This window comes from Lotus japonicus, chromosome 2 (genome assembly GCF_012489685.1).
Source record: "Lotus japonicus ecotype B-129 chromosome 2, LjGifu_v1.2".
Taxonomy (NCBI): Eukaryota; Viridiplantae; Streptophyta; class Magnoliopsida; order Fabales; family Fabaceae; genus Lotus; species Lotus japonicus.
Window position 1 is genome coordinate 68,805,649 of NC_080042.1, and position 69,926 is coordinate 68,875,574.

At 37.5% G+C, this 69,926-nt stretch overlaps 9 protein-coding genes across 11 annotated transcripts; 2 read left to right on the forward strand and 7 right to left on the reverse strand.

Moving 5' to 3' along the window:
- Positions 1-2,754: 2,754 nt before the first annotated feature.
- LOC130739075 (uncharacterized) lies at positions 2,755-6,333 on the reverse strand. The gene is made up of 6 exons (XM_057591298.1): positions 5,102-6,333; positions 4,218-4,563; positions 3,938-4,022; positions 3,725-3,811; positions 3,200-3,436; positions 2,755-2,969 (listed from the first exon to the last, which is right to left on the reverse strand). Exons 1-6 carry the CDS (start codon positions 5,251-5,253, stop codon positions 2,893-2,895), a joined length of 984 nt encoding a protein of 327 aa, XP_057447281.1. The 5' UTR covers positions 5,254-6,333; the 3' UTR covers positions 2,755-2,892.
- A 121-nt stretch (positions 6,334-6,454) lies between these two features.
- LOC130739074 (uncharacterized) lies at positions 6,455-12,502 on the forward strand. The gene is made up of 7 exons (XM_057591297.1): positions 6,455-6,895; positions 7,035-7,201; positions 7,326-7,537; positions 8,344-8,598; positions 8,715-8,801; positions 9,059-9,231; positions 12,151-12,502. The coding sequence occupies exons 1-7, from the start codon at positions 6,609-6,611 to the stop codon at positions 12,260-12,262; spliced, it is 1,293 nt and encodes a 430-aa protein (XP_057447280.1). The 5' UTR covers positions 6,455-6,608; the 3' UTR covers positions 12,263-12,502.
- A 288-nt stretch (positions 12,503-12,790) lies between these two features.
- LOC130739073 (spermidine coumaroyl-CoA acyltransferase-like) lies at positions 12,791-14,532 on the reverse strand. The gene has a single exon (XM_057591296.1). The coding sequence runs from the start codon at positions 14,393-14,395 to the stop codon at positions 13,013-13,015; it is 1,383 nt and encodes a 460-aa protein (XP_057447279.1). The 5' UTR covers positions 14,396-14,532; the 3' UTR covers positions 12,791-13,012.
- Positions 14,533-16,810: 2,278 nt separating this feature from the next.
- LOC130739077 (uncharacterized) lies at positions 16,811-20,538 on the reverse strand. Of its 3 annotated transcripts, XM_057591302.1 has the most exons (9): positions 20,388-20,538; positions 20,087-20,255; positions 19,899-19,929; positions 18,922-19,032; positions 18,140-18,253; positions 17,749-18,027; positions 17,513-17,626; positions 17,085-17,157; positions 16,811-17,004 (listed from the first exon to the last, which is right to left on the reverse strand). In XM_057591302.1, the coding sequence occupies exons 4-9, from the start codon at positions 18,982-18,984 to the stop codon at positions 16,967-16,969; spliced, it is 681 nt and encodes a 226-aa protein (XP_057447285.1). In that variant the 5' UTR covers positions 18,985-19,032; positions 19,899-19,929; positions 20,087-20,255; positions 20,388-20,538; the 3' UTR covers positions 16,811-16,966. The 3 variants fall into 3 exon arrangements, with proteins under 3 accessions (XP_057447285.1, XP_057447284.1, XP_057447283.1); XM_057591301.1 differs by lacking the exon at positions 20,388-20,538 and having other exon boundaries at positions 19,899-19,977; positions 20,087-20,345; XM_057591300.1 differs by lacking the exon at positions 20,388-20,538 and having other exon boundaries at positions 19,899-20,344.
- Positions 20,539-21,560: 1,022 nt separating this feature from the next.
- On the forward strand, positions 21,561-25,057 carry LOC130739076 (uncharacterized). Its single transcript, XM_057591299.1, has 6 exons — positions 21,561-21,849; positions 21,974-22,185; positions 22,992-23,246; positions 23,363-23,449; positions 23,707-23,879; positions 24,706-25,057. Exons 1-6 carry the CDS (start codon positions 21,723-21,725, stop codon positions 24,815-24,817), a joined length of 966 nt encoding a protein of 321 aa, XP_057447282.1. The 5' UTR covers positions 21,561-21,722; the 3' UTR covers positions 24,818-25,057.
- A 345-nt stretch (positions 25,058-25,402) lies between these two features.
- LOC130739079 (spermidine coumaroyl-CoA acyltransferase-like) lies at positions 25,403-27,109 on the reverse strand. The gene has a single exon (XM_057591304.1). It carries the CDS (start codon positions 26,948-26,950, stop codon positions 25,568-25,570), a length of 1,383 nt encoding a protein of 460 aa, XP_057447287.1. The 5' UTR covers positions 26,951-27,109; the 3' UTR covers positions 25,403-25,567.
- Positions 27,110-35,055: 7,946 nt separating this feature from the next.
- LOC130736930 (alanine--glyoxylate aminotransferase 2 homolog 2, mitochondrial-like) lies at positions 35,056-43,119 on the reverse strand. Its single transcript, XM_057588703.1, has 9 exons — positions 42,886-43,119; positions 38,007-38,237; positions 37,415-37,585; positions 37,104-37,247; positions 36,724-36,903; positions 35,744-35,969; positions 35,519-35,632; positions 35,195-35,281; positions 35,056-35,099 (listed from the first exon to the last, which is right to left on the reverse strand). The coding sequence occupies exons 1-9, from the start codon at positions 43,117-43,119 to the stop codon at positions 35,056-35,058; spliced, it is 1,431 nt and encodes a 476-aa protein (XP_057444686.1).
- Positions 43,120-51,182: 8,063 nt separating this feature from the next.
- LOC130736931 (protein NUCLEAR FUSION DEFECTIVE 4-like) lies at positions 51,183-52,952 on the reverse strand. The gene is made up of 2 exons (XM_057588704.1): positions 51,831-52,952; positions 51,183-51,524 (listed from the first exon to the last, which is right to left on the reverse strand). Exons 1-2 carry the CDS (start codon positions 52,950-52,952, stop codon positions 51,183-51,185), a joined length of 1,464 nt encoding a protein of 487 aa, XP_057444687.1.
- Positions 52,953-56,009: 3,057 nt separating this feature from the next.
- LOC130739080 (pentatricopeptide repeat-containing protein At5g48910-like) lies at positions 56,010-58,122 on the reverse strand. Its single transcript, XM_057591305.1, has one exon. It carries the CDS (start codon positions 58,047-58,049, stop codon positions 56,388-56,390), a length of 1,662 nt encoding a protein of 553 aa, XP_057447288.1. The 5' UTR covers positions 58,050-58,122; the 3' UTR covers positions 56,010-56,387.
- Positions 58,123-69,926: the final 11,804 nt, after the last annotated feature.

Sequence of the window (69,926 nt, forward strand, 5' to 3'; positions counted from 1 at the left end):
GCAGGGAAATTGTGTAAGAGGAGTGGAAATTTTACACATAAATAAAAATCAAGAATAACTAATCAAATTAGATAGTATAAAAAGTATTCAGAGGGCGAATATAACATTTAAATACTATTTTATTACGAAAATATTTTCTCTTTCGAGGGCGGCTGCCCCATATTGAATACGGCTACATCCGTCCCTAATGTTTGGGTAATCAGAGTCCAAATAGTGGAATAAGGCTGAAGATGAGGGCTAATTTTGCCGAAGCATCTCGCATTTACGACAAAATGTATGAAAAGGGTAAAGTGGTTGGTTAATCTAAGAAGGGTGCTTCTTTTAACAATGTTGAGGGCGAAAATATTAAGAATTTATAAGCAACTATCTATATTGAGATTATTATAAAATGATATTGTATTATTTTCACAACAGAGGTGTTTTCCCACAAAAATATTTAAGAGGGGCTTAAACCAAAGAAGTCATATTTTAGAGGGATCTCCAACATATTTAAGCCTTTTTTTATTTAAAATATTTTTATTATTATTAGATAATTTAATTTGAAATTTTAAAATATTTAAAAACAAATTTAAAAGATTTTAAAAGTCACCAATGCTTCTTGCTTTTGAATATCTCTATTAGTTTTTTGTATAAATTAAAACACTCATTAGTCACTATATATTCTTGTCATTTATAAAGTCTATATAAACTAGTTGCTTTCTCTTTATAGAGGGATTAGGATATTATTCTTGTGGATAGTTGAAGATTTTTGTATTTATTACCCCTTTATCTTTATAGTCTCCTCCCTATTTATTAATATATTTGGATTTTAAAAAAAAATCTATTTAAATTAGTTGTTTTTTTGCTGATATGCGTGGTTATAAGAAAACAAAACTTAAGCTAAACTTTTTTTTTTCCGTCATGTTACGATCATACCAACTGTACTAATGCACTGAATTCGATCACAGTTCTGCAATTAAGTGTGTTTAAACGAGAGTAATACTAAGATAAATGACCTTCTATAAAGTCCTCGTATTGCATATCTTTCCTATTTAAAAATAAGTCATGTTAAATTTTAGGTGGTTAAAGTGTAAACACTACTCAGTCATCTAATTATAATTTATAATACAACATGCATATATTCCTTTTGTTTTAATGAACTAAAACTCGTCTAGTTGGATATTTTTGTATTTGTTATCTTTTATCTTTATAGTCTCCTCTCTATTTATTTAATATATTTGGATTTAAAAAAATCTATATAAACTAGTTGTTTTTTTGCTGATATGCGTGGTTAGAAAACAAAAGTTAAGCTAAATATAAACTTTTTTATCTGTGATGTTGCGATTATACCAGCAGTACTAATGCACCGAATTTCATCACAATTATGTAATTAAGTGTGTTTAAACGAGATCAATACAAGATGAATGACCTTCCAGAAAGTCTTCATATTGCATCTCTTTTTTATTTAAAAAAAATTCATGTTAAATTTTAGGTAGTTAAAGTCGAAGCACTACTCAGTCTATCTAATTATAATTTATAATACAACATGCATATACACCTTTTGTTTTAATGAAATGAGACTCGGCATGTCTCCATATATAATTTAAACACAATAAAATGTAGCTAATTAAAAGATGATTCACTCTTGTCATCTTGTGAATCCAGAATGCTCCACGAATAAAGGTTATTCGTGGAGAGATTAAAATAGAAATTTAGGTTAATAAAGAACAAAAAAAATGTGATTCATACTTATGTTGCCCCCATCTGAGTGCACTTGGAGGATGGAGCACTATCAGAAGATCATACTAAATCAAGAAAAAGGTGAATCATACTTAATTTGGCCTGATATTAAAAGATTTCATTCGACCAAAGACATAACAACATGCATTAACCCATTCCATGGTGATGTCCGTCACATACCCAACCATCGAACAACTAAGTGTTAGAACTTAGAAATAATTAATTGTTTGATATGGTATCGGAGCTTCTATGGTCAAACAGTTTAGAGTTTGCTTCTTACCGCCCCTCAATTCCTCTAATAAATAGTTGAATTTCAGTATATGATAGGTGATGTATACATTGTTTACGCTCCAAGCCCAAACAAACAAGCTCAAATGAACTATTGCATTAGGGGTGTGTTAAAAATTATAATATACACCATTTATATGTTGCCCTCCCGATATCTTCAACTTTTACATTAATTGGTTGTTTGGCGCTAATTAAGATACCTTGCCCAACCCCACATTTCCCATCAACAACCTCCTGGAACCTCAACACTAAACAAGATATCTCAATTTGTTTACACTATTAATTCAGACTTGAATAGCAAACATCTACATGAACAGGTGCCATTGAAACATATTTGTGCAAAACACCTGAACTCAATCCTCAAAACATATTTCTTCTTTTTCTATATCTCTTCTAGATGTGGGTGAAATTGAGAGATGAACAAAGTTTAATCGATTATCGATTATTTAAATCTAAAAGGATACCCTAGCCTACAAGTTGAGTCCCCTGATCTGAAATGTATCCAAGTTTCCTAACAAAAACCTAGAACCCTCCTTAAACATAGCTAAACAGAGTTATCGACACTTATACTCGTTTGGATGCAAACCAAAGAACGCTCATTTGAACTTATTTAGTGCATTTTCTAGTCATGTTCCATCTCATTCTTTTATAGTTAAGTCTTCTTACCATCCTTGAGTACTAGCCATATAAAGATCTTCATATAAAATGTGGTATCTCCAAGTTCTAAATGAAGTTCTAGAAATTAGTTGATGTTTTAAATTGTGGTTACAGTTCTGATAACGATTAAGCACCTTGAGACAAATTGTCGTTAACCGGAAACAGCATAAAAATGCAACAATTTTCCTTTATGTATATTTGGAAGAAAACATGCATAAACAAATAATACTAAAAGTTCAAGTGAAAAATTTTGTCAGCACAAACTGCCACAATAACTGGACCAGACAAATAACCAATAGCACAACCTGAAAAACAAGCAATTCAAAAATGGAAAACCATAAAAAAAATTAAAATTCAATTATCTTTGCAAGACTCAACAAAAGCAATGTGATGTATAAGCTTGTTTGGATTGGGACCAAAAAACACTTATCGAAACTTATCTAATGCATTTTTTTTTATTAGAGAAACTCCAATAAGTTCTATTTGATCCATACCAAACGAGCTCAATGTTAGCATGCAGTGTTCGTAATCTTACCAATCCACTGGCCGGTCGCGGGGCGAAAAAGGGTAGCCTCAATCCCTCCCCCAATAGAAGCAAAAATCAGAGATGCATGGCACCTAACTGTTGCTATGAAAATCTTCTGCCTAAGAAGTCTTGTTCTCTCATCTTTGTTCATATCACCTACATCATTCTTTGACATGGATGTGAAGAATTGACATAATCTGATGCCTACTTGGACAACCCATGATGCTGTAACTCCAAGCATGTGCCCTGTGGACCAACATTAGCACAATATAGGTTATGCCAAAGTCTCAATTGTATCAAGATCCTCTGTTCCTAAATAGTCTCTCATTCCTTATTCCACCAAGGAGATTGTGCCATGTCAATTAAAAGTAACTATATATGTAATATTATAAATGTCATATCTGTGTATGTTTTAATTGACATGTCATAATTTCATTTATTGAGACAGAAAATGAGACACCATTAGAAAACATATGATCTCAATCCATCTCAACCATCCTTGCAAAAAACATACGATTGATTCGTTGCTTTTACCTCTGAAAGTTGCTTTGCTCACAGAAAAGAAGTAAACTAAAGTAGGCATTCTCCTTCCAGCTTTGCGAGCAGCTGATTTAGTAACATCTGTTTCAAGATATCACGCAAATTGAATGCATTATGCATAAAAGATTTGTATAAATACAAAATTGACACCAAAATATCATAGTATTTGATGTTTGTATAAGAAACCATTTGGGGGAAAGAGTGTACCTTTGAGTAGCTTCCATGCCATTCTTCTTGAAACATAATGGACAGTTACTCTTTCTAAAATGCGCCTAGTTGTCACAACTGTAACCTTTTATAAATTAGAAACAAATCAACTTATCAGCTAACATTTGAGCAGTTAGATAAAAATAGAAAAATGAAAAATTTAAGACTCCATATAAAATAATAACATGCTTGGATCAGCTTATATTTCCTCAGAATCAAGTATGTCATCCTGAAAACTACTCATAGAAGCTTCTCCCCAGAATTGGAATCAATGGCTCACCTCACGGATGATTTGAATCAGTGACTTTCTGAAGGGACCGGCCAGATTGAGACGAAGCTCGTCTTCATTGTCCTGTATAAAGTCATCATCATCTTGCTCCATCTTTGCATGTGGCTCCAAAAGAGGCAAATAGAACATCAAGAATGACCTCAATGTAATAAGTGAAAGTGAGTTCAATTCAAAAACAGATAATAGTGGTTTTAGTTCAATGTTGTAGCTCTTTGTACTACTATATTTTAGAGAATCATGATAAAAATATTTTCCAGTTGGTACACTTGGCATGCTAGGAATGTAGTCTTCAGCAATTGCCGCTCCAGCATCACAATAAGCAACTGGTGTCCTGAAACTGGTGTTGTGTCAAGAATGTCAATATAATTTGGGGGAAAAAATAAGGCAACAATGCATGATTTGCTGAGTTTGCAAAATTATTACACTACCATGTCCATGAATCCTCAAAATTAGTGTTTAAAAATGCAGTCTGCAATTGCAATTGCAGCCACAACATAAAATATTTTCAAATTTTCGTAATGACATCACGATTACAATTGCTGTTGAGATAATCCACATTTGTCTGCAATTCTACTATATAACCATGTAATCACAAGATACATAAAAAGCTAAGAATTACCCCCTCCCCCAAAATGACCACTTGTCCACTTCACTATAAAGTGTGGCTAAAGTATGGCTGAGAAAACAAAAGAGCTGACTAAATGAGTGTGAGAAAGGATTAGAACTTTTAAGTATATTTTACAATCCAGTACAAATTATTCAACAAAATAGTTGTTTTTAAAACCATGTAAACCAAATTAATGATTATTGTAATATCTTGATATTTATTACTCATTTAGACAAAACTATGTAGGGAAAAGACTAAAGGATCGTACCCAAAGAAGTCCCTTGAGGCCAAAGAGGTTCCGGCAGCAAATGAGGCAACAGTGGCAGATGTAGAAACAAACCAAGAAGATTGATATGTTTGTGTTGTGTTAAAGCTTTGATTTTTCCTCCACAGATCTAGAAGTAATGTTATTCCTCCCATTGTTGGACCTTTCAAATTAAAGCAACAATAATCACAAGTGGTTAAATCACATGTTGCATTAAAATGATCTTACATCATTGAAGTACAAATGAATAACAATGAGAGCTGAATCATGTAAACACATCAAAGAAATATAAGGATACCTTGTTGTTGTGAGGGTTTGAGACACAAAAAAAGGGAACACTAACGCAAGAAAATGAAGGAGCTTTGAAATATTGAGGTAGAAGAGACAAATAACAGTTAACAAATGTGTTGGCAGTTGGATACGTACATGTCTATTTTTGTGGCATTTTGAATCTGTGTGGTTGTACTTGTACCTCTTCTACCCGCATCACTATTCACTACACGTCTACACGTGGGCCTATACTATTACTTTGTTGCTTTCACTTCTACTAGTTTATTTTGTTTCTCAAAAGTACAGTTTGGATAAAATATTTAATGTGAGAGCAGTTTATTTAATACTCATCAACATTTTGAAATTACAAAAATATAATAATACAAATGTATACATAAAAAAAACTTTTAAAATCTAATAGGGGTCTTATATATTAATGAACACCAAGTATGATTCTATAATGTCTTATAATTCAGTGAGTTAACTCCTTTTAGATGGATGTGTGAGTAATAAAGTGGGTGGTGCTTTTGGGCTTGTGGTTGTTTGGGTTCTTTGGGGGGTTTATTGATAGGATTTGAGATTTTTCTTCCTTTTCCTCTTGGATTTTTTTTCCTGGTTTTTTTATAAGCAATTTTTTCCTGAGTTGGTTGTAGTTCTTTCTAAGCTGGCTTTCCCCGGTGTTATTGGTATTTTGACGCCTTTTAAGGAGACTTATATATCCCGAATACTTTACTCAATTATAATGTATATTTTACTTTTGAAAAAAAAAGAGTTGGTGGTGCTAAAATTAGTTCACTCGTTTTGTAATAATAATAATAATAATAATAATAATAATAATAATAATAATAGAGAGTCCAATTTCTCACCCCCACCAACAAGTTTTGACAGCTCTTCTTGGAAGTAAAATTTTCGGAATTTAAATCTAAAAAGGTAAAAGTGGGGAGGTGCGAATTTATGTTGGTGAGATGAGAAGAAATTTAACACCCATAATAATAAAGCAAAAGAAAAAGATAGTATAGGGTAAGCCCAATGAAAAGAGGTGAGTTCACACAACAACACTGCATTTTGTGGCCCAATAAGCAATGGTGGAAGATCCCAAAGTATACCACACCATTTCTCTGTTCCCTTCTCTTCTTAGTTCTCGATCACATCCTCTCTTCTCTTCTCCCATAACACAACACACTCTCTCTCTCTCGCTCTGTATTTTTGATTGATTCATAGGAAACGAAAACCAGAGGAAATGTTGCGGTCAGTTGTGAGAGCCGCAACAACCCATCATTCATGGCGGCACAAACCCACCACTATCTCATCTCTCAGTTACTCTTCTAAGGCTCCAAAGCCCGCTCCCACTTCCAAACCCGCCGCCGCCGACCTCCTCTTCGACGAACAGGAACGCCTCCGCCGCCTCGCCGCCGATGAAAAGGACCCTTCTCTCGATGTTGGCCCTGACGGCCGCCCCCTCTTCACTTCAGCCACTTCCATCTCCAAGCTCACCGGCAAAGACTCCTGCACCTACTTCAAACTAACGTACCTCTCTCTATCTCTCTCTGTTATTGTGTTTCAGCTTACTTCGTTTCGTTGCGGCATTTCTTCGAACACATTGTGTGCTTTGTTAATTTGACCCCTTTTTTGGGTTTTGCTTTTCTGGGTCGGATTGATTTTCCAGAAAGGAGGCTCTGAACGAGGTTCTACCTGAAGGGGTTCCAATGGGTATGGTGAAGGAGTTTCAGGACTCCATGCGACCTGCTCTGCTTGTTCGCCAGAGCTTCTTGGATCTTCGTGATAACTTCAGGCGCATTGTTGATCCCCCATTGTGGTCACCTCCTGGTAAAGGTGCGGTTGTTGCGTTTTTCTCGATTGCCCCGGATGCGTGATCCTTGCTTGATTTTTTGAACATTAATTATGATTTTGGGTGTTTGGTAATGCATTAGTGAGGTTCAATTTGATATTTTTTTAGGCGTTAAGGCTAGGAAGCAAGTTGTTTTGGATGGTCCTGTTAGCTGTGGGAAGAGCATTGCGCTTGCGATGCTAGTTCAGTGGGCTCGAGAAGAAGGTTGGTTGGTTTTCTATGTTCCTCAAGGAAAGGAATGGACTCATGGTGGTTTCTTCTACAAGCATCCACAATCAGGTCTATGGGACACACCTGTCCAGGCTGAGAATGTCCTCAAGGCAAGAATGGGAATTTACTGTTTTCCTGTCTTACTTATGAAGTTATGTTTGCGTGTGTAACTATAGAATATCCTAATACCCTTTTAAGTGACCTGTCTAGTTTTTAGAATGTTACAAATAGAATGAAGCAATATGTAATTTCTTGATGACTACTTTAGCAACAATGAATAATTGAGCGTGGCTCTGATGGTTGGCTATTCCAGTGTCATCTGGGCAAAATGTGCAACTGTTTGCTTTCGTCTAATTGAATTTGGCACTTGCAGTTTACCTATAAGCGATATGTTCTCAATTCTTAGATTTTTTTTATTTTTGTTATATAGCAAGATCTGGTAAAGAAGAAAGAACGAGTATACTTATGTGTGATCTTTTCCCTTTCTCTACTGCTTTCTGATACTCCATCTTTTCCTGCATACTTCTAGAGAATATTTATTTTGTCCTCTCCTATGGTTTTGTATGTATCTTTGTATTGTAGTCATGATTATCCACATTATCCCATCATGATAGTTTTGGGTGTTACTCTCTCTGCTATCACAGTACATGTCATGTAAAATTGTTATGAACTAGCTTAGTATAGTGCTCAACCCCTATGCCTTTAGATAGCCACACGGGTAGATTTTAATAAACAGAATTTTAAAATTTGAGAAAGAGGAAGGGAATTGGAAAAGTTGTTCCTCCGTCTTATTTGTTTATTTTGATTTTGGTTGTCTTGCATTTCAAAGATGATTATTAACAGTTAATGTTTTGTTGTTGGCTTTCTACGCTCATTTTCAGAGGTATTTTGAATCTTACGAGTCATTTGTTTCCAGGATTTTTTGAAGTACAACGAGTCCTACCTAAAGCGATTGCCATGCCAAATATTTGATCCAATCCCATTAGGTGAGGGTGCTGGTGTTGGATGGTTAAAAGATGTTGATTCCTTGGCAATTTCTGAGGGTACAATGTTATATGAGCTGGTGAAGACTGGCATTGAACAAACCCATGCAGCTGTTGGAGTGGTAGTTCGTTTGAGGAAAGAGTTATCCCTTGTTAAAGATATGCCTGTACTTATTGCTATTGATCAAGTGAGAAACATATTCTTGATGTTCAAATGATTCTCGTTCCTTGAAATTGTTTTTTTCTCAAAATTGGGTTATGCTATATTTTAATGATCTTATTTGCTGTATTCGGCTGTCTTCAGTATAATAACTGGTTCACATTCAGCGAGTATGAGGAGCCAGTCACAATTCGTTCATGTCGGCCAATACATGCTAGAGAACTTACAATGGTTGGTGTTTGCTTCTTTATATTTTAGAACAATATCAGTTATATGCCCCTTTATGGATTAAATTTATGCTTCTGCAAATACACTGCATTTTCATTCATTCTTATCTCGTTTTTGTAAACTTCTGTGGGTATGTTGATAATCTTTTTATGCCAGGGTGGGTAAGTGAATTTAAATTTCTTGCATTTATATTGAGCTTTCTTAATAATACTTAGGCATGGCTTTTGATCAAATTATTAAATGCTTCCTTCTTTTCGCAGGTGAATGCTTTTAGGTCAATGATGCACAATGAGATGATGGTAGGCGCTTTTTCTCATTCCACAGCAGTAGGAAAGCTTCGACAACATTTGCCGGATGTTCCGGTAGATGCTCGTGTTGTGTTTCCTCGATACAGTTTAGATGAAGCTGAGACTGTTTGCCATTATTATTTAAGGTATGCTTAGAGCATCTCCAATGCTAGTTCTTATTTCTTAGTTCTTAGCACTATTCATGTGGGCCCGTATTGGCACATGTGTTTAAGCAACTCTCAAGCAATTTTGCTCCAACCATGAGTTCTTAGTTCTTACCACTATTCATTTGGTCCCACCAACCACATTATTTATACTTTTTATTTTCATAAAGTAATAAAACAAACCTCATAAAGTAATAAAGTAATTTGGATGAGAGAGAAATAATTAATATTTTAAGCTAAGAACTCATAAAGCAAAACTTCTTATATAAGAACTGAGTTCTTATTTTTAAGAACTAAGGAGTCCATGTCAGCACCTCCAATGGTAAAGTTCTTAGTTCTTAGTTTTTAACTCTAAAATAAGAACTAAGAACCTTGCATTGGAGATGCTCTTACACAGTCTCCATACTAGACAGGTTGATAACATTACTTATGGCCCCCAGATAACAGTTTCTAGTTTATAGCCGGATAGGAAGGTCCAAAATAATGTCTTTTTTTTATTTCCCGTTAAAATCCTCCATTCAAATTTTGTTCAGTTTTCCTATTTGAAATGTATAATGGTTGGACACTTCCCATATCCAGTCTACATCAATAATTTTGTCAAAACACATTATAGATATAAAACTGGTTCTTCAGCAAATGTTGAATGGATTATTTTCTTGTATAGTAATGCTTTTTCTAGTACCTTCTATATCTGATCATGTTAACCTGAATCTATCAACCATTGGTTATGTTAGGAATACCGCCATAACGTGATAGGAAAAATAAAAACAGTGACACAATCGCAACACAAGAAATTTACATGGAAACTCCAAGTCCGGAGAAAAACCACGACCGTTGTCTAAACCGACAACCAGAGAATAAATACTATGTGAAAATTGTTACAACACACAGACATTTTCTCTCAACCACCCCACTAACACCCAATACACACCCTCACACTCTCCAAAGCTATTATCTGAATAACATCTCACAACACTCTAAAACAAGAGTATAAGAAAAACAAAAGATAAAAGCTTAAAGCATGAGAAGCTACATTTTGCTGGATTTGCTCTCTACCTTGAGACACAATTGTTGGGATTTGTTGTGGTTTTTCATTTGCCTTCATCCTTGCATTCCTTTTATAGTTGCTGAAGCATATGTGTATACTCCATGTGTATGCATAGAAGACAAGCACTTCCATAAAACATGGCATAAAGCATTCCACAAAACATTCCTTGTTTTATGGCTTTACCTTTTGACTAGTGCTCCACAAAACATTCCTTGTTTTATGGCTTTATCTTTTGGTGGTTGGGCATTAATTGACTAACAATCTCCCACTTGAAGATTGACTTTAGTCGGTCTTCACACCTTCATCAACACCACATCACACTATGCTCCCACTCAACATGCATCTTCCGCTTCCATTGAGTTCATCGACAATCATTGTCTATACCGACAATCATATGTTTCATTGTCTACTCCGACAATCATAGTTCTCATTGCCTATACCGGCAAAGAAAACTATCATACTCCACCATAATGAGTACACTTCACTTGGAATTAAACCATCCCAAGAATTTTACTTCACTTGGAATTAAACCATTCCAAGAATTATCTTCACTTGGAACTAAACCATTCCAAGAATTTACACATGTCGAAACCTTGCTGATAATTTATGGTGCAACTTCCATGTTGGCTTTCTCCAGAAGTTCATCAGCCATCGACATAACCACGTACCTTGCATCAACGCCAACCAATGCCCGCACGCTATCACCACACACCTTGCATCCATGTCCGTTAATGCCCATGTGCTATAACCACACATCTTGCATTAATGTCAACCAATGCCCGTGTGCTATTCTGAATCCGCTAGCAATAACATATCCCTTTCCATGGCAGTGCGGTAATACCATGAGGATAAACTTGTCATTTTAGAGAGCATCATCATCTCCCAAAGTGAAGGAGATATTGCTAGCACTTGCCTCAGATCCATTGTCTGATACAGCTCCACCTGGACAATTTCTCTTCATATGTCCCCCTTGTGTAGTCCTGATTGCATCGACCATCCATGACTTGCAACAAGTCAAAAATACAATCTCTCTATCACAGCACTGCCACATACCAACTGAAAACCGTGCACCAGGTAGGTTTCTGAGAGAACCTTCCAAAACAGCACTTTCACAGTATCATTGTGGCTCCAAGCGGAAGCTATCCTCAAAGCCGTCACCATGGTCGAACCATCGGCTCTGATACCAGTTGTTAGGAATACCGCCATAACGTGATAGGAAAAATAAAAACAGTGACACAATCGCAACACAAGAAATTTACATGGAAACTCCAAGTCCGGAGAAAAACCACGACCGTTGTCTAAACCGACAACCAGAGAATAAATACTATGTGAAAATTGTTACAACACACAGACATTTTCTCTCAACCACCCCACTAACACCCAATACACACCCTCACACTCTCCAAAGCTATTATCTGAATAACATCTCACAACACTCTAAAACAAGAGTATAAGAAAAACAACAGATAAAAGCTTAAAGCATGAGAAGCTACATTTTGCTGGATTTGCTCTCTACCTTGAGACACAATTGTTGGGATTTGTTGTGGTTTTTCATTTGCCTTCATCCTTGCATTCCTTTTACAGTTGCTGAAGCATATGTGTATACTCCATGTGTATGCATAGAAGACAAGCACTTCCATAAAACATGGCATAAAGCATTCCACAAAACATTCCTTGTTTTATGGCTTTACCTTTTGACTAGTGCTCCACAAAACATTCCTTGTTTTATGGCTTTATCTTTTGGTGGTTGGGCATTAATTGACTAACAGGTTACTGCTAGAGAAATAATCTACCTGTTTGGACTGCTTTTACCTTTCAGATCCTTCAGTTTCATGAGTTTTCATTTTTGGCAGGCAAAGGCTTATTCGTCGCGAAGGATTCTCAGAAGAAAACTGGAAGAAAATTTACTTTCTGTGCAATGGAAATGGAACAGAGATGAGGGGGTTAGTTCCTTTCATGCGATGACAGACAACAGATACCTTTTTTTATTTTAACCAATGTGATGTGTTCTGACTGTTATTGATAATAATATTGAAGTTTCCCAAATTCTTGAGCTACATTCATCTTAGGATACAGTTGGATTTGCCACTTCCATGATCCACTTTATTTGTTTAATTAGCATTAAGAAATGTTCTCAAAGGCGATGTACTACTATGTATATTAACATGCATCTTCTGTTTTTAAAATCAGTGATAATTTTCTGGAGTTTTATTTGTTACTATTATATTAATTTCTTGATAACATTATGCATAAAACTAATGACATTCGTAGTCGTAGAAGCTCATATATCCAGGTATTTTGCATTTTTCTCTAATTGTATAGCACAATTAAACGAGGTTCTATGGACCAAGATGTATTTTGTCAGTCCTGAGTATAAATGTAAATATAATCATGAATTCACAATTTTATTCTAACAATTATATCTCTGAAATAAAATGTCTAATAATGAAAACTAAAGTATCCTAACTTTTGCTTTGCCAATTAGAAGTTCAGTTAAACTACTGAATATCAGATAAATTATTCAATTAATAATAAATGGTCGTCCAGACTGTTTAGTCAATCAAACATTTCTTAATGGAAATTAGCATAGTAAAAGAACAAAAATGTGAAGATTATTACAAGTAGGGTGACATTGCTTAGTAAAAAGCAAAACGAAAATTAGCACACTGACAGAACTTAAAAAGAAGAAATAATCTGAGTTTTCAATTTTCATGGCTAGATGATACCCTCATCACTTTCCTTGAGGGCCTCCATTTCCTCCTTAAACTTGGGCATGGATGCTTTGGGGAGGGACACAAAGACCCTAACCCCTCCTTTCATTGAATGATCCAACTTACTAGGAGGCAAGAAAAGGCACAAATCCACAAATCCAAACATGTTCCATGGAACTGGCACTATATTCACTGAACCCTTCCATCCAAAATCCACTTCTTCCAACAAACCCAGTTGCCTCCAATCTGTCAATACCACTGATGCACCTGTTGCTTGAACCCTAATCCCCAATTTCCTCATTGTCTCCAACATGTTGACTGAGTTTTTTATGTATTCCTTATTAGAAGGAAGCTTCTTACTCTCTTTGATGAGCTTCAGGACCTCTGACAGTGGCTTTTCATCAAGTTCTTTCACTGTTAGCACCACATTTGAAGCCACAAAAGCATTCCCATAATACCCTTCAGGCAAAGGTGGATCCAATAGGTGTCTCACCCCCACTGCTAAACAAAACAGAGTTTCCCCATCAGTGTTCAGTTTCAAAGCTCTAGCCCTTGACCTCCAAACATAGGCACCAAGTGTTTCAAGAGTTGTGAAGCTTTCCTTCACACTTTCACTCTCACTTTCCTTCATCAGTTCCAATTTGAGTCTTTGAATGCTCTCACCATTAAGGTTGAAGCATTCATGAGAAATCTCAGTAGTTGGCCAAAATGGTGAAGCTGCCATTGAAGCTTTATCAATGGGAAATTGGAGAGGTTCCTTAAGAACTGTCCCAATTAGTCTCTCTCTTTCCCACACAGGTTTCAGTGAAGGCTCACATTTTTTTCCACTTGCAAGTTCAGACAGGGCTCTGTAGAACTGAGATGCACCAAACCCATCACAAACGGTGTGGGACAAGCCCATTCCAACTGTGAAACCCCCACATTGGAACTTGGTCACCTTGAAAACCAAGAGATGTTCACTAGTTTGGTCTTTTGAAGGGTTATCATACACAAATTTCTGTGCTGTTGGAACATCAATCCCTTCAAGATAGTGAAGAGAAGAGAGGTTACAGTTAGCAGTTGCTTCCAAGAATGGTACTCCATCATCATCGGCATTGCATGTTATTCCAAGTTTTCCATCATCAAGTGCTGTTATCTTCCCTGCAAGGGGATAATAGTGAACCAAAGCCTTTGAGAGGGCTTCTTTGATCACATGAGCAGGGTCTAGTTGGCCATTTGGGGAATCAGGATTTGCCTGGTACACATAAATGGTGTGGCAGAGAATGTTGAGATCAGGGTTGCTGTCAATGGAGGAAAGTGGGAGAATATGACAAGGTGTAGGCTTGGATGGTTTAACAATCACAACATCCTTAACATCAAGGGAGAGAGGCATCTTCTTATTTTCCATGGGAAAAGATGTGTAGAGAAGAGGTTATGATAATATCTATTCGATGAGATGAGATATGGGTATGTTTCATAAATGTAACTCTATTTATAGAACTGGTTGTGTAACTCTCCGGGAAACCCCATTGAGAAATTACGGTCAATAAAACACAATCACAATATAAGAATATAACGTGAAAAACTACAAAATTAAAGAAAAACCACGACCGTTGTCAAAACCGACAATCAGATATATTCACTCTCGAGTCTCGACCACTCGATGACCCAAGTACACTCATACTCTTCAAAGCAAATATTTAAACTACATCTCACAATACTCTAAAACAAGAGCATAAGCGATAAATGAAACACAAATATAAGCTTAAAGTGTTACCCGATGCTAGTGCATATTGAAATAAAGAAATTGAGCGTCAACTTAGGTTGCACAACTGGCTACAAATTTCGGGTTCTACTCTCACCTCCCCATAGGTCGAGGTTTGAATCCCCTGCATCCAGTATAATCTCAGTTGGCGGACAATCCTTCTCAAGGAGATCCCCCGACACTCCTACCCAAGAGTGGGCCTCTGCTGGCCTCCTCAACATGCCACTCTCCTGCCCAATAGTTTGAAGGTGTTTTCTCTCCGATCTACCATATTTTTGAACAAAAAATAAATAAAGAAAGAAATTGAGTCAATATGTACTCTTGGCCTCCCTCTTGTGAAATTGGAATCATTACAATCTCAACATAGGAAGTGGAATAGGTTGAAGAAGTTGACATTGACAGAAAAATGGAATTGAGTAACGCGTTTTATCAAGCTACTAACTTTAGTGCTCTTTTGATACATACAACTTCATAAGAATTTGGTGGGAATGGGATAAAGCTATTGAAGATTATGTGGAACTTACCAATAAAATTAAATCTTCAGGGTAGCATGTGGCTTGCAAGCTACATTGTCAATTGAGTAAAACAAGTATGAAATTATTAGACCATTGAACATACATTATCAATTGTTAACTAGACACGTACATACATGTTGGATAAGTTTCAGAAACAAAGAGTCAATGCTGGGGACGCTTCAGGATAGCAGCACTAGTAGATGATGTATTTTTTAAGATGAGAAATTCTAAAGGTAAATGGACATGAAGGAGGACACGTGAATATGAGATGATAATTCCTGGATCGCACTAAATAAAGCAATTGTGGTGCAGGTTTCAGTTTCACACACAGAAATGTAAGGAAATTTTGATGTTGAATTGACACTTGCATTTCATATACTGTATATATAGGCAATAACCTTGCAAATTGTTTGGATTAAGGTTTATTAAACTATTAATTCGTAACTAATTTTTGTCATTTTAACCTCGAAATCTACAGTGTAAAGATTAGTTATATTAATTTCTACTTTGTATTTTCGGAATTATGTGTCATACAAATTTAATAACTTTTTTTGTCGATTTAAAAAAAAAATTATTGTCCCTATCATTGATGGTCAAATATAACATCACATTACTAGTATCCAATATCTTGCTCAGTAAATTGTGTTGGCATTATGATTTCCAGATTGTATATTGTGATGAGGAGTTAGTAAGAACAAATCTTTTTTGTCAGGCAAATTTGTCTTTAAAGATGTTATCTGTAAAGGTAAAGTGGCAAAGAAATGGAGATTAGTGTGTCAATATGGCTCTCATTATTGGATAATTAACATTAGCAAGTGCCTCTCACTCAAGATGCATTTTACGCACCACCAAGCACAGGATGTAGGTCAACTTGTATGAAGTTGCTCTAACTTAAGCAGATGTCTCGAGTTTGAGTCTCTGTGAATGCAGCTACCTTAAATAATTAATAGTGTTTTATCGTCTGGAAGGGTCCTACCTGGCTTGAAATAAAGTAAAAGGATCTTTTAGTAATTTGCATTTTATGATTTTGGTAGAGGAGATTTGTATTTTAAGAAAATAAAGTAAAAGGTTAACCATTATAACAAAAGTTAATGGGTTAAATTTATGATAAGTATATGTATACGTGTAAGGAAAACAACGAGTATAATTTCAAACAAAAAAAGACAACGAGTATACTTGTGTTTTCATCTTCTTGATGCACCTCAAAGGGTGTCAGGATATATTTTACTTCTTTCGCTGAGTGAGAATCTAGTCTAGATTGCAGGGTTTTCTCACGAGCAACATGTTCTTTGTTTTCTGATGGCAATGTTCTGCCAATCAATGACACTTGCATCCTTGACCAATAAAAAGTTAGGAAAGGAGAAAATGGGAAGTTGGCTTACTACATTCCCACATGAAGAAACTCGCCGGAGGAATGTTATATTTTTCGTACTCCTTAGGGACTACAATTAAAACTCGCCTATTTTACGATAACCATCAACAAATTTAACCCATTCTTATTAGGAGTTGCACAGATAGAAAAGTCAAAATAGACGCCAATAAGAAGTTCAAATGTCACTGCATTTCTCCAAAACTGTAATAGATGTGCATATTAGAAATATGCGAAAACAGAGAAGTTAAACATAGATTACATTACTAACATTCACTGATTGTCATCCCTCATGTTTACTCAAATATGGAAATGAAGTTTGAGAAAGAATCACCCAACCATGGTCCTCTTTCGTCCTCTTTGTCGCACTACAAGTTAGAAAAGGCAAGCAGGTAAGCACTAGTTCTTGAAGAAAATGTCTTAATTTTAAACAAGAGTAAAGCAGCACCTTGCGCCAGCTTGTTCAATGTGGATGACCACTGCTTTGATGACTTGCGGTATGCTGCAAGTATCTGATCCATCTGTCCAGACCAAATTATGATATTAAAACATGTAAGTCAATTGATAATTGATAACTTGTTCATAACTTTCGTGTGTCCATGCAGAAACCATATCATAGCAGAACAAACCTTTGGGGCTTGTTAAGTTAGTCTCAACCTTGTTAGACCAAAAGGCAAGTAAGTTCACTTGGTACAAATGAAAGCATAATTGTTGGTCAAGGATAAGTTTATTTGTGAGATAAAGAGCTCACCTCATATGGAATGCATTCCAATTCAAATTCTCAATACATGCAAGCCAAGCATATTCATGTTTTCATCTCCTTAAATTTTACAGCATAACAGTTAGGACTAAGGGGAAAATGAGAAGTTGGCTTACCACATTGCCACATGAAGAATGCATTGAAAGAATAGCTCTTTCCAGGACATACAAATCAACAGCCTTATCTTCCGGTAGAGTTGAAGTGAAGCTCAAACCAAAGTCAATAAGAACCTAGATAAAATACACTCAACTTTTGTAACACAAGTTGATTATACTTCTCATATTGCATAACCTGAGTAAGTGTAATGGATATTACTGGATATCTGGAGCTATGAAGATATGAATGAACTCACCAACTGATTGGTATCATTCTTCAATAACATGTTTGATGTAGTTAAATCACCATGAACAAGACCTCCATCATGCAACTTTCCAATTGCATCACCAATTTGGGACGCAATGTTGCCCATACGTTCTTCGTTGACACCAAGAGACCCAAATTCAAGAAACACATCTTTGACTGAAGGGCCGTCAACATATTCAAATGTTAATGTGTGCAAAACAGGATCCACAGCATAAAGCACGGGAGTACGAACCCCAAGGCGCCTTGCTTTGGTCATGCACCTAGCCTCCTGCTCCAACAATTAATTAATGGAACAAAGTATTCAAGACATGCACTGGACACGGACAAATATAAAGAACTTCATCAGAATTAAACTTAATGCAATTTTATCTAACTCTGACCGCATTTAAGCGCTTGAGTGTCAACTTAGAATCCAAAATTGGATGTCTGTATTTCTTTGAGAAACGTTCCTTGATAACAGACCTCCTTCCCACAAAAGAAGACTCAAAAACCCTCTGAAAAAAGAACATAAAAAAGCCATATGAATTTGCATCTATTGCAGGTCCAATATATAAGTATGCAAAACAAGATAAACTGAGCACAAAATGTGAGATTTCACGATGCGAATTATCCAAAAAGGTGGGCTGATCAAGTAAACAAGAAAAGACAAAGAAACGTTTGTTTCAGAGTATAATAGAATTGTAGAAATACTTTTTGGAAAATTTGTTTAGCAAAAATTAATTTTGGGAGAATCGATCAGTCCTTAGAATTGATATTAAAAAAGTAAGTTTTGGATGGAAAGATAGAAGTACTTTTGAAGTGTAAATATAATATATTGTGTGGATTCCACACCTAAAATGAATTATTCTTAGTGAAAAAGTAAAACAACTTTCACTTCTCTCAAAATTAAATCAACTAACTAGCGTCACCACAAAATTAAATTTTGGTGAAAGGAAAACTCCACCCAAATAATCTTTCTACTGTATAACTACTTGATTTTGGTGAATGGAAAATTTCCCAAACTTATGTTTGAACCATATCCAATGTGTAGAAATCAATTGCTTATAGAAAACGAGGAATGATTGCACTTACAAGGTGGGTGCACCAGTAAAAAGATTGAGTTTTTACATATAAGTGTAGGTGCTAATTGCTTCTACAAATCCAGGGAGAGGTTGATACTTACAGCTTCAGCTCCTTGCTTAATCAGAACAAGAGAGCTATCTTTATAGTCAGCTTCAGGCTCCATAGTATTGCAGGTTTTCACAGTGAAGTTTTATTGTAATTAACCCTTCAGCTGCAATTATCAGCACAAAAACAAAAGGTTTATACAAAAAACCCTGGTGCTAATTCTAGAAGATATTAAACAGAGAAAATTACATTTCTTTACAGTTAATCCAAACAAGAATTATCCAAATTCCAAAGAGCTGACATCAATTGTAATGGATATCATATGGTATCACCAATTCCATTAAGCTATAAGTTCATAAACACAGTAAAATCAACACTAGTTTCCCCTACCAAACAGAGTAATCCTAAAACGCCATTTGAATAAACCCCATCATCACCCAGTTGACACCCATTATCGAAACTAAATAAAACATTAAAACTCCACAAATCTCATCTTAACAGACAGCAAAAAAAAGCCTAAATCCCCGCTATTTTTTTTATATTAAAAAAGATCCAAAGAAGCATTCAAGGAAAAAAGTGCCAGGAATTTACATTTATAAAAAAACAGATGAAATCTACAATTCTGAGCAAGGTAGTCAGAAGCGGGATTTAGCAATAAAGCGTGGAGGGTCCAAAAGCGTAAAACGCTAGCTAAAGCGTAGGCTTTAGCCGCTTTTTCCAGTTATATATATATTATATATATTTACACTTATAAATATTTATATGCATATAAATGGTATAATTGGCATCAATATCATAATTCTGAGATGGTAAAATAAGCTATAAGACACTATAAACTACAACTTATAGCTTACAGTTTAGAGCACAGAGAAATATTATAGCTATTTTACAAAGAAAGAACAGATAGAGGTGCTCTTAAAGTTTCGAACATGAGAACAGAGAAACATAGTCGAAGGAAGAAATAGTAGAAGATTTGACAAACAGCAGAAGTTTCGAACAACAGAGAGAGAGACAGGGTCGAAGAGGAACAACCTGCAAATTGAGTCACCGGCGGTAGCGGCGGCTGCGCAGACGGCGAGAGAACAACACAGAATCGCGAGAGAGGCAGAAGCTTCAAAATCGTGAGGGAGGGGCTCAAGATAAAAGAGGAACAATTGAAAATTAGGTTAAAATCCCTAATTTTAGCAAAACGGGTCAAAAAAACCCGGAAACAAGCGAACCTGGCTGAAGCGCAGAAGCTTCAAAATCGCGCTTCTGCCACGCTTTTGCGCTTTCTCCACGCTTTCGCCACGCTTCTGCTGATTCTCGCTTTAGTCACGCTTTGAAGCGCAGAGCTACCTCAAGCGCGCTTTAGCCGCGCTTCAAAGCGCGCTTCTGACTACCGTGATTCTGAGTGAAAAGAAGGAACCGGATGAAAACAAACGGAACAGCAAAAAAACAATCTCAGTTGAACATCACCAAGTATGTATAGAGTAGGAACTTAAGTGAACTCAAGAGGAGGATGAACTCAAATCACATTACCTGTCACCGTACCAACCATTTTCAAAAACAGTGCACTGAACCAATGCTTAAAAGATGGTCAGTTATTTATTTGCTATCTATATTTTTAAATTATTCTCACCCAATTAAATAGTCAAGGATGCATTTTTTTTTTCTCAAAACAAAGCAGACCCAAAACTTTAGTATTTCGGAAACAGAAACCAATATTTTAGCAGGTTCTAATACTAACCCACATTGGTTCAATGTTCCAACTAAAGACAGGACCTTAATCACACACATAAAACAAGTCAGCGAGGAACATGAAGCAAAATCACGCGCCATTCAATAAATACCCGCAAAACAATTTACACCAAACCCATCCCATCAACCTAAAACCTGAGTAGAAAAAAATAAGTGCAAGGACAGAACGTAAGTTTTGTGATTGCAGGCTAATAATGCAATGCAAGCTACCATACACTTAACTTAAAATTATTAAACAAAAATATAACAGTTAAACATAGGAAGCAAATGATTGCATTTGAGAGTCATGCTGGATTATAATTCAAAACCAAAAATCATTTCTGAAATCACATACCTCTTTCTCTCTGCTTTAGTTAAATTATAGCACAGGAGGATTAAAACAACATAGAAAAAGTGGTATTAAAGGCAACAAATTGGTGCTAACATAACAAAGGTATACAAACATAAACTAATTGGTGCTAATACAACATAGTTTAAACGCGTATAACTGAATACTGTAACACAGCGTCACGGTTTACCTGAACAAGACACTGACAGGACAGAAACGTCGCGCGCGGTGGCCGGAGCGGCGGTTTCACAGGCGAACGGCGGAGGCGAGCAGGAACAGTTGCCTGAGGCCCGAAAAAGTAGGAAACCTAGATTCCAATTTAGGTTGAAATTCGTAAGAAATTGGCGGATAGGGGACCCAAGCAGTGTCTGAACTAGGGTAACGGTACTACTGACTAATTAACTGAACAAAACGGTGCGCTTTGTACATTTTTTTTATTTAATAGATAAAAAGTAAAAACCAAGTCAAACCATAACGTTTTTAAAATGACAATTTCTTTGGTACCATTTTAAAATTAGACCGATCATTATTCATTAAGCAGTTAAGATACCGCTTTCTTTTTACAATCTATATATATAATATTTATCAATATATGGGTGTGGAGTAATTTGGCCATGTCTTTAGCTTCTGATTTCTATTCAGCGGGGTAAATGGCGGATTGGGTGGCTTCGGTTCCGCGAGCTTCCGCTGCGTTATGCGTGGTTCATTTGGAGAAGGCGATGCAAGTTTGTTTTTGAGAACATCCTTGATACAAGACACTGAACGAGGTTCTACCTGAAGGGGTTCCAATGGGTATGGTGAAGGAGTTTCAGGACTCCATGCGACCTGCTCTGCTTGTTCGCCAGAGCTTCTTGGATCTTCGTGATAACTTCAGGCGCATTGTTGATCCCCCATTGTGGTCACCTCCTGGTAAAGGTGCGGTTGTTGCGTTTTTCTCGATTGCCCCGGATGCGTGATCCTTGCTTGATTTTTTGAACATTAATTATGATTTTGGGTGTTTGGTAATGCATTAGTGAGGTTCAATTTGATATTTTTTTAGGCGTTAAGGCTAGGAAGCAAGTTGTTTTGGATGGTCCTGTTAGCTGTGGGAAGAGCATTGCGCTTGCGATGCTAGTTCAGTGGGCTCGAGAAGAAGGTTGGTTGGTTTTCTATGTTCCTCAAGGAAAGGAATGGACTCATGGTGGTTTCTTCTACAAGCATCCACAATCAGGTCTATGGGACACACCTGTCCAGGCTGAGAATGTCCTCAAGGCAAGAATGGGAATTTACTGTTTTCCTGTCTTACTTATGAAGTTATGTTTGCGTGTGTAACTATAGAATATCCTAATACCCTTTTAAGTGACCTGTCTAGTTTTTAGAATGTTACAAATAGAATGAAGCAATATGTAATTTCTTGATGACTACTTTAGCAACAATGAATAATTGAGCGTGGCTCTGATGGTTGGCTATTCCAGTGTCATCTGGGCAAAATGTGCAACTGTTTGCTTTCGTCTAATTGAATTTGGCACTTGCAGTTTACCTATAAGCGATATGTTCTCAATTCTTAGATTTTTTTTATTTTTGTTATATAGCAAGATCTGGTAAAGAAGAAAGAACGAGTATACTTATGTGTGATCTTTTCCCTTTCTCTACTGCTTTCTGATACTCCATCTTTTCCTGCATACTTCTAGAGAATATTTATTTTGTCCTCTCCTATGGTTTTGTATGTATCTTTGTATTGTAGTCATGATTATCCACATTATCCCATCATGATAGTTTTGGGTGTTACTCTCTCTGCTATCACAGTACATGTCATGTAAAATTGTTATGAACTAGCTTAGTATAGTGCTCAACCCCTATGCCTTTAGATAGCCACACGGGTAGATTTTAATAAACAGAATTTTAAAATTTGAGAAAGAGGAAGGGAATTGGAAAAGTTGTTCCTCCGTCTTATTTGTTTATTTTGATTTTGGTTGTCTTGCATTTCAAAGATGATTATTAACAGTTAATGTTTTGTTGTTGGCTTTCTACGCTCATTTTCAGAGGTATTTTGAATCTTACGAGTCATTTGTTTCCAGGATTTTTTGAAGTACAACGAGTCCTACCTAAAGCGATTGCCATGCCAAATATTTGATCCAATCCCATTAGGTGAGGGTGCTGGTGTTGGATGGTTAAAAGATGTTGATTCCTTGGCAATTTCTGAGGGTACAATGTTATATGAGCTGGTGAAGACTGGCATTGAACAAACCCATGCAGCTGTTGGAGTGGTAGTTCGTTTGAGGAAAGAGTTATCCCTTGTTAAAGATATGCCTGTACTTATTGCTATTGATCAAGTGAGAAACATATTCTTGATGTTCAAATGATTCTCGTTCCTTGAAATTGTTTTTTTCTCAAAATTGGGTTATGCTATATTTTAATGATCTTATTTGCTGTATTCGGCTGTCTTCAGTATAATAACTGGTTCACATTCAGCGAGTATGAGGAGCCAGTCACAATTCGTTCATGTCGGCCAATACATGCTAGAGAACTTACAATGGTTGGTGTTTGCTTCTTTATATTTTAGAACAATATCAGTTATATGCCCCTTTATGGATTAAATTTATGCTTCTGCAAATACACTGCATTTTCATTCATTCTTATCTCGTTTTTGTAAACTTCTGTGGGTATGTTGATAATCTTTTTATGCCAGGGTGGGTAAGTGAATTTAAATTTCTTGCATTTATATTGAGCTTTCTTAATAATACTTAGGCATGGCTTTTGATCAAATTATTAAATGCTTCCTTCTTTTCGCAGGTGAATGCTTTTAGGTCAATGATGCACAATGAGATGATGGTAGGCGCTTTTTCTCATTCCACAGCAGTAGGAAAGCTTCGACAACATTTGCCGGATGTTCCGGTAGATGCTCGTGTTGTGTTTCCTCGATACAGTTTAGATGAAGCTGAGACTGTTTGCCATTATTATTTAAGGTATGCTTAGAGCATCTCCAATGCTAGTTCTTATTTCTTAGTTCTTAGCACTATTCATGTGGGCCCGTATTGGCACATGTGTTTAAGCAACTCTCAAGCAATTTTGCTCCAACCATGAGTTCTTAGTTCTTACCACTATTCATTTGGTCCCACCAACCACATTATTTATACTTTTTATTTTCATAAAGTAATAAAACAAACCTCATAAAGTAATAAAGTAATTTGGATGAGAGAGAAATAATTAATATTTTAAGCTAAGAACTCAAAAAGCAAAACTTCTTATATAAGAACTGAGTTCTTATTTTTAAGAACTAAGGAGTCCATGTCAGCACCTCCAATGGTAAAGTTCTTAATTCTTAGTTTTTAACTCTAAAATAAGAACTAAGAACCTTGCATTGGAGATGCTCTTACACAGTCTCAATGCTAGACAGGTTGATAACATTACTTATGGCCCCCAGATAACAGTTTCTAGTTTATAGCCGGATAGGAAGGTCCAAAATAATGTCTTTTTTTTATTTCCCGTTAAAATCCTCCATTCAAATTTTGTTCAGTTTTCCTATTTGAAATGTATAATGGTTGGACACTTCCCATATCCAGTCTACATCAATAATTTTGTCAAAACACATTATAGATATAAAACTGGTTCTTCAGCAAATGTTGAATGGATTATTTTCTTGTATAGTAATGCTTTTTCTAGTACCTTCTATATCTGATCATGTTAACCTGAATCTATCAACCATTGGTTACTGCTAGAGAAATAATCTACCTGTTTGGACTGCTTTTACCTTTCAGATCCTTCAGTTTCATGAGTTTTCATTTTTGGCAGGCAAAGGCTTATTCGTCGCGAAGGATTCTCAGAAGAAAAGTGGAAGAAAATTTACTTTCTGTGCAATGGAAATGGAACAGAGATGAGGGGGTTAGTTCCTTTCATGCGATGACAGACAACAAATACCTTTTTTTATTTTAACCAATGTGATGTGTTCTGACTGTTATTGATAATAATATTGAAGTTTCCCAAATTCTTGAGCTACATTCATCTTAGGATACAGTTGGATTTGCCACTTCCATGATCCACTTTATTTGTTTAATTAGCATTAAGAAATGTTCTCAAAGGCGATGTACTACTATGTATATTAACATGCATCTTCTGTTTTTAAAATCAGTGATAATTTTCTGGAGTTTTATTTGTTACTATTATATTAATTTCTTGATAACATTATGCATAAAACTAATGACATTCGTAGTCGTAGAAGCTCATATATCCAGGTATTTTGCATTTTTCTCTAATTGTATAGCACAATTAAACGAGGTTCTATGGACCAAGATGTATTTTGTCAGTCCTGAGTATAAATGTAAATATAATCATGAATTCACAATTTTATTCTAACAATTATATCTCTGAAATAAAATGTCTAATAATGAAAACTAAAGTATCCTAACTTTTGCTTTGCCAATTAGAAGTTCAGTTAAACTACTGAATATCAGATAAATTATTCAATTAATAATAAATGGTCGTCCAGACTGTTTAGTCAATCAAACATTTTTTAATGGAAATTAGCATAGTAAAAGAACAAAAATGTGAAGATTATTACAAGTAGGGTGACATTGCTTAGTAAAAAGCAAAACGAAAATTAGCACACTGACAGAACTTAAAAAGAAGAAATAATCTGAGTTTTCAATTTTCATGGCTAGATGATACCCTCATCACTTTCCTTGAGGGCCTCCATTTCCTCCTTAAACTTGGGCATGGATGCTTTGGGGAGGGACACAAAGACCCTAACCCCTCCTTTCATTGAATGATCCAACTTACTAGGAGGCAAGAAAAGGCACAAATCCACAAATCCAAACATGTTCCATGGAACTGGCACTATATTCACTGAACCCTTCCATCCAAAATCCACTTCTTCCAACAAACCCAGTTGCCTCCAATCTGTCAATACCACTGATGCACCTGTTGCTTGAACCCTAATCCCCAATTTCCTCATTGTCTCCAACATGTTGACTGAGTTTTTTATGTATTCCTTATTAGAAGGAAGCTTCTTACTCTCTTTGATGAGCTTCAGGACCTCTGACAGTGGCTTTTCATCAAGTTCTTTCACTGTTAGCACCACATTTGAAGCCACAAAAGCATTCCCATAATACCCTTCAGGCAAAGGTGGATCCAATAGGTGTCTCACCCCCACTGCTAAACAAAACAGAGTTTCCCCATCAGTGTTCAGTTTCAAAGCTCTTGCCCTTGACCTCCAAACATAGGCACCAAGTGTTTCAAGAGTTGTGAAGCTTTCCTTCACACTTTCACTCTCACTTTCCTTCATCAGTTCCAATTTGAGTCTTTGAATGCTCTCACCATTAAGGTTGAAGCATTCATGAGAAATCTCAGTAGTTGGCCAAAATGGTGAAGCTGCCATTGAAGCTTTATCAATGGGAAATTGGAGAGGTTCCTTAAGAACTGTCCCAATTAGTCTCTCTCTTTCCCATACAGGTTTCAGTGAAGGCTCACATTTTTTTCCACTTGCAAGTTCAGACAGGGCTCTGTAGAACTGAGATGCACCAAACCCATCACAAACGGTGTGGGACAAGCCCATTCCAACTGTGAAACCCCCACATTGGAACTTGGTCACCTTGAAAACCAAGAGATGTTCACTAGTTTGGTCTTTTGAAGGGTTATCATACACAAATTTCTGTGCTGTTGGAACATCAATCCCTTCAAGATAGTGAAGAGAAGAGAGGTTACAGTTAGCAGTTGCTTCCAAGAATGGTACTCCATCATCATCGGCATTGCATGTTATTCCAAGTTTTCCATCATCAAGTGCTGTTATCTTCCCTGCAAGGGGATAATAGTGAACCAAAGCCTTTGAGAGGGCTTCTTTGATCACATGAGCAGGGTCTAGTTGGCCATTTGGGGAATCAGGATTTGCCTGGTACACATAAATGGTGTGGCAGAGAATGTTGAGATCAGGGTTGCTGTCAATGGAGGAAAGTGGGAGAATATGACAAGGTGTAGGCTTGGATGGTTTAACAATCACAACATCCTTAACATCAAGGGAGAGAGGCATCTTCTTATTTTCCATGGGAAAAGATGTGTAGAGAAGAGGTTATGATAATATCTATTCGATGAGATGAGATATGGGTATGTTTCATAAATGTAACTCTATTTATAGAACTGGTTGTGTAACTCTCCGGGAAACCCCATTGAGAAATTACGGTCAATAAAACACAATCACAATACAAGAATATAACGTGAAAAACTACAAAATTAAAGAAAAACCACGACCGTTGTCAAAACCGACAATCAGATATATTCACTCTCGAGTCTCGACCACTCGATGACCCAAGTACACTCATACTCTTCAAAGCAAATATTTAAACTACATCTCACAATACTCTAAAACAAGAGCATAAGCGATAAATGAAACACAAATATAAGCTTAAAGTGTTACCCGATGCTAGTGCATATTGAAATAAAGAAATTGAGCGTCAACTTAGGTTGCACAACTGGCTACAAATTTCGGGTTCTACTCTCACCTCCCCATAGGTCGAGGTTTGAATCCCCTGCATCCAGTATAATCTCAGTTGGCGGACAATCCTTCTCAAGGGATTAAATTACGAACAAAGGATAAACTGAAATGGCACAAACCATCAATCACAACATGATAAACTCTACTTCACGTAACATCATCTTATGACATACCTCTATCCTGATCGCGACATGTGGTAGAGGTAGAAATAACAGTTATCAAATCTCTGCGTGTCCATGGTAGCTTTGTGGACCCTCAGCACCAAATCAACTCATTTTTCTTAAAATTAGCATTAAATAAATAATAAGATAAATTAAGATAAAATCAAGAAATAAACAACATAAATCATAATCAAATATAAACTAAAAAAATGTACTAAATAAAGATAGATAAAAACTACCAAAATCTAGCAAATCACAATAAAAACTCATAAAATCCTGAATTAAATAAAAATATGAAAGTTCAATAAAAATACCATAAAAATTCATTTATACCCTAAAAATAACTCTAAAATAAAATAAAATATTTCATGAAATTAAAATTAAATAAATAATAAATAAAGATAGATAAAAACTATCAAAATCTAGCAAATCACAATAAAAACTCATAAAATCCTACATTAATTAAAAATCCGAAAATTCAATAAAAATTAATTATTATACTCTATCAATAAATGTAAAATAAAATAAAATATTTCCTGGAAGTAAAATTAAACAGATAATAAGATAAAATTAAGAAATAAACAACCTAAATCCTAATCAAATATAAAATTTAAAAAGGTACTAAATAAAGATAGATAAAAACTACCAAAATCTAGCAAATCACAATAAAAACTCATAAAATCCTGAATTAATTAAAAATCCGAAAATTCAAGAAAAATTAATTAATATACTCTAAAAATAAATCTAAAATAAAATAAAATATTTCCTGGAATTAAAATTAAATAAATAATAAGATAAATTAAAATAAAATTAAGAAATAAACAACCTAAATCCCAATCAAATCTAATATTAAAAAAGGTACTAAATAAAATAAATAAAAACTAACAAAATCTAGCAAATCACAATAAAAACTCATAAAATCCCGAATTAATAAAAAAAATTCGAAAAATCAATAAAAATTAATTAATATATTCTAAAAATAAATTAAAAATAAATTAAAAGACCAAATCTTATCTTTTAAAATAATATCAATCAATTATTTTAGAATATATAAAATTAAAACGTATATTAATTGAAAATTATATTTTCTAAAATAATATCAATTAATAAGTTTAGAATATATAAAATTAAAACATATATCAATTGAAAATTATACCCTCTAACAAATTGACACGTGGAATAATTTTTATGGGAATTAATCTGGTGCTGACACGTCACTATGGAAGTTCTTCTTTTCAAATATATATTGATATTTAGTTTTTCCAAAAAAAAATTATTATTCTCACTATTATTAAAGAATTCTGAAATATATCAATTCATAGAATCTTTAATTTTTTTTATAAAAGATATTCATACTGAAAGATTCATAATTTTTTTCATAATTTAAATTCTAAATAAACAACAATTATGAACGAAAATTTGGTGATTCCCACAATTATTAAATAATTTTGAATTTGGAATCAATGAATGGAAGCAATAATTTTTTACAGTTTCATTCTATAATTGCATCAATAACTATCCTTTTTTTTTCATAATTGATGCTTAATTTATATTTTAATTATTTTCATCCTAAATCAAATGTTGCACATTTTAACAGATGCTGACTTTTCTCCTTCCTTTTTCACTTGCAAAAAGTAGGAACCCTAATTGCCTTCATCTATATAAACTCTCCTTCTGTGATTGTTTACCTTCATCGTTCCATCCCTTAATCTTTGTTTACGAGCTTTGAAATAACTGTTCTTGTGATGGCTGGCAAAATCGACAATCTCGCAACGATAGATCCCTCTAAGGAGACATGTACCATTGTTGTCAAAGTGATTCGTTTATGGCTAAGTCCTAACTTATGTGGTTCCAAGCTTCCCTCTTCGATGGACATGGTTCTTAAGGATGACAAGATATAGCCTTTTTCCCCTAACCAACCAACTCCTAATTTCGTGTTGTTACCGATTTAGTTGTCTCTGATGCTCTTTACTAATCTAATTACAGGGTTGTAAGATCCATGCTTCAGTTAGAAAGACTCGTATTTACCGATTCCAGTCTTTGCTAACTAAAGGACGCGTATATCATATTTCATTATTTGGTGTCGGTGAAAGCGGCCGTGATTTCCGCCCAACCTCTCATCCATTCAAGATCAACTTTGATATCCATACTTCTGTACGTGTGCTTTCTAACAAGCTTATCAATTTAATCCCTTACTCTTTCATGCCTCTGTGTGATATAATGTGTAAGGACCCTGATGTGTCTTTCGTTATAGGTATATTTCCCTTTCTAGCTCTTGGATTACGAAAATATAGTTCTTTAATTTTTTAATTGTGTGTTGTTGTTTGAGCTGTTGTTATTGTAATTCTTACTGGAGCAAGTGGTGAATGAAAATTTGAGAAATATGGTACCAGGCTAAAAAGGATAACTATTGAACTTGATCAAGATGGGCACATAGTGTTCATTACTTATTCAATTTGTTTTTCCTATATTTATGTATGCTTAAATTAAAGATATTATTAATTGATATATTTCGAAATTATTTAATAATAGTGAGAATAATTATACCAAATTTTACTCATGTCGTATATTTAGTCTTTAAATTATGGAAAAAAAGAAGAATAACATTTATGGTTGAGAAATTAATGCTTATATTAATTGAAATTAATGACATAAATTCTTTAGTAATGGTTAGAAAAATTGTACTACCAAATTTTCATCTATAATTGCCGTTTATAACGTCTTTAATTTACGGAAAAAAGGAGAGCATTTATGGTCGAGAAACTAATGCAAGCATTAATTGACAATTTTCGAAATTCATTAATATTGCTGCAAATAAGTATACAAATTTTATCTCCATAATTTTTATTTATCAAGTCTTTTTATTATGTAAAAAAAAAGAACATTTATGGTTGAGAATATTTTTGAATGTTATGGTTGAGAAATTATTGCTTTCATTGACAATTTTATAAATTCTTGAATAATGGTGAGAATGATGGCACCAAATTTTCCTACATAATTTCTATTTATTTGTTCTTTTAATTATTAAAAAAAAGTTATGGAGCTCTCAATGCTATTTTTTTTTAAAAAAAATTAATGTTTCCAAACATTAACAAATTTCAAAATTCTTTAATAATGGTGAGAATAATTATACCAAAATTTCCTCCATATTTTTCGTTTATTTAGTGTTTTAATTATTGAAAAAAAAAGTAATTTAGCATTCAGTACATTTTTTTAAATAAAAAATTAATGCTTTCATGCATTGGCAATTTTTGAAATTCTTTACTACACGCAACTTTGCGTATCAAGAAGTCTTCGATAATACTTGAGATGTAAGTGTTGTTATTTAGTAAAATTATTTTTGGATTTATATTTTTTTAATACAAAAACTTATTTGTTTTTCTGTGAATTGGTTACAACATAAAGAGATGTTAGGCAGTCTACTGATCATCTAATTGTAAGTGTTATTGGCGTTGCTATAAGGTTTGTTTATCATTTTCAAGTGACAACAAGTTTATCTTTGTGTTGCTTACTAATTATTAATCTAATATATATATTTTTTCCTTTGTAGGTTCTGTTGCTAAAATATGTTTAGATAGTAAACTTCAAGTTGGATTTTGATGTTATTATCATTCATCATCGAGTACAAGTTTTATTAAGCGTTCATACTGTTGTAATTTTTATATTTATCTTATTTTATTGGCTTTTGTAATTCATTCTTTAAAAACTTGGTCTTTTTACTGTTCAAATGTTGACATTGGCAAGTCTATATATCTTATTTTATTTAAATTGATTATTGTAGACTATTGACGATATATACATGTTTGGAACATATTTCCTGTTCTACCAGTTGTTCTCATTGATGTATGTATACGATAAATCAACTCGCCGTGCAACGCAAGTGTAAAAACGCTAGTAAGAAAAGAAAGCAGAAAACCATGGCCTAAGGGTCGGAAAATCGAATAAATTGTTAAGTTCAAACGCTATATGTATCGTTTATCACATTTTGAATGATAACAATTTTCAAGAGTACAAGTGAACTGATTAAATATATCATGTGAATTATATTTCAGGATATCACCCTTATAACCCTCACGCTCTATCGTCTAAGAAGCAGAGCAAGATGATGATGACAAGTAGACAACATCAACATAGAAGAGATTGATTTAAGATGCCAGACAAATTGGACAATCAGAGAAATGGTGAATATGCTGAATGGACTGACAAGAAGAAGAAGAAGAAAAATCAAAGCATCAAGACATCAAGGACAAGCAAGTGAATGCTACATTCGCCAGAGCTGCTAAGCAAAGGAACTTTATATCTGCTAGATCATCTATCCAATCCAAAGCAAGAAAGAAGAAGAAGAGATCAAGTCACAAGAAGAATCCAATCATTAAGATCATCTTCATAGGGAAAAACCAAAACATCGAGCTCCTCTACACAAGGAGAATCAAAGCTTCAGAACTACACATGCAAGATCAAGTAAAGCTGTCAGATCGTTTGAGAAGACCACACTCAAACATCCACTACAGAAAAGAGCATCATATTCTAATGGAAATATCTCTGACATTCTTGAGGAGAAAGTCAAGTGCTGAGAAATCACGTGATACTCTCTACAAAGCACGTTGACCAAAGAAACAAGTAATAGGATATCAACATCAAAGTTTCCTCTTTCTCTATCATGCAAGAAATGAAGAAATGAGGCAAAGCTTATTGTCTACGCCTATATCTTATACAAGCAACGTAAGACAATCCATTTCTGAAGAAGAAGAAGATTCAGTCAAAAGCTGTCAGTCACATTCTGTATGACCAATTGAAAAAAGGAATGAAGCATGTGCTTAATTGATATATCTCATGAGAGGAAAATGATTGAAGAAGAAGCATCGTCTAAAGAAGAGAAGAACGATGGAAGCAGAACTTCTAAAAGATTCAACGTCTTTCATGAAATGAAGATTGCAATGTCAGAAGGAAAGAATGAAGAATGAGCTAAAAGGATAGATCATCTGAAGGAAAGCAGAATGACTGAAGCATGAATCATCGTATGAAGAATAAAGGAATGATAGGGAAAGGTGGTATGAAGCAGAAAGAAGACGACAGAAGCAGAAAGATAATATGAAGAAGAAATTGAAGCTTACATTCAAAGAAAGCTACAAAGTCAACTCAAGTACACTTCCCGTTGAAGAAGAAGCCAAGAAAGCTTTGTGTAGAAGTTTCAAAGATGAAATCTCAAGATTTGACACAATGCTATGATGAAGATAAAGGAACCGTGGGGTCACTTTCAAATTGTCATATTTGTACACCAACAAATAGAAGCTCAGACTTATGCTACCTGCTACATGACATAATACATATTTTTGGCAATAGGTCTCAATCAAACAGTACTACACTCTGACACAAGTACACAATGTACAGTTTGATACAACGGCTAGAATATTTGTGATCAACAAGCCTCAATGGCTATAATATACCACACATAAGATTTAGAAGTATAAAGGAAAGAAGTGAAGACTTTAAGAACAAGCTTGGATGCTCACAAGATATCGAGCCCACAAGCTCATGCGGCTCATCATGGGAGATCCTGATGATGCACTTCACTGAACAAACATATATCATCGTCATCTTCAACATGAAGAGTAGATTTCCGTACGAGTCAAATCCTCTCTACATCTATCATGTGATATAACATAAAGTAGGTCCTAGAGTCAAACCTCACAAAATAATTTATAGTTTATAAGCTCAATTGATCTACATTAATCGCTCTTTGTAGAAGAGATCTATGTAGAAGATAACAATCTTGAGAAAGATTGTTTTGGGAGAAGTATTGTATCAAACTTGTTTTAAGGAGGAGTCCTAATCATACTTAGTAAGGAGGAGTTCTACTAATACTTGTATTGCCTAGAGAGGCAGGGTCCAAAGAATACCCGTTTTTCCTAGAGAGGCATGGTTCAAAGAATACTCGTTTTGCGTAAAGAGGAAGGTTCCAAATAATACTTGTAAGGAGAAGTCCTTGATACTTGAGCTTAGTGAAATCTTGATGATGCCAAGGACTGGATGTTGCCCTATCGTTTGGGGGTGAACCAGGATAAAAATGATGATGTTCATTGTCTACTTCCCTAGCTATACATTTCCGCCGCACCAAACGATTTCAATAAAGATGACGAATCTCTTAATTGTTTGAAAATCCAAGTTTTTGGACGACACAATTCAAACCCGCTTTCTTGTGCTACTCTGATCAACTTCATAAATCTGCTCACAAAATTTATATATGCATGTTGAGAAATGCTAACAATACATTGTGTGTGTACGCATTTAGTGGTGGAACAACTATCAGACATGTTAGGTCACATTCATAACCCACCTAAATGGGCTAGGTTGAGGTTTTTGACCCTTCAACCTGTTTTCACTTGCCTCGTTGTCTAACCCGTTATTAAACGATTATTTTTTTTTTTTTGCATCTAATGTTTTAGAAGCAGAAAATATAAAATGAGTCTTGTGGAGAATTAACTTATTTACTTGTATTCATTTATTTACTTAATGGTTGGGGTTGGTTTATGATTACTCATTTAGAGACTCCACTTTTATATTTTATTTCTTATCTTATTTTTCATTTTGTAATTTTATCTCTATATAAATATGATTTCACTTTTAGTATGTCAAAATAAACATTTATTTTTCTAAACTTACTTTTACACAATGTTGGTTCCTCATTCAGCTGACCCAAATGGTCATAATGTTCAATAACATTTCAATCACCATAAAAGTTTCACAACTAAGTAAACATCATGTTGGCTGGCTGAGAAAACTAAGACAAAGATCATACCATCCAAAACGCACCCGACTTGATAAATACATCACGAGATTATCTGGAGATAATCACCATCTTGTAAGTCTTTCACTAAGACTTCATGAAGACCTAATTTCACAAGTAAATAATTATTACCATGTATATAAATACATGTTTAATTGTTCATTTGTGTAAGCACTAAGTATTATTATTTTTCTTCTATGACTTTGAGATTCTCTCTAAGCTCTTATATTGAGCGTCAAAATGTCTTTACAGGTACCTTCCTCATCATGTCAACGCATCATCACTGTGCCGCAAGATCCTTCAAACCATGCACCACAATGAAAAATTCAGAGCATCTTGTCGCTCATATTCTAGAAGAACAGTTTTCAAAAGCAAATCAATTCATTTAAATTAAATTCTATGAAAATTAAATTTTATTCAAAACAAACATACAAGGTTCACTACATCAACATGTACGCTTTATTTGTCTCATTTTCTGGTCTTACAAGTCACAGTCCTACACCCAAAATGTGCAATCACCAATTATGTTTTACATTCGATTGGCACAGCCATTCTCATGCCTAATTCTTTCTGGGGCTACCCCAAAAGTACAATCATTAATTTTGCTTTTACATTAGCTTTGCACAACATTAGGTTTCATTGGGGTCCTCCAATATCAGAATTGAAACTTGAAACACGTCCTTCATCCAAGATTACTGCTAACGCTTCAGTCACATCTTTGACATTGTGTAATCCATCACATCTACAAGAAAATCTACATTTATGGAGAAAATACCCTGAATTAGCAAAGGGAAAATATGCTTACTAGTAAGAGACACAAAAAGGTTCAGAATAATGATGACAATCAACCTGCATCTTCCTTAGTGAAGCAAAGTGGGGGTGCAACCCTCAAAACATTTCCACGAAAGCCACCTTTCCCAACTAACACTCCCATATCTGAAAAATAATGGTAAAAGCAATGAAAAAAAAATTCATATCTACTCATTTGTGGGTATCATGGTATGCACAATGTTTGACAGCATGTTTGGATCAGTTTCTCCATTCTTAGAATCAAATTTGGAATCAAGAAGCTACTCCCAGAAGCATCTATCCAGAATTAGTTTTTACTTTGGAGTCAATTGTAGAAATATTTCAAAATATGCACTAAACCAGATAGGAGCTAGAGAAGTAGACCTTTCATCTGTTCAAGAATCTGTAGTGTTTCATCTTTTGCAGGAGTTTTCAACTGCCTATCTTTCACAAGTTCAACTCCAAGCATCAGTCCTCTTCCCCTCACATCCCCAATTACTGACATAGAAAAATATGTTAGTCATCATAATCAAAATATCTATCCTCACTACACTAATCTCCTCCATTCTCATGCAACAAACCAAAAGTTGAAAGAGAAAAGAAGCTTACTCTCATGCTTTTCCATCAGTGAGTTAAGACGCTCTTTTAAATATGATCCAACATTAAGTGCATTTTGCTGAAGTTTATCCTTCTCAATTACATTCAAAACAGCTAACCCAGCAGCAGAACTAACAAGATTTCCCCCAAACGTGCTAAAATAGTAGCCGTAAGTCAAGACCTTCGCAATCTCAGGAGTGGTGACCACTGCACCAATGGGTGCACCATTACCAATTCCCTGAGAGGACCACAGAAAATGAAACAAAATACTCAGAGATGTAGTAGCTGTTTGAATATTAATTGAGTGCAACGTGTACGGACTTTCATCCATTAGAAGAGTTCCGTTCACTTTTTGTCTTAAAGTAAGGCTAAAGTCCATTTACAGTAGTGCCAATGGATGTCCAAATTAACCTAGCCGTAATCAATCAACAAATACCCTGAGAGGACCACTGCTACAAAGTAATGCTTGTTCTCCAAACAGGGTCAGTGGTTTACATATGACTTTATTTTTTGGTAAGAAATGGTTTACATATGCATGCCTTAATAATTGTTCATTAAATAAATAAAACTGCAGGGCTAATGTAGTGTTACCATTACATTTAAGGTGATAATAAGTAGTGGAAAATGCAAACATTCAGCCAGTTAAAATCTTATTTTTGAATCTCAGAATAACAAAGTTCAAGATTTCCTCTATCCCCATATGAAATTGACAATTATTTGAACATCACAGCAAATTGATCCATAAATTTCTGTCATTAACCAACACTGAGACATGAGAAGCTGAGTATCATGATATTATTTGATTATTTGTACCATGGCACATTTCCTTTGTACTAGTAGATACATTTATTATACAAAGACTGTGTTCACATAATCTAAGAAATCGTATTATTCATGCATGATACATATGAATGCAGAATGCAAATACATAGTTATTTTCCCTGAAAGACAATAAATAAAAAAATTCACCAATGCTGCTTCATAAGTGTTACCTTTGCTAGTGTTACAATATCCGGGATAACTCCATGTGCCTCAAAACCCCAAAAGTGAGTACCAGTACGACCAAACCCTGACTGAACCTCATCAGCTATGAAGAGACCTCCTGCTTTTTTTATGATGCTATAAACGGCTGGCAAGTAACCTGGAGCCAATTCCATTACTCCACCTACTCCCTGTCAAACATGAACCTTATCCTCAGTGCATGTTTGGAAATCATTTTACAATTGATTCTAAGGCTGAAATCAATATTTGAAAACCTTACATGAGTAGCTTATGAGTTTTAGAATTAATTATGGATAAGGAGAACCAGATCGAAAGATGCTATTAAAAATATGAAAGCCATTGTGAGACACAAAATAACACTATGTATTACCTGAATGGACTCAGCAATAAACCCAGCAACATGACCAAAAGTTCCATAATCAATTATGTCTTGAACATCATTGGCATATTTTGCTCCATCAGAACCAAAGACACCTCTGTAGGGGTCTGGGTTAAGGGCATGGTGAGTTCCAGTCTACTGGCACAGACACCGTGACAAGTATAAGAGGAGAGCGGACACAAGTTGGAGTTTTTTTGCTATTATTATTATGGAGTTGTAGCTTTAGACTATGCTTGCTATAACAGATTGAAACAATCACTGATTCAAAAGAGACAACTATTATTCAACAGGAAAAATGGCACCTGTACAACATTAAACTTGTGATAAAATTGAGCAGTGGCACCCATTGTTGAGGTTGCATTGCCATGGTAGCCATTTCTAATGGAAATTATATCATGGAAGCCTGTGTACAGCCGAGCAATCATCATAGCCAGCTCATTGGCCTCTGTCCCAGAATTTGTGAAGAAAACAGCCTGAAAAATTTAAAATTTCTTCACCAATATAGTAAAACACAAAGCTTCTTAGAATTCGGATTAGGCATAACTCTTCCCAAAATGCTAGATTAGAAGTAGTGATTGTTCTACCCTGTATAAAAAGTCATTTAGTAATATCTCTAGTTGGGATCTTAGCACACTCATGATATATACAACTTTAATATATTTAATCATATATGAGTAATTTCCAATAAACAGATTTAAGATAGACTCAGCTATCATCTTAAAATTTGAGTTAGGCTTAACTTTACCCAAAAAAACTAGTTCAAAGGCGAGGATTGTTCTACTCATTTAGTCATATCTCTCGTAATGTGTGCCTTAATCGAGCTCAAAAGCAAAAAGTTATTAACTCTAAGAAAAAAGTAGAAAAAAATAAAATAAAAGCAAAATGAATAAAAACCTTGAGTTCACTAGGAAACTTAGCAGCAAGAGCTTCAGCAAAATCAATAACAGTATGATTCAAATAGAGGACAGTGGTATGCTGCAAAAGCTTAGTCTGATTGACAATTGCATCAACAACATCAGGGTGGCAATGCCCACATGAAACAGTGGCAATGCCGCCATAGGCATCAAGGTATCTGCGACCACTTTCATCAAACACATATTGCATTTTACCCTCCACCAGATTTAACTGCAACACCATTCAAAAAAGAATCAATTCTTCTGCAAAAGCACTTCATAATATCAGATAGAACAAAACACAGAGAAATCAAAAAAAGTGCTTACAGGGTGTGGACTGGGCGAGCCCCTAGAGGGGCAACGCCCAGGGTTCACACCGCCCCGTGGCGGGTCCCCAAGCCAGTAGGGTTGGGCCTCGTTCAGCCAGGCCCACACGGCCCATTAAGGACACTAGCATATGGGGGCCCAACACTACCTCTATAAATAGGTAGCAGATACCAATTGTAAGGGACCTTGGCTCATTCTATGAATACACACATGAAATTCAGTTATTCTCTTTCGAGATTTCTCTCTTGAGTGCAATCACTTCTCTCTCTAGGGGTTACACCCTTTCTCAATGTTCTTACCCGGAACATTTGGCGCCGTCTGCGGGGATCGATAAACTTTTGATTCCCGGATCACGTGGATTGATTGCACCACTGATTTTGCTTGAGATTTTCGTTGTTTTTCGTGGATTTCGCGGGACGGATTTTGATGACGGAAAGGGATCTTGGATGATCTTTTTGGGCTCTGGATTGGAAAAGGAATACAAGGCACCTTGGCCTTCAAGAATCCGTGTCACCACAGGTCTCTCGGCAGCATCTCCTTCCACAAGGTTCGCCAACGATGGCGGCGGAAGTTCGAGAATAAAAGCATCAAAGACAAGCCACGCATTCTGGGGCGGAACCGCCTGTGCTACTGGGAGGAGGGGATTTGCGATTTAGAGTGGACGGATCTGATGATTATTGCGGCATCACAGGCGGATCGTGGCGGAAGCTTGATCGCTGTTGTCAATCGACGGAGCGGGAGCTAATTCGAGACTGAGAAAGGAATCGATGAAACTCAGTGGCTATAGTGGACGGGAGAATGACGGATCAAGAAAGCTGATCAGGTTTCGAAACGGGAGAAAAAGCAGCGATAAAAGGAGAAGTTTCAGATCGGTGGCAATGCGGAGGGGAAGGAACAGGGTGCGTTCACGAGAGAATGACAGATCGAGATTCAGCGTGTAGAAGTGTGTTAGTTCTTCAAGGCGCATCCAGCGATGGCAGATCGGAGCAACACGGTTCAGACCGACAATGAAGAGCGTCAACAGAGGTGAAGCTTTAGATCGAGGAAGCATGTAGGCAAGGGAGAGCAGATCGGTAATGACGAAGAAAAGAACAAAGGCGAGGAATCTGTCCAGAGCACAATACATGAGGAGCAGAGCCAATCCCGAGACGTTTTTTGATGAGGCGTTGGAATTCTGGCGGGCACGCGTTTGCTTTGGCGAGCACGTTTGCTTTGGCGAGCACGTGTTGGCTTTGGCGAGCACGTTTTGAAGCTAGGCGGCGAGCAAGTGTTGTTGGCGATGGAGTTCGGCGGCGAGAGAATGTCGCTGGCGTTGGAATCTGGCAAGCACGTTTTACTCCGGCGGCGGAATTCTGGCGGGCACGTTTTGTTTTGGCCATGGAAGTTTGGAGAGTAAAGCGTTGCTATGGTTAAGATCGCTGGCCAACAAATTTTCCAATTCCTTCAAACTTTTCCTCCATCTTTCATTTGATTCCCTTCTCAGTTGTTGTATTTCCTAATTTTCTTATTTTGAAGTTGATATTAGAAGTTATATTGTCTTCACTGGTTTTGATTCAGACAGAAAGGAGCAAATCGGATCAAAGAGAAGGAGTGGGTGAGTTGAGACACACCAACTGCTCGATGAAATGTCACAGAGGAACATTGTCCTTTCCAACACACGAGGGATGACCTTTTCCCTGCTGCTGGTGATAGCACGTCCAGTGTCGGCGTTGCGGCAAGTGACTGCCGAGCAAAATGGCAGATTACTGATTTTGGTTAAGTAAACTGAGGCAATGGAGACTAGTTGAACTGAACAATAGTGGTGTTCGAACAAGGCTCAGAAGCTGGAGTTGGAATGATACGCCGGGTATAAAGTTCAGGAAAGGCATGTGCACATGGTCAATTTGCTAGGAGAAGGAGTAACAGTGCAGAGGATGATAACAACATGAGATGCAGCACATTGGGTTTGCACAATTTCCTACTTAACTTCCTTATTGATCTCTTGACATGATTAAATGGATTATTTGACATGGAGGGTAAATTGTTGACTTCATACTGGGGACTTAGCATGTGAAAACTTGTTCTTTTATTTAGATATGAACATGGCATGAACTAGTTGCGAAGTGTTATAATGTTTGCGTGGTAAGGAAGCATAGGTTAATGCTTTGAGTACGAGTCATGTTTCTGTCATATTTCAGATTCAACAAATTGCATAACTTATCCCATTTGATTTATTTTAAGATGAGTACGCAATTGATACCAGCATGATAGGTCTCATACTTAGCAAGAAATGATTTTGTTTGTTGAAGTTAAATGAATTGGAAGATGCAATGATCACTTGCTTATATGTTTAATAAGTACCATATGCCTCCTCTACTGAGGTGATTGGCTATTTTCCTTTGAATAAAACTTCATTTTGGAAATTGAGGCACACCATTAAAGTTTTGTGAAAGTATGTGAAGGTTGCATATGAAAGTTATGAAAAACCATTTGCATTCTAAATGTTGATTTCAGTTTTCAAATTCTGATGAGATTATGGTTTAGCTTGGAAGACTCTTCCATAAGCGGTTTGTTATTGGGTGGGACAAGCTCCTGATGGCGCGATTTAGTTACAAAGTGAAACAAGTTTCACGATGAACTAAATTAGCCCCGGAAAAGCCCACGTAACAACCGGATTCATTGGCGATGTGTGGGGTACAAATTGCCCATTCTACTGAGCACCGCTTTGGTAATCCAACTGGCCATTGGAACCCAAAGCACTTTGAGTCCCGAAATGGGACGATCACACCAAAGGTGGCGACCTACCGCTAGGGTGGTGACCTCATGCCAAAGGGTGGCGACCAAACGCTATGGGTGGCGACCTGTAAGACTCAGTTTTTAGACACACAAAAGTCGCCAAAAGGGTGGCGACCTCACGCTAAGGGTGGCGACCTACCGCAAGAGGGTCGCGACCTACTGCAAGAGGATGGCGACCTACCGCTAAAGGGTCGCGACCTACCGCCAAAAATGAGGGTAGCGACCTACCGCAAAATGGTGGCGACCTACCGCAAGAGGGTCGCGACCTACCGCAAGAGGGTCGCGACCTACCGCCAAAAATGAGGGTAGCGACCTACCGCAAAATGGTGGCGGTCTTACGCTGAGAGTGGCGAGCAAGTCAAACTAATTTCTTATAAGGCACAAAATTCTTTGACAAAATTGGTTTTAACTTAGATTTATAAGAGCACATCTTTGGTGGTTGATTTTTCTTTGATGATTAGGTGATTGCATGCTTATAACTGAATTGTATGATTTGATAAACCTGCTGGAAATGATGAAATTTGAATTATGATCCCTGAGGCAACTGATGAGTATTTGTAGTTGAGAAATGTTCTAAACAAGAAACAGGCTAAAGCAAGATGGTGATGGCGATGCGGCGAGTGAGGACACTCCTACTCCTCATGACTTGGACGGAGTCTGGTGGACTTGTGGACTCTGGCGAGAGAAGGAGCATGCGTGTTGGGCGGATCTTCTCCTAAGGACGATGCGGCGGCGACTTCGGCTTGAAGACACATTATGCTCTCATGCTTCAAGCTCGGTGTCTTGTGGACTGGTTGAGTCCTTTCACCATATTAAGGGACTCGCCCCCGGAAGCAACTTGATCCGTGAAGATGCTACGAGGGGCGGATGCGGGAGAGATTGGCGGGAGACCACGTCACCAGGCGAGCCAGCTTCTATTCAGCGAGTCACGTCATATGTGGCGGGCCACCACGACTCCTTAATCTTGTAGGCGTTTGTACACCATCTTTCTAGGTCCCGCGTCAATCGGAGATTCATGTATTTGTGTATTTCCTTGCGCCTATTAGCGGTTTGTGTTTCATTTGCGCCATGTCGGCGACCTACACGCTTTATATATTCTTTGTTGATCCCGCCAAGTAGCGTGGTTAGGTGATCTTCTAGGCAGGGAAGCTATTGCAACTAGAAGCTTGGGAATAGTTCCTGCGCGTTGGTCGAAACCGCCAGCCGAGGAACGCCGTACCAAGTGGAAAGTGGCAACGGGCGACCTGCTAGGGGAATCACAAGGGGACAGAGATTGGCGGTCACATTTTGAAGATACACTTCGCTCTCCTGCTTCGAGCTTGTGGACTTGCGAACCAAGGGCGCTCGCCCTTCATCTTTTCACGACATGTTGGCGACTTGGATTTTTTGCATACACGATGGATAAGCATTAGGCAGTTATAGTTTTCTTAAAGACACACTTAGCTCTCATGCTTCGAGCTCGGTGTCTTGTGGACTTGTGGACTGGGCGAGCCCCTAGAGGGGCAACGCCCAGGGTTCACACCGCCCCGTGGCGGGTCCCCAAGCCAGTAGGGTTGGGCCTCGTTCAGCCAGGCCCACACGGCCCATTAAGGAGACTAGCATATGGGGGCCCAACACTACCTCTATAAATAGGTAGCAGATACCAATTGTAAGGGACCTTGACTCATTCTATGAATACACACATGAAATTCAGTTATTCTCTTTCGAGATTTCTCTCTTGAGTGCAATCACTTCTCTCTCTAAGGGTTACACCCTTTCTCAATCTTCTTACCCAGAACAGGGTGGGTGTAATAAGGACCAGCACTTGTGGGCAGGTACTGTTTTCTCTTCTTCAAGAGATCAGATGCTAAAGGTCCATTGTAGGGAGCTGGAGTGTGACTGAAATGTGGCATTTGAGGAAGCAAGTGGCGGCCACCATCTTCATTGCTTGGAGCTATGGCGGAGAACACACGGCGATGCCACCCACAAATTTGGTTCCACACAGAACGCTTACAGAGATGTTGTGGCAGCATCCTTTGCTATTGTGTGTGACGGTGAGTGTCTCGTGGCTCTTTCTTCAGAGTACAACAAATAGCCAATGACAGCATCACCCTTTACCATAAATGAAGAGTTTCAGTGTGTACAAAGGATCCATATTTAGTATTAGGAAAATAACATTTTCCTCATACTATTGATGTCAAAACTAAAATAGATAGTAAAGAGGGAGAGATGTTAACCAATTATGAAAAAATGAGAGAAAAATATATATATAATAGGTGATGTGACATGAAATGTAGAGAAATGAGATGAAAAAAATAGTGATAATAAGATTGTAAAGAGAGTGGAATGTGAATGAATCATTACTCAATAGTTCTCTTTATAGATGGCAAGGTGGATGTAAATAGTGAAAATAGAGTGGAGTGAATCTACCTCTCTTTTCTTTTTCTTTTTTTCATATTACCTACCATTCTCTCAATTTTCTCAAATTTATTTTTATCTCTCTATTAAATTAAATGTAGGTGAAAGAGTGTGAACAAAATATTTTTCATGTGATTAATAATATGATTAAATGAAAAAAGAGAAATAAAATATAAATATATAAGTGAATTGAAAGAGTAAATGAATCATATTTTATAATTCAGATGTAAATGTGTAAGATGTTTAGAAGTAAATACATTTAATTGAAATTGTCTAAATCACTCAAGGAGTATCTAGGGTAAAATCATTCTTAGCTTATTTGGGTCCATAATAATTTGGCATATGTCTTGGAAAATTCTACATGACTGATCGGGGGAAATCGACCAACACTACCCGGGAATGGGTAGGGAGAGAGAGGAACAACGAAATTCCGGTGAGGGGGTGGCGAGATGATGACCTTGACGGTGCTCCGTTGTTCGTCGTGCCCGGGAGGGGTCCCTACGGTCTTGTGGATGGAAAAAACCCTCGCTTGGAGAGTTAATCATACCATGATGCGGATGTTTCTACATGATTGCATCCCGTGAAGGATATCTGTAAGAAAAAAAATTAAAAAGAGAAGAATTTTATAATGAAATGTCTTAATAAGTGGGTAATATTTTCTATGTTGTTGGTTTGTTGGCTTAGTTAATAGAAAAATAAACATTCCATTTGGGTTATTTAGACAATTTAACTATGTGATTACGGGAGGAATGAATGTTGTTTAAGCTATGTATATATAGTGTAGTTAAATAAGGTTTATTTGAGTGGATGTTGTTGTCTTCCCTCGATATTTTACAGGGAACTTTTGAATCAAAGTTCTCTTTTGATTCAAAGAGATGTGATGTACGTTAGTTGTGTTGGAAGTTAATACAAAATTAGTAGTTAGGGTTAGGTATTAATTAAGTGAGTAATTAATGCCTTAATCATTAGTCTTAATGTTGTTAGAATATGTTGACTATATAAGGGTCAATGTGTATTGAATGCATAACAGAAATCAATAGAACCAATTTCCTCCCACTTTTACTCTCTCTCTCAAATCACTCTGTTTTTGTTCTCTCTCAAAACCCAACAAACTGGTATTCAGAGCTTCGTTCTTCTTGGCCTGGATTCATCACCTCACAGACTTCGTCTACGGCACCGATCACGGTGGTCGTCGCCGTGCTGCCGATCGTTCCTATCTCTTGCTCCGATTTGCCACCGTCTTTCCATTGTTCTGCTCTTCAGTTGGTTTTCGCTGATTCGTGATGTCCAACACGAACATGGGTCTTCCGGCGAACATTCCAGTACTCAACGGGAAGAACTGGAATCGATGGAGCGTGCAGATGAAGGCCATCATGGGCTTTCAAGAAGTCTTGGAGATCGTTGAGAACGGGTTCTCCGATCTTGGTGAAGCGCCCACTGAAGCACAAACCGCTGCGCACAAAGAGAACAAACGTAAGGATTCCAAGGCAATTTGTCTTCTTCACCAAGGAGTTGATGAAGCCCACTTCGAGAAGATTGCAGCTGCGAAATCTTCAAAGGATGCATGGAAGATTCTTGAGACTTGCAACGAAGGGGCTGAGCAGTTGAAGAAAGTTCGATTGCAAACGATGAGAAGACAATATGAGCTGATGCAAATGGAATCGAATGAGAATATTGCTCAATTCTTCAATCGAGTGATCACACATACGAATGCAATGAAGGCAAATGGAGAGGTGATTACAGATCAGACCATTGTGGAGAAGATTCTGAGAACTCTAACCCCAAATTTTGATCATATAGTTGTTGCCATTGAGGAATCAAGAAAGCTTGATACCCTGAAAGTAGAGGATCTTCAAGGTTCTCTAGAAGCACATGAGCAAAGTGTAAGACCCAAGTTTTTAAGCTTATGCCAAGTGAATAAAATTCTTATTCGCGATTAGGTTGATGTATCGTGAAGGGAAACCTGAACTAGAGTTTACCAAATGAAATAAATTTATGAAAGAGAAAGTTCAGGAAAAGTCTAAGGATTGTATCAAAATCGATAAAAGGTATAGCACAATCGATATATGCTTAAACCTAGGTCAGAAACCCTAGTATATAGCTAGTTTTCACTTAAAGTCACGATGGAATTTAATTCCAAAAATCTTCAGAGAAATGTTAGAACTTCTCTTATTCCTCATATGACAATCGTTTCGAGGCAAAACCCTAGAATCTACGAACGTCCGATTCCAATCATCGGAAGTTTGCCGAAACCGAAACCCTGGTATTTCAAAACCCTAGAATCAACCGACGATGAAGACTTTTTCTATTCGGAGCTTCAGATGAAGATTATACACGCATACACCCATTTCTCTTGATGATTTCAATCTTTCTTCAGAAGGAAGTTTTCTATTCCGACATTCGTTGCAAAAAGTAACTTATCGGGTAAAATAGTTTTTACACCGACTTTGCATTAGTCACCTAAAATACAAGGAGACCTCTGTTGAGTTTTGGTATTATGTCGCCAAAACCTATCTTAGAATTCATGGAGAATGAAGCCGGAAGAATCAGATTCGCGAAACTTTCATTTTCCCGCGTTTTGCCAACCTCTATATATAGCCAAGAAATGAGAAAAAATCACAAAAACCCACCCATTTTCTCTCCAAGGCCGCGAGTTCCATTGAAGGAGGAGGAGGAAGAGTTTTTCTTCATTTCTTGCTTGATCGTTGATTCGACAGTTGCTACTTCAAGGTGTCGAGGTATAGTCGCTAATCCTTACCTCTGATCGTCGTTTCCATAGCTTTTCTCTATGTCTTTCTGTAATCATAGTTTTGAGGTTTTTGCAAAACTATCCTGAATACTTCATTTTTGATTCTAAGCATCTTCCTTATATGCCCAAGAGCACTTCTGTCGGATTAGTTTTTCCGTAATGTCGCCGAAATTCCGCCGGAATCAATTCTTGCATCAAATACCCATTTTGGGGCAAAGCTTCGTCCTTTGGGCTGAAAACTATCGCCTTAGCTTAGTGCTAGTAGGATTAGTTGTCTTAAACATCTTTGGTGACGTCCCCATCCAATTTGCATTTTGAGATTTCAGTTTTGAAATTATGAGCTAAAAATATTGACCAAAATACCCCTGCGACAGTTTTCGATCCGATAATTTTTCCGAGTTTAGAATACCCTTAGTTACGGCTAATGATAGCATAGGAACCAAGTTTGATCGAAGAAAAATCGACCCACCTAATTTCCAATAGTGGCCGAGCACCCTAGGGGGGAGGAAGGAAAATTCCTTTTTCGAAAACTTGTCCTTTCGCGCTAGATTATCGTACCTCGGAGTATATGCTACTTCGAGTAACCTTAGTATCTATTGTTTGATGAGTTTCTGACTCATTGTGATTGATTTATGTGGCTTTGTTCTAAAGGTGATTTTGAGGAATTTCCTGAAGAGCAAGGCATTGATTGTGTAGGAGCATTCGAAGAGAATCCTAGAGAATCTTCAGGTGAGGGCTTCTCACTGAATCCTTAGTTAATGCTTAGGGTCGATGCTTTCGACATTGATTTATTGTTTCCGCACTTGTTTGTGTTTGATTGGAAAAATGTTTTCTGAGGCTTCGGCTGACAATGTAGATGATTCATCTACTGAATGTTTTTGAGAGTGAATTACATGATAAGTGCTAAGTGGGTAATCTAGGATGTGTGATGCATGCTTTATATGCTAAGTGCTACGTGGTTATTGCATAATATGTTGATATATGAAATGTTGGTTGATTGTGCTGAGTTAATTATGCCTTTGCAATGAAATCTGTGATTCTGAGTAGTGAGAATAGCGGGCAGGTCATGCCGATTTTATTTTGAGAGTTTTGAGAAAGTTTGATAGGACGAATGAGATTCGGGCCTTGTTATGGTTTTCATGGATCGAGACATTCTCTGGAGTCATTTGGGATTAGGAGATCCCGAGAACTTATAAGATTTGCGATAAGACTAAATGGATATTATTTTGTAAAGAAAATTCATAAGACATTAAACAACCTCTAAATCTTCAAATAATGATGATAAACTCGAAAGGAAGCTTAGGATGCAAATCTTAGTTTTGGAAAACGAGAAGTGTCGTCGGATCCAAGTGTTGAGGAGATTGATAAGTTCTGAGTATGTCGATACCCTTGTGCTCTGGGAGCAGTTGTGTTGTTAGGCTATCCAAGAGATGAGCCGAGGAGCTTCACTGAGGCGTGAGACCTCGTGAATGCGTGATACTCCACTGAGGCGTGAGACCTTGTGGAAAGCATGGATCTTCACTGAGGCGTGAGACCTCGTGAACAACATGAAGCTTCACTGAGGCGTGAGACCTCATGAATGCGTGATACTCCACTGAGGCGTGAGACCTTGTGGAAAGCATGGATCTTCACTGAGGCGTGAGACCTCGTGAATAGCATGGAACGTCACTGAAGCGTAAGACTTCGTGCAAGTGTGTAAATTCACTGAGGCGTGAGACCTCGTGAGAGCATAAAACTTCACTGAAGCGTGCGACTTCGTGATTGTGTAAGACTCCACTGAAGCGTGAGACTTCGTGAGAGCATTGATGACTCGAAGAGTTATCGTGAGTGGTTGCACTCATTCTACGATTAATTGTATTTTGTCGCAGAATCGACTTTTACCTTAGGGTATTCTTTTTAGAGACAATAAGTTAGCTAGAACACATGGCGACGTGTCGAGTGAGGTCGGAGACGTTGTTTGGCTAATCACATTGCATTCATGCATACATAGGAGGTTAATACACGACGTGATACCCCGACTCTTAGTAGCAGACCGAAATGGCAGACCTTCGGGTTCACTGCTGATCTGGCTACCTTTGTGTGGTGTAAGAGGCACGCGGGCGGAAATGGTCCCACCGTTGCTGGTGCTAGGATTGATCCGTTGAGGTCCATCCGTTTCCGGAATGCATTTGGTTAACTGGGTTAACCGCCATCTGCATTTCATGCAACATGCATACTGACTTAGTTGCTGAGTGTGATTGATAATTGTTAATCCTATTTGATGCATGCTAATTGTTATTATCGTCTTTTGCATTCATTATGGAATATGCAACCCTAAGATGTTATCCCTAGCTATAAGCCTAAGTGGCTATTCTATTATCTTTACCTATTGGATTTATTATTTACATAATTCTTTGGAGTTGACCCTCGCGTCTTCTGTGTGTGCTTTGGCGGACTACGCCCTTTGTCAGATGTCTTTGGCGGGCTGGTTCACGACGGTTCACCCTTCGGGGGGAACTAGGGTTGTGATGCTGGAATAGGAGCGCATCGCGGTTGCGAGAGGAGGACGGATGGTGTACATAGACTTGGTCGTTCTGGATTCAGATTCGGACGACGATCACGCTAGCATGTAGGATTGAGTGTTAGTGTGAGCTCCTCGAGATGGGATTAGTGTAGGAGTAGAGTCTTAGCTCTGACCGTTATGTTTTCCTTTGGGAACAGGGTAGTTTCCCGCCGATAGCTTTTTGTGTGGTTTCTTTACGGGAATCACAGAGAGTTGGTTGGACTTAGGAGGTCTGGTTTTAGGCCATCTGGGCTGACTTATTCTCATTTTTGAGGTTGGTGTTGTAGACACTTAACCTCTACTTCTGGATTGTACGTTTTGCCTACGGGCGTTATACTTTTCTACTTTCCGTCACTGGAGGTTACTCGTGACGAGGTTGCTACTACAGCGGGGGCTGTGATTATATTGTATATTAGTTTCTGATTTTCTTTCGCTTTAGAGTTTCATTTATTTCAGTCTTGTTTATATTATCAACGAAAAAATATATTCACGTTTTTCCGCATTAAGTTTATTTTTGGTTACTAAAGTGACGCCACCGAAATCGGGGTGTTACACAAAGGCTCATGGAGAGATCCACAGACAAGCCTCAAGATCAGGCTTTGTAGGCTCAATCTTCCAAGAAAGGAGGTTATTCCAGAGGTGGATACAAGGGTAATCGAGGCAAAGGTAGAGATACCAAGAGTGATTCGAAGGCTGGCAGTGCAAAGAATCAAGATCAGGACAAGTCAGATCAAAACCCTGATGAAGAATCTGGGAAAAGGGGCAGCTCCAGCAATTGGCGTGGAGGCAGAAGAAAACTTGATAGAAAGAAAATTAGATGCTTCAATTGCAACAAGATTGGTCACCTTTCATTTGAGTGCAAGGCACCTCCTGGACAAGGTGAAAATCGTAAGGACAAGCAGCATGGTGAAGCAAATCTGGCAAGAAAAGACCATGAGGTAACTTCTAATGAAACACCACTATTGTTAATGATGGTAACTAGTAGTGTGCTAGATGGAGATGATAGATGGTGTTTAGATTCTGGCTGCTCAAATCACATGATTGGTCATAGAGATTGGTTAATAAATTTTGATGAGAATAGAAAAAGCAGTGTTAGATTTGCTGATGGTAGAATCCTTCATGCTGAGGGTATGGGAGATATTATGTTCAGTGATAAAAAGGGCCAGCAAGTGTTATTAGCTGAAGTGTGGTATGTTCCTAGCATGACTAGTAATCTGATTAGTTTGGGGCAGCTAGTTGAGAAGGATTTTGATGTTAGCATGAAGAAAAGGTTCCTGGAAATTTTTGATCCTTCAGGTAGAAAGATTTTGAGAACAAGACTGTCCTCAAATAGAACCTTCTATGTTCAACTCAAGGCTTTTGAATCTCAATGTCTAAATGCCTCAGTTTTAACTGAAGATGCCTGGTTATGGCATTGGAGATTTGGACATTTGAATTTTAAAGACCCATTTAACAGTAATAGGAACCTTGTGAGCATGCAGTGAAACAAGTTCCTAGGTGTCATTCTTCTCAATGGACTTCAGTTCCTCTCTTATAGCCTCTTTCCATACTTGACTAGAGAGAGCTTCTTCAAAGCTAACTGGTTCAGAATCAGCTAACATGGCTATAGATTGCACAAGATCTCCCTCATCATTAATAGTATCATCAGTGAACAATTGATATTCCCTGAGATGTGGAGGGAGGCTTCTCAGTCTTGATGGTTGTTCCAAGCTCGAGGGGCTTGCTTTAAGCCATAAAGAGCTTGGACCAGCATAGCACAACTCAAAAAATCTTCTCTCAATTGAACTTCAAGAAATGTATCAAATATGGAGCTATGGCGGCCGCGGTTTCTTGGTTCTTCGCCATTATTTATCATGTATGGCAGAATTTTGGCTCTCCCACATACCCGCCATTCACAATTAACAAGACTGTTCAAGACATTGTATCACTCTTTGTGTAGGAAGTTATACAACTCCTTGTCTTGATGCTTAACTTGGTCCTCTTTGATCCCAAAATTGAGATTTTATTGTAATTAAGGCTCCAGCACCCATCCACCTTAAAAAAACAGAAACATATAAGGACCAAGGATCTCAGCAGCAAGGTGACTGGTTGTCCTGATATAGATTGGTATTAATGATATAAGAAGAGTTTCATAGCATTGTTTTAGAAATTTATCCCGAGAACAAGAAGTTACGAAAACAAGTAATAGGAGTGGGGAATTTCATCCTGATACAGAAGATATGAAAAGAACAACATCAAAACAACCAATTGCAATCATTAAGGTTAATTAACCAAAACAATGAAAAGATAAACTTTCTATTCTGTGCTCATATCAAAATAGTAATAACTGAATAATAATAGTACACTTATTTAATGAAGTTACAGTCTTCACTAAATTGTGAATCCTATTATTTCTGTGAATAAAATTTGCGAGTCCTAGCATGAAGAATCAAAGCCAAGACAGTTCCAAGCAAGCTAACGGAGCCCCAGATGAGAAAAGTGTGATTGTAGCACTTCATGCCTACGCATTTCACATGTTCATGCCCTTCCTTATGGTAAAGAAGTGCAGCTGAGTAGCCAAATAGAAAAGAACCAATGGGGATGTTGGCCACGACCACATTATGGTTCACTGAGAAATGTTTGGTTCCAAATAACTCAGTTGTTGTGGAAACAGCTATGGAAGTAATTGCTCCAGTGCACACGCCAATCACTGCAGTGCTGGTGTATAGAGCAATGTCTGTTTTGTTTGTCTTCATCAATGTGCATCAACTAAAGCAACCAACAAATTCATAGTCATTATTTGCATTAAATGAAAAATGTAAATGTACTGATCAAATCCTTCCTATTAAGATGATCGACATCAAAATTGTGTCCGTCTCTATAGGGTCTTTATATCACGCTAATAAGTCAAACATGGAGGATGAACAAATTATCATGGATTCCATCGCAAAATCGATCGCTATTTGTGACTGAAATATATATATTTAATAGGTGAAATCAATGAAAATTTATGTTGACAAATATAGATATGAAATGTTTAGGGTTTAGAGTTTAACACGATACCTATAGAAGTAATCCATGAGAGACGGTATGAGACGGCCGAAGAACCCAAAAGATGAAGATAGAGACACCAAAGATGAAGTGGCAGAGCAACCCCTGGATTCAGCTATTTGTCCCAAGTTATTAAGAAAAACTAAACCAATTGTTGCTCCAAAAAGATAGACAAAGAAATATAACCAGAAATTTACTCTTCTGAGCATTAATTTCACTCCAATTTCCTCCATAACACCAACCTCTGAAACTTCTATTCTATGTTCACCCTCTTTCACCCTCTCTCCATTAGTACCCTCCTCCATAGTAAAATAGTAGACTCCAAGTCTTTCCCAATTTTTGTGACATGACCCTGCTAGTTCCTTCATCTTCACAGAAACTGGGACTAGTAGAAGCAAGAGAAGGGACACTACAAGACCAATCAGGATTCCAAGTGAGGAAGTTTTGCTTGTGACAAATTGCAAGCTGCTCATCACAGCATATATTCCAGTGCCAATTGTGATAACAAACATAACAGCAAACCCAACACTTGTGTTCTTGGAACTTGTGGATTCAATTTCTCTGACAAAAGGAGCTGCTATTAGGCTAAATACCACTGGTATGAGAGAGTTCAGGAAGAGAAAGGTTCTAGCTTTTTTGTGTGGAGAAACAGCTTCAACAATATTGGTATAAATCTTTGCACTTAGTCCTTGGTAACTGCTTGTTAACCCCACAGCAACTTGACTATCAGATTGAAAGTTTCTTATGGCAACAACAAAGCAAACTGTGTTGATCCAACAAATGCTATTTCCAGCCAGAAAAGTTAGCAAGAAAACATGCCAATATGATAGAGAGGCAATGTGGTTTGTTATGAAGAGATATTGCACTCCATAGCCGATTAATCCGAGAATCGAACCGATTACGAGGACAAGCCAGAGAGGTAGGTAAAGAGAAGCAAGGCCAGAAAACCAGCCAAAAAGTTTCCCTGCATCAGAGGCAAAAGAAAGGTTATTGAGATGCACTTGGGAAATAGAAAGAAGCTCCTTCAACTGGGAAGAGTAAGCAGGGAAATCGGTGTTTGTCCCATTTATGGCTTGGAGCCAAATAATGGGCACAAGGCTTAGCCATTTAAGAGTAGTAGAAGGCATGGTGATTGGTGGAATAAGCTTCAAGGAGAAGGCCACAAGTTAAACCATGCAAGAGGGAACTTGCACAGAAACTTGTGGCTTTCGGTGAAAAAGGTGCATCACATTTTCACATAGAACAGAACGATCCCATATTGTGTGTAAGTCCTTGTTATAAATTAGGTATCAGGTGTGTGTGTGTGTGAGGGCAACTTAATAATTGGAACAAATCTGTGATTTATCTTTTAGAATTAAGGAGTGTGATGCTGCTTTAATCTGTTCTTTTTTTTCTTGCATCTTAGAAATCTGCCTTAGATATTGGAATATATCTCTGATTTGTCTCTCAAATGTTACTAGACGGATTAAGGCATGCTAACTTTTATTCCGGGCCTTAATCTGCCTTAATCTGTCAAGTATCATTTTACATTTATTGTGAATTTGAATTTCCAATTTTATGTAATAAAAAAATTGTTTTACATTGTAATATCATTATTTTGAATTGAAATATTTTGAAATTGTTGTGTCTCATTCTTTGTCTGACTAATAAACACATACCAGTTAAAAATCATATTATAAGTTTGATAGTGCCACACTCGTGCCTTTTTAATTAACATATTATGAGATTTAATTTTATTGGTAGAACACGAAATTGGATCACATAATATCTTGATTCTCATTTGGATAGTCGCCAAGTTGAGTTGTGAGATAGTATGTTGTTTTCGTCAATATGATGCAATTCATGCATGAGATTGATATGGGCCAATAATCATGGACTCCTTTGAATTTGGAATCATGTCATTGTTTACTTTACCATGTATCTGAATTAACTCAAACACTTACCGTAAACGTATAGTATTTGTTGATGTAATCATATATGAACTTATCCATCAAATTGTGTGAAAATATGAAAATATCACCCTGAATAATCTGTGCTCTACAAGCTAATAAACTTGATTTGACATAACAAACAAAATACAAGTGATTAACTTCTGTGACTGATATGATTTTGCCTCTATCACTGATGAGTCGATGCATGTGGTTTTACATAAGCAACTGTATAGCAGAATCACAAGTTTGGTCATCCAATCAGTGGTGACTAGAAACTTGGAGAAAAAATTATCTCATAGGAGGAAGAGACGAATCATGTTGGTTGATTGCAACCGAAAAATTTGATTATTGCAGCAAAATGGGAATAGGTCTAACTTGATCATAAAAAAATAATAGATATTAAGTCAGTGTAATATATAAACTCTATTCGGTAATTAAAGATCATACTTCCACTAGTACACATTCACCATAAATTGAAACGAATTTGATTAAATACGGTGCATTGATTTTCAAATAGGGGTTGTTTAAATGACTTATGAGAAAATTTGGGTTAAATAATCCATTATCCAATCACATTGAAGATAAGTGAGGTGGAATTTTTATAATTTATTTATTAATTTATTTTCAACTCACTTATCTCCAATGTGATTGAATGATGAATTATTTAACCCAGACGTTTTCTTGAGTCATTTAAACAACCCTTTCAAATATAAGGTCATCATACCACACAGGAATCAAACTCAAACATCAGCGTTTCGAACAATCATACCACCCTTATCAATTGGTCATTTTGTGCATATTTTAAATATATGGATAAAAATTTTATGATTGATTCTTTCTTAATTTAAAGAAATTAATATCTATATATAACAATCTTTTATTTTAAAAAAAATCTTTGTTTACCTTTATTTAATTTTAACCAAGTTATTATTTCTATTTATCATTATCGATGGAAATTATTCTATTGATTGATACTCTCCTAATTTGCTCTCTTTGTTTTTTTTTTCTTCCTAAAGTTAGTTATTATTAAATATGATATTAATATAGAAAAAAATTCATTTGATTCTCTTCTAATGTATAGATTTAATTTAAGATACTTAATATATATATATTAAAAGTTTCATTCACCATAAATGGTACGGCTCGTTGAGGATCACAAACCTACCAAACAAAGTTGCGCCTATCAAAAAAAAAAGAAAAACCAAACAAAGTGTCAATGACATACTATCCACACAGAGATTTGAGCACACATCATTGGGCATTGGGGATGAGATTCAAACTCTTGTTCTAATGACCAGGTGTACGAGCGCATATTGGCTAAAATTTCATTGTTGGTTCTTTCTTGATTTAAACTTTAATGATGTCTCAATTTTTTATACAATAGTCTCGTAATCTTACTACTTACTAATTATTTAAGTAAAAACCATGTATTTTTTTAGCATGGTAAAAATGAAAACAAAGACTAACGCGTAAGAGTTACAACACCCCAAATAATTCGCTAGCAAAATATGCGAAATACCAATAGGTGCCTCCTAAAAATTTTGGAACTCAGAGGAGCGAAGCTTAGGTAAAAAAATAAGCTGCCACATTTCCTATATTGAATAATAGAATAAGAGCAAACATTGAACTATATTGATAGAAGACTTCATCTCTAATGGGCTTCTATTATTGATTTATTTCCAACCGGACTCAACAGCTTGTTATTAGCTCATGTTATGAATATAATAACAAAAAAATTTGATGAAATGTCTTTCCTTTTAGCTTAGTCTTTTATAATAAATTTTAGGATTTTTCCTTTGATAGAAAATTATACTCTATCAATTAGTACTTTCATCATCATGTACTGAGTCCCTACCGCTTAGTTTCACGACTAGCGCTTGTCGGTACACCTTAACTAAGAAGAAAAAAAAGACACAAATACCATGCCACAAGAAGTTCAAGAAGCGCGATTCAATCCTCTAGAACAGATATTTCTATTGTTGATAAACAATTATGCAGACTCTGATTATCATGAACATGGGAAGCCCCAAGCTATGACTTACTATATTTCATTGGACATAATATTGGATATTCAGGTCAAAAGCCTACTGACACCTGTGTTAATGACTACTAGCTGAAGTGAAATCTCAAATGCTTTGACTAAAGATTTTGGCTAATAATCCCTTTCCTGAGTGTTTGTAGAATTCTGGTTACATGCATGCAAGTTGTGAGTGGGCGAATCTTTGGCGTGTGTGTGTGTGAAGAGCTGAAGATGGCGGGTAGCGCAGGAAGATGAGGTGCATTGAGTGCGTTAAGTGAAGGAGTTAGTTTTGGTGTCAAGTGTGTAGAGTAGGGGAGAAGGAACGGTGTGGAGTAATATGGTAGGTGAATGGTGATGAAAGAGAGGGGACGAAGTTGTGTTGGGTGCTGGGGTTTGTAATTGAAGGGTAAGAGCTATATGAGAATGGAGGAAATCATGCAAAACTATTCATTGTCAAATCTGTTGCCATACCTAGACCAAGTGAGTCTTTTCTAATTTAGAGAGTTGTACCGTCCTTTTTATTTTGCAAATTTATTTTAATTTTTTAGTGTCTGTCATAACATACATTCTAGTACACTGATAGTGAACAATCACATTTTTCTTCTCCTGTATCATGCAACACAGGTAAGATGTACTGATGGGTAACCAGCTGCAGTTATCCCCTGTCCTATTGTTTCAAGCATTCTGTATATGTCTGAAGAACAGTCATGGTCTTTGTCCCCTGCAACAAAGTGATGAATTCCACCCTCCAGTTCAACCAAACTCCAACCTGCAACTTTCTTGCTGACTTTCTCAATCATTAATTTACGAACTCTAACTACATCTTCCCATTTTCTTGCTTTCGCGTAGATTCCAGCTAACTGTACATAATGCCCATCATGCATTGGATCCAACTGTATCAACTTATTTCCAATCTTCTCACCCATATCCACAAACCCATGAACCTTACACGCATCAAGCAGTGTTGCCCACAGTACAGGGTCCGGTTCTACTGTCATCGTTTCAATCAAGTGAACGGCTTCATCCACTAAACCAGCACGAGCCAGGAGATCAACCATGCACCCGTAGTGCTCCATCTCAGGTTGAATGCCGTAACAATCCACCATTAAGTTAAAGTAACGCTTGCCTTCACTAACAAGACCACCCATGCTACAAGCATTTAGGACTCCAACAAAAGTCACATTCACCGGAATAAAACCCTCACTTAAGAACTTGTGAAAGAGCGCAAGCGCATCCTTCGCAAGACCATGCGAAGCCAACCCACAAATCATGACATTCCATGTCCATATATCCTTTCCTGAAATCGATTCAAACAACGCCCTCGACTTCTCAATGCAACCACACTTCGCATACATGTCAACCAGAGCAGTTCCTACCGGAACGGTTATCCGAAACTTCAAGGACTCAATGGTGGAATGAACAAACCTCCCACACTCTAACAAACCCAACTGAGCCGAAGCTGAAAGAACACTAACCAATGCTGCCTCATTGGGTCTAATCCCTTTCTCCCTCATCACACTAAAACACTCCAACCCATCCTCCAAGAGTCCATTCTGGACATACCCCATTATCATAGTGCTCCACGAGACAACATCTCTCTCAGGCATTTCATCAAACACCTTCTCCGCATCACGAATCTCCCCATTCCTCACCACCCCAGCCAACACGGAGTTCCACGTGACCACATCACTGCAAAGGGTATCTTCCTCTTCCTCGAAAACCCTTTTGAAACTCTCAACGCTGGAACCACACTCACAGTACAAGTGAATCAACGCGTTCCGAACGAAAACATCGCGCGCGAAACCAAGCTTGACCACATGGGCGTGAACCTGAACCCCTGAGCCCAATCCCGAGGCGGCGCGTTTAGTACACGCGTGGAGAGCGAAGGTGAAGGTATGCTGGTTGGGCTTGACGAAACGCCGCCGCCGCAGCATGGCGGAGTAAATGGCAATCGACTCTGACGGCGGCGAGTTTGCCTTGGCGTGGCAGCGGATGATGTTGTTGAAGGCGAAGACGGTGGGGAACTCGATTGAGTTGAAGATGGAGATGCAATACTCGAGTGGGAAGGGAGTGAAGGAAGAGAGAGAGAGTAGAGAGAGAATGTGAAGGATGAACCGGGCATTGCCCGAAACGACGGCGTTTGCATGGGTTTGCTTGATTTGCAGGAGTGATGGTCGTAGTGGGAGGGAAGCAAATAGTGGCGGTGTTGAAGGTTGAGGATCTGAAATGTGTCTCCTTAGTCGAAGAAGGGGTTTGGTTAAATTGGCCAACATAAAGAAAATTGTTTCTATCTCTCTCTCACTCTAACCTTCTTTATCTTCATCTCATACATATCACCTCTTCATTTTTATTTTATTTTTTGAAACCACCAGCTCTGCATTTTAAACTTTCAAAAACTGCAACATATTCGCAAATTTCTTACACTTTTCAAGGTTTAAAAAAAGTTTAACATATTTAAACCTTAAAAAGTGGAAGAAAAGGTGAAGACTACAGTGTCTACCATTTTAGGGGATGCAGCGGTGTCCCCCAAAAATTTTAATATGAGATGACAAATTTGTCTCCTAAGCATTCTGACGGTTTACGGTCTCCTAATCATCACAAACTTTGCTGAAGATTTCAGCAAAATAGATGAGAAGATTTATTTTTAGGATCCATTTACTTATAATAGTGAGAAGTGTCAATTGTACATTATGAATTCAATCATCTAAAATCCTAACTGATAGAACATGAGGGAAATCAAAAGATAAATTCTATCTTCAAAACTCTCAATTGACAATCCTGAGAGGAGAAACCCAACGGTGTGGGTGATGATTCAGTTGTGAAGATTCAATGACATGGTATAAGACAAATTAGTACATGTTTTTTTAACAACTGATCTGGCACTAAAAAGATGAAAATGGCACCATCCAAAAATATATCTAGATCAATCTTTCTAGATCAGAACAACAATGGGTATTTGCTGAGAACCCAAAAATGAAACACAGATCTGGAATCATCGCTGAGGAAGAGGAAGGAAGAATTGAAGGTCTGTGCATGTGGCATTCAGTGAAGAATCCTTCAGAGACACCGGAACGGGCGTCGAGGAGCTTCGATCGGTGGTGAATGACGTTCGAGTGGAGCATCAGGTCGCGCACGGTGCCGCGATCGCAAATGAGCTAATTGATGGGGAAGAGATTTGGGTGAGATTTTCGGACTCAATCAAAGGGGTGCGGGGGTGGGGTGATGGGTGGTCGTGGGAGGGTTGTTGATGCGTCGTGGGCGGAAAATGACCAGTCTTGGGCGGAGGAGGAAGAAGGTGGTTGTTGAGATTGAGGGCTGATGAGGTTGGGAGGAAGAACTTTTTTTTTAAGTGAAGAAGAAGTTAGGGTTTAAAATGGATATTTTGGTCACTTCACTAGTTTAATCTAGACCATTCAAATTTTCTAATATTAAATCAATGGTGGAAATTAAAGGGGTATTGGGTGTCCCCCTTTTCATAATTTTTTTTTTTCCATGGGGCATGGGTGCATCCCATAAAAAGTGAGACACTGTAGTCTTCACAGTAAGAAAAGCTCGAGTGAAAACCAAATTATCTCTATTGAAACCCTAAAAAAAAGTTTGAAGTCCTGCAAAATAGAGGTCATTTGGGTTTAAAAGCTATTCAAGCATCTCACACTATTATTTTACATCTAAGGGATAAATTAAAAAAAAAACTTAAATGGCCAGGCTTGGGCGGAGGAGGAAGAAGGTGGTTGTCGAGATTGAGGGCTGATGAGGTTGGGAGGAAGAACTTTTTTTTTTTAAGTGAAGAAGAAGTTAGGGTTTAAAATGGATATTTTGGTCACTTCACTAGTTTAATCTGGACCATTCAAATTTTCTAATATTAAATCAATGGTGGAAATTAAAGGGGTATTGGGTGTCCCCCTTTTCATAAATTTTTTTTCCATGGGGCATGGGTGCATCCCATAAAAAGTGAGTGTTCTGTACTAGAGAAGCTTACGTAAGAGAAGAAAAGAAAGCAAACCCTAGCAGAGCACCTAAAATAGCAAAGAAGTCATAAAAGGTAAATTCTCATTAAATGTTCAAAAAAAAGGTGTCTCGTACAAGATGATGACCTCCCATTTTATAGAGGGTGTGGTCATGATATGGACTTTTCCTATATTTGGGCCTGACAATCAGGGCCCAAATCCCTATGCATATAAGACAAATCCAAAAGAATCTTCCAGCTGGCTCGTGGGTCCACCTAAAGGAAGGGCAAGGATACTTGTTATGTCTTCGTTCGGTTGATTGCTTATTTTGGGCGGGCATAAGCATCCTTCATGTCCCGCCCAGTCCACATGCCCCCAAGACATGAGGCTCGGGTAAATTGAGTCGATATGTCTTTAATATGCTACTTCGTCGCCTACTTTTATTGTTTACCTTGTGATTTGTCATGATATCGCCGTTCCTCATGGTCGCGGACATGTCGCCACGTTCTTGTTTATTCATTCACCGCCATTTCGGTTTTTGTTGATATGGCGCCACTTTTATGTTCATTACTACATCGCCATTTTTTATTTTTGCTGACACGTCGCCATTGTCATAACTGTCAATCACGTCTTTTCAACTGACGCACGTAATCCTTGTTTTCCGGGATTTCGTCATCATTTGCCATGAATGCAATTTCCGGTTGTGCGTCTCGAGGAGTTACACCTTTTCACTTCATAACTTTTCGAATTTCAAATTCCACGACTCTTCACTATCTTTCCCACTCATTCTCTCTCCTCCTTTTTCCTCTATAAAAACCCCTTTTTACCTTTCACTTTTCACTTTTCTGAAACTCTTTCTCTGAAACTTCTCTGGAATTCTTACTTTTTCCTCTTTGAACTCCGTGAAGGTATGAAAAACGGTAGAAAGGGGGGGTTTGAATAACGTTTTCAAGATAAAGCTTCCACCTTAAAGATTTTGACAAATCTTTCGAGAACTTAAGTGCTAAAGATAAGAGATAGAAAAGCACACAAGGATTTTATCCTGGTTCACTTGATAAATCACTCAAGCTAATTCAGTCCACCCGTTAAGGTGATTTCTTCCTTCTTAGAATGAAGGCAATCCACTAATCAGGTAAGAGTTACAACTGCACTTGAAACCTACAAGTGACTAACAATTACACTGACTTAGCTCTCACTAAGATTCACTCTCTTAGTCTTCTCTAGGATCCGATCAACCTTGATCTCCTAAAGGAACTAAACAAACTGTTTAACAAAGAATGTTTACAAGAGATTTGCTTCTGAAAAGCTAATAGTAAACACAATGAATTTCAGATGAAAGAATGCTTGAAGGTTTTTGAATATAGCTTGTGCTTGTGTAAATTCTTCCAACCGCATCTTTCAATCTTCAGTCTCTATTTATACTCCAAGGATTAGGGTTTGAACGCTGCATGGAAATGCTACCGTTGGAGGGCAGTTCTGGAAATTTCAGCTTCTGCTGTGTCTGAGACTGTTAGGTAGGTCGTCAGGATAGTACTGTTGCTTTTGTACTTTGAAAGTGACTTGACCTTTAAACCTAGGAGACTTCTGATCATGGGAATGCTTCATGTTGGAATTTGTGAAGCCGGTTGATCAGAGTCAGAGGGAAAGCACAGATCCTCTGACCGTTGTATCTTCTGGTTCTGAACTCAGAGGGAAGTACATGGTCATCAGAGTTTCTTGCTTCTGGACATCAGAGTTTCCACTATTCAGCTTCTGGATCTTCAGAGTCTTCTATACCATCAGAACATCTGAACCTTCAGCGTTTCTTGGTTGTCAGAACTTCTGGATCTTCAGAACTTCTAGTGGCTGAGTCCATATCAGAGCTTGTATAACTTCAGATCTTCTAAAGCTTTTCTACTGTTCATAGTGAATGTTGTTCCTTTGTTGTCATCAATTTTGTTAAAACGAACCTGATGTCCTAGCCGATGTTGTGACATCTGCCTTGATGAAGGCCAGGACATCCGCCCCTGCTGGCATGCAAGTGGGTCCCTTGTGGTTATGCGTTATGGTATGATCTGTGCTTACTTGAAGGTCAAGTAACTGTGTGTGGGGAGCCAGTTGCGGGTTGTTATTGTTGAAGCTAATCTGTGATTAAAAAGATTTGTTTCTATTTTTACTTGTTGATCACTCATATCAGATCCTGAAAGATTCTCTGCTGATATGAGTTGGATAAAAGTGTTCTTCAGCCCAAATAAACCCTAGCCGCCTCTGCTGAAGTATTTATATTGACAAAGACCTGAAGCTTGAAGCTGATCGAGAGAATTACCTTGAAGATCAAGTGTTCTTAAGAGTGTAAGTTGTTCTTTGTCTTTGTTAGTTGTGAACTCGTCTTGCTCACTGATTCTATAAAGTGAGACTGAGTTCTGTGTTGTGTTTGAGTGTCAAACAAACTCTGTGTTATTGTTGTTCACCAATCACTGTGGCAGTGATTGAGGAAAAGTGAGAGGGGCTCTCATACTTAGGCTGTGGTTCTAAGTAGAATACCACTGGGTAGATTAGGTTAAGAACAATGAACTTGATGTGTTCATGTGGGTCTGTAATACCTAGTTCTTGAGATAGTGGAATTCCTTTTCATTGGGCGAAAGCTAACCAGACGTAGGTGTAGTTTCACCGAACTGGGTTAACAACTTCCTGTGTCTTGTTTCTTTTTAGTTGTTTGTTGTTTTGTGTTCAGGTCTTTCAGTTGCATGATGTTCTAATCGATTGTCCCAGCATCGTGCAGGACATTTGTTCTAAGGGATCTAGAATTTCAATTGGTATCAGAGCAGGCACCCCTGTTCTGTGTGGGTGAGCTCCAGGGAGATAGTTTCTTGATCTCATGGACAATAAGGAGGGAGGATCGATCAACAGGCCACCAATCCTGGATGGCTCCAATTATGATTACTGGAAGGTTCGAATGACAGCTTTTCTCAAGTCTATTGATATCAAAACTTGGAAGGCTGTTGTCAAAGGCTGGAAGCATCCTGTCAAAGCTCAAGCAGAAGGAAGTACATCTACTCCTGAAGAAAAACCTGAGGATGAATGGACAAGTGCTGAAGAAGAAGCTTCTCTGGCAAACTCAAAAGCAATGAATGCTATCTTCAATGCTGTGGACAAAAACATGTTTAGATTGATTAATACTTGCACTGTTGCCAAAGATGCTTGGGAGATTTTGAAAACAGCACATGAAGGTACAACCAGGGTGAGGATGTCTAGACTCCAGATGCTTACTACTCGTTTTGAGAACTTGACAATGACAGAAGATGAGACTATTTCTGAATATCACATGCGTGTGCGTGATCTGTCAAACGCTTCATTTGCTCTGGGAGAACCTATGTCAGATGAAAAGCTTGTGAGGAAAATCTTGAGGTCTGTAACCAGCAAGTTTGCAATGAAGGTCACTGCTATTGAAGAAGCTCAAGATATCAGCAGTTTGAAAGTGGATGAGCTGATTGGTTCTCTGCAGACTTATGAGTTAAAGTTGGGTGAAAAACCTGAAAAGAAGACCAAAAGCATTGCTTTTGTATCCAACACCACTGAAGGAGATGATGCTGATAGTGAAAGTGAGAATCTATCTGAAGCTCTGGCCCTTCTTGCTAGAAAATTCAACAGAGCTCTAAGGAAGATAGACAGAAGGACTAGGCCAAATGTCCAGGACATTAAGTCAGACAACTATAAAACCTACAATTCCCAGCGAAAGGTCAAAGAAGAGGACAAATCAGGCCAAGACAAGGGTGTTCAGTGTCATGAATGTGAGGGTTATGGTCACATTAGATCTGAGTGTGCAACCTACTTGAAGAAACAGAAGAAAGGCATGGTAGTGACATGGTCAGATGAAGATACTGAGGATGAGGAAGAATTATCTGTCAACAAGGTTAATGCTTTCTCAGGGGCTGTCAATGACTCAGATTCCAGTGGTGATGAAATGACATTTGAGGATTTGGAAGAGACTTACAAACTCCTACATGTTAAATGGAAGGAAACTTGCAAACATCTGAAGGAGCAAGAAGATGAGATGAAACAAGTTAAGACTGAAAATGAAAACCTAAGGGAGACCATTGATAAACTGCAAGATGATTTGGATAAATGGAACTCAAAATTAAAGGATGTTGAAACTGTTGAAAAAGCCAAGCTTCTGTTAACCATAGCTGATCTTCAAGAGAAAATAGCTACATTGATAGCCAAACTGGAAAATACCTACAAGTCAGTGCGTATGCTGAATAGTGGATCTAATATGCTTGAAGAGATTCTGGAAGAAACAAGCAAGCAAGGAAAGAGTGTTAAAGGCATTGGTTTCAGTTATCAGTCTGGAAGTAGAGGAAATCAGAAAGCATCAAGGAAGTTTGTAAGAGCTAAAGAAAACTCTGAGTTTAAAAACCCAGAGAACTATCAGATGTCAAGCCCGATGTCACAACATATGCCTCCACATCCTACTACTCAGAAGGCTACTGCTCAAATTCCATGGAGATGTCATTATTGTGGTAGGTTTGGTCACATTAAGCCCTACTGCTTCAAGCTATACGGATATCCTCAGATCCAGAAGATTCTCAAGACATCTAAGAGAGCTTGGGTACCCAAAGGAGAAGTTTCATGTCTTATAGCACACACATCTTTTAGAGTTTCATCAAGTGAAGACTGGTATTTTGATAGTGGCTGCTCAAAACACATGACTGGGAATAAGGAGTATCTGGAAAATCTCAAGGAATACTCCAGTAAATCAGTCACCTTTGGAGATGGGGCTAAAGGAAAAATCAAAGGCATTGGGAAGTTGGTAAACACTGGATCTCCTAGTCTGAACAACGTTCTTCTTGTCAAGGGGTTGACAGCAAATCTAATCAGTATAAGTCAGTTGTGTGATCAAGATCTGGATGTGAAGTTTAGCAAGACTGAATGCATTGTTACCACTAGTGATCAAGAGATTGTGATGAGAGGTGTCAGGTCCAAAGACAATTGCTACATGTGGATTCCACAAAAGAAAGCCCAAGTGTCTAGATGTTTGATATCAAAAGTGGATGAGTTGAATCTATGGCACCAACGTTTAGGTCACATCAATCTCAAGAGTATGCAGAAAGTTATCTCTAAAGATGCTGTACGAGGGCTACCAAAACTGAAAGTAGATGAAGAAAAGATATGTGGAGAATGCAAGATTGGAAAGCTGACCAAAACATCTCATGCAAAGCTTCAGCATCCAACTACAACAAAAGTCCTTGAACTTCTTCACATGGACTTGATGGGACCCATGCAGGTAGAAAGTCTAGGAGGTAAGAAATATGTTTATGTCTGTGTTGATGATTATTCCAGGTTCACATGGATTGACTTCATGAAGGAAAAATCAGAAACCTTTGACATATTCAGAAGGCTATGTCTGAAACTTCAAACTGAGAAGAATTGCTCTATAGTAAGAATCAGAAGTGATCATGGAAGAGAGTTTGAGAACTCCAAATTCTCTGACTTCTGTGATTCAGAAGGAATAAGCCATGAATTCTCAGCTCCAATTACACCTCAGCAGAATGGAATTGTTGAAAGGAAAAACAGGACTCTTCAAGAATCCACCAGGGTTATGCTTCATGCAAGGAAGATTTCCAACAAGTTCTGGGCAGAAGCCATGAACACAGCCTGTTACATTCACAATAGAGTAACCATTAGAGCTGGAACCACAGTCACTCTATATGAACTCTGGAAAGGAAGGAAGCCAACTGTGAAACACTTTCATATCTTTGGGAGTAAATGTTATATTCTGGCTGATCGTGAACAAAGAAGAAAGCTAGATCCTAAGAGTGATGAAGGAATTTTCATGGGATACTCTACAAACAGCAAAGCTTACAGAGTGTACAATTCCCGAACAAAGGTAATGATGGAATCTGTAAATGTCTCTATTGATGATCAACCAAATGAAAGAGAAGACACTGGTGCAACTGAAGATGATGATGGTCCACATGTCACAGCCGATGTCCCAGCTATTGACCTCGACATTGAATCAGAAACCAGTTCTGATGAGCAAGATCACCAGATGACCCCTGCAAATAAAGCTCCATCGATCAGAATTCAAAAGAATCATCCTCAAGAGAATATTATTGGTGACCTCAAAGAAGGAGTTACTACCAGGGCTAGAAGCTACATTGCTCATGAATGTTTTATATCCAAGGTAGAACCCAAGAATGTCAAGGAGGCTCTGACAGATGAATACTGGATAAATGCTATGCAAGAAGAACTTGATCAATTCAGAAGAAATGAAGTATGAGATCTCATTCCTAGGCCTGAGGGAGTAAACATCATAGGAACCAAGTGGATTTTCAAGAACAAGTCAGATGAGAATGGTGTAGTAACTAGAAACAAAGCAAGACTGGTGGCTCAAGGATATACTCAGATTGAAGGAGTAGACTTTGATGAAACCTTTGCTCCAGTGGCTAGGTTGGAATCCATAAGACTTTTGCTTGGTGTTGCTTGTCTTTTGAAGTTCAGATTATTCCAAATGGATGTTAAAAGTGCCTTTCTAAATGGTTATCTGAATGAGGAAGTTTATGTTGAACAGCCAAAGGGATTCACAGATCCACATCATCCTGAACATGTCTACAAACTCAAGAAAGCCCTGTATGGATTAAAACAGGCTCCTAGAGCTTGGTATGAACGCCTTACAGAGTTTCTGGTGAGCAATGGTTATTGCAAGGGAGGTATAGACAAGACATTATTTGTGAAAAATGAAAGAGGAAAACTCATGATTGCACAGATATATGTTGATGATATTGTGTTTGGTGGGATGTCGAACACGATGGTGGAACATTTTGTCCAACAAATGAAGTCAGAGTTTGAGATGAGCTTAGTTGGTGAATTGAACTACTTTCTGGGACTTCAGATCAAACAAATGGAAGACTCAATGTTTATTTCCCAGAGTAAGTATGCTAGGGGCATTGTCAAGAAATTTGGACTTGAAAAATCTGGACATAAAAGGACTCCTGCTGCTACACATATCAAGCTGTCTAAAGACAATCAGGGAGAGGATGTTGATCAAAGCTTATATAGAAGCATGATTGGAAGCTTGTTGTACCTCACTGCTAGCAGACCTGACATTACCTTTGCTGTTGGTGCTTGTGCAAGATATCAAGCTGCTCCAAAGACCAGTCATCTCTTACAAGTGAAAAGAATCATTAAGTACATAAATGGTACTTGTGACTATGGGATTCTTTATACAAATGATACTAATTCTTCTCTTGTAGGGTATTGTGATGCAGATTGGGCAGGGAGTGCTGATGATAGAAAGAGTACATCTGGAGGGTGTTTCTTCTTTGGAAACAACTTAATTTCTTGGTTTAGCAAGAAGCAAAACTGCGTGTCTTTATCCACAGCTGAAGCTGAATATATAGCTGCTGGAAGCAGTTGTACTCAGCTTATTTGGATGAAACAGATGCTCAAGGAATACGAAGTTGAGCAAGATGTCATGACATTGTACTGTGACAATTTGAGTGCTATCAATATTGCCAAGAACCTTATACAACATAGCAGAACCAAACACATAGATATCAGACATCACTTCATCAGGGAATTAGTGGAGGATAAAATTGTTACTTTGGAACATGTCCCCACAGAGAGACAATTGGCTGACATCTTTACCAAACCCTTAGATGCTGCTACATTTGACAAATTAAGAGGAAATCTTGGGATTTGCCTCTTCGAAGAAGCATAGCAATTAAAGCCCTTTTTCTGTCTAACGGCTAGTTTCCTCGTAACTACCATTAACTGCCGTTGTGACATCATTGCTTCCTTCTCACTCAACTGCTATATAATCATCACCAATGACTTCATCACATTCTCACCACAAGTTGCCAATCTTGCTCTAACAATTTCTGATTCTCATCACTTACATTTCTCTCAATTTCTTGTTTTTGTTCGTTTGCTTTACCAGTTCATCATGTCTTCAAGCAAGAAAGAGTCTGTGAAAGGAAAGATAGAGAGAACTGCTGGTGGTGCTAGGGTTATGGGTTTGCACACAAGTTCTTCCTCTCAATCTAAGAAGAACTCAAGAACTCCTTCCAAGAAGCACTACAAGTCTCGTGCAACCCCAATGCAAAACCCAGAAGCCCCTGTGCCTGAGGAAGTCTCCAATACTTCTGTCTCTGCAAATGTTGAAGACGATGTCGCGACATTGTCTGATAAGTCTGCCAAGGAAGTTTCACTCTCAAAGGATTCTTCCTCTTCATCCAAGAGTTATGATTCCAAGACTGCAAACTCAATGGATGTCTTGTCAGAGGAATCGATGAAGACCCCTCCCCTTGTTCATGATGTCTCTGATGATGAAGATTCAGAGGATGTGCCTCTGGCGAGTGTTGCTGCCAGAATGCTTAAGCGAAGAAGAGCATCTGTTGAAGAAATCCCTGTTGTCAAGAAGAAGAAAACCAAGATCCCTACTGGATCTTCAAAATCAAGGGCAACCGATGCGTCACGGAAAGGCAAGCAGAAAGCTGTGGAATCATCAGGGAAGAAAGCCAAGAAGACTACTGGGAAAAAGCATAAAGGTTCCAGAATCGATTTGGAGACTGAATCAGATGTTGAAGGCGATGTCCTGGACATCACTGCCTCTGAGAAGAAACTGTTCTCTGGTAAGCGTATTCCCTCAGATATTCCTAATGTTCCTCTAGATAATGTGTCTATTCATGCTCCAGAAAATGCCTTCAAATGGAAATATGTCTATCAAAGACGTGTTGCTAAAGAAAGGGAGATTGATTCTGATGTGTTAGCCTGCAAAGAGATCATTGCCTTGATAGCCAAAGCAGGGTTGAGGCAGACTGTGATGAACATAGGAAAATGTTATGACAAGCTTGTGAAGGAATTTATTGTCAATCTCTCTGATGATGTTAATAATTCTGCCAGTCCTGAATTCAGGAAAGTATTTGTCAGGGGTAAGTGTGTGAATTTCTCTCCTGCTATCATCAACCAAACCCTTGGAAGAAGTGTGGTTGAATTTGTTGAAGAAGAACTTTCTCTGGATACGGTTGCTGAGGAATTGACTGCTGGAAGAGTAAAGAAGTGGCCTGCTAAGAAGCTTCTGTCAACTGGGGTTCTGAGTGTGAAGTATGCTATTTTGAATAGGATTGGAGTGGTGAATTGGGTTCCCTCTAACCATACTTCTGCTGTTTCTGCTATGCTTGCCAAGCTTCTCTATCGCATTGGGACTGAAATTGCTTATGACTTTGGCAACTTTGTGTTTTCCCAAACTCTGAAGCATGCAGATACATGTGCAGTGAAACTCCCCATCTCTTTTCCTTCTTTACTGACTGCTATCATTCTGAAACAACATCCTAATATCCTCACTGTTGATGATGTTCCTGTGCCCAAAGGCCCTCCCATCACCTTGGACCAACGGTTGTTCCTGGACCCTCATGTCCTGGACATTGATCTGCCATCCAGTAGGACATCTGTTCCTGGCTCTATGTCTGCCTCAGGCACTCACAGTGTCATTGCTGAACTTGAGGCCATTTCCAAGGAACTTCAAGAGACGATCAGGATTGCTGCTGCTAGGAAGATTAAGGTGGATGCTCTCATTCAAACTCTCAAGGGGGAAGCTGGTCAAGAGGGTGAGCATGCAGCTGATGCTGAGAGGGAAGGATCTGCAGAAAATGATGAGGACCACTCCTCTTCTTCTGGTGATTAGTGCATCTCCTAGTTGATTTTTAGTTGGCCTTGGGTTCAATTCTTTCCATCTTTGCCAAATTTGTGCTAAAAAGGGGGAGTAGTAGTAGAGTAGTAGTTTGTTGTGGTTTGTTTTTTTTGAAGACTTGGTATTCTGGTTATGTTATGTAATAAGTATGCAGCTTTGTCAAGACAAGACCAGTTCAGGAGATATTTTATATTCAAGTGTTCAAGTGCTACAAGCTAGCTTCTGTTCAAGTTGTACCGAGTGTGCTTGCTTAGTTTGTACTGTGTTGCATATGGGTTCTATATACTTTATGCAGTGTTTATTTGGATGCATCTTTTGAGGGGGAGTTCCTCCATGTTTTGGCTGTTGTGGATGCATTGGTTTGAGGGGGAGTATTTCTGCTGCTGACTCTGATGATTTTGATATTTTTTTTCCCTCTCTGGTAGTGAAGTTGTTTTTAGTCAAAATTTGACAAAGGGGGAGATTGTTGTTCCTTTGTTGTCATCAATTTTGTTAAAAACAACCTGATGTCCTAGCCGATGTTGTGACATCTG

Excerpts from the sequence above, each read along its gene's own strand:
- LOC130739075 (XM_057591298.1), bottom strand. The coding sequence starts at position 5,253 with ATGGGAGGAATAACATTACTTCTAGATCTGTGGAGGAAAAATCAAAGC. Across the intron at positions 4,023-4,217 it reads TGATTCAAATCATCCGTGAG|GTTACAGTTGTGACAACTAG; the intron begins GTGAGCCATTGA and ends AATTTATAAAAG. Across the intron at positions 3,437-3,724 it reads GAGCAAAGCAACTTTCAGAG|GGCACATGCTTGGAGTTACA; the intron begins GTAAAAGCAACG and ends GTTGGTCCACAG.
- LOC130739074 (XM_057591297.1), top strand. The coding sequence starts at position 6,609 with ATGTTGCGGTCAGTTGTGAGAGCCGCAACAACCCATCATTCATGGCGG. Across the intron at positions 6,896-7,034 it reads TGCACCTACTTCAAACTAAC|AAAGGAGGCTCTGAACGAGG; the intron begins GTACCTCTCTCT and ends TTGATTTTCCAG. Across the intron at positions 8,802-9,058 it reads ATGCTAGAGAACTTACAATG|GTGAATGCTTTTAGGTCAAT; the intron begins GTTGGTGTTTGC and ends TTCTTTTCGCAG.
- LOC130739073 (XM_057591296.1), bottom strand. The coding sequence starts at position 14,395 with ATGGAAAATAAGAAGATGCCTCTCTCCCTTGATGTTAAGGATGTTGTG.
- LOC130739077 (XM_057591302.1), bottom strand. The coding sequence starts at position 18,984 with ATGGAGCCTGAAGCTGACTATAAAGATAGCTCTCTTGTTCTGATTAAG. Across the intron at positions 18,254-18,921 it reads TTAAGCAAGGAGCTGAAGCT|AGGGTTTTTGAGTCTTCTTT; the intron begins GTAAGTATCAAC and ends TTCTTTTTTCAG. Across the intron at positions 18,028-18,139 it reads CACTCAAGCGCTTAAATGCG|GAGGCTAGGTGCATGACCAA; the intron begins GTCAGAGTTAGA and ends TTGTTGGAGCAG.
- LOC130739076 (XM_057591299.1), top strand. The coding sequence starts at position 21,723 with ATGGGTATGGTGAAGGAGTTTCAGGACTCCATGCGACCTGCTCTGCTT. Across the intron at positions 22,186-22,991 it reads AGGCTGAGAATGTCCTCAAG|GATTTTTTGAAGTACAACGA; the intron begins GCAAGAATGGGA and ends ATTTGTTTCCAG. Across the intron at positions 23,880-24,705 it reads GTTTGCCATTATTATTTAAG|GCAAAGGCTTATTCGTCGCG; the intron begins GTATGCTTAGAG and ends CATTTTTGGCAG.
- LOC130739079 (XM_057591304.1), bottom strand. The coding sequence starts at position 26,950 with ATGGAAAATAAGAAGATGCCTCTCTCCCTTGATGTTAAGGATGTTGTG.
- LOC130736930 (XM_057588703.1), bottom strand. The coding sequence starts at position 43,119 with ATGCTGCCACAACATCTCTGTAAGCGTTCTGTGTGGAACCAAATTTGT. Across the intron at positions 37,586-38,006 it reads AGTTTCCTAGTGAACTCAAG|GCTGTTTTCTTCACAAATTC; the intron begins GTTTTTATTCAT and ends TAAATTTTTCAG. Across the intron at positions 37,248-37,414 it reads ACAAGTTTAATGTTGTACAG|ACTGGAACTCACCATGCCCT; the intron begins GTGCCATTTTTC and ends CTGTGCCAGTAG.
- LOC130736931 (XM_057588704.1), bottom strand. The coding sequence starts at position 52,952 with ATGCCTTCTACTACTCTTAAATGGCTAAGCCTTGTGCCCATTATTTGG. Across the intron at positions 51,525-51,830 it reads ATTACTTCTATAGGTATCGT|ACAAACAAAACAGACATTGC; the intron begins GTTAAACTCTAA and ends ACATTGATGAAG.
- LOC130739080 (XM_057591305.1), bottom strand. The coding sequence starts at position 58,049 with ATGTTGGCCAATTTAACCAAACCCCTTCTTCGACTAAGGAGACACATT.